Here is a 72,089-nt window from a genome sequence, read left to right as displayed (position 1 = left end):
CATGAAACGTTAGAGAATATGTTGAGTGAGGTTTCTAGAACGTTAAGACCTGCAGACATTGTGCAACTTGAATTACAAGCAGGATCCTTAGATATACCAGTGTATGTAAAAATGACTGGAGACAATTTAAGTCTAGACGATTTTCTCAGTCAGATTGAAGCTCTCCTTCAAAGTCATAGTGAAATTTTGGCTGATGACTCTGATGTTGATTGTCCAGGTTATTAGGTGTCCTGAAGGATGGGGTCTTAGGAGAGGTTTGCAGACCTTAATGAAAAGTGAGCTTATTAGAAAAAAAGCCAAGCATCTGATTATATGTTACAACAGAGACAATCAATTATGTTTTGCCTACAGCGTTCTGAGCTTGTTATTTCCAGAATTCAGGGGTGCCTATAATACGTGTATGGCTGAGGCTTTAAAACTTCAACAGAGTGTGGGATTAAGTGAACATCAAATGGTTTCGTTTGCAGACATAGATAAATTTGAACAGGCCTTAGATGTTAAAATTGTGGTATGGTACAGATGTCTTCAAAAGGATGTGTTCCTGAATCACCAAACAGATACTCGAGCAAAAAACAAAACTGTATTTCTGTTTCTTCATGAGAATCATTTCTATGGTATTGTTAACTTGAAAGGTTTTCTGGGTGCAGTCTATCTGTGTAATTACTGTTACACAGCCTACAGTAACCGATCTGGACATCGGTGTGAGGGACACTGTAATGTGTGTTTTTCACCAGCCTGTAACAGTGAGTCCTCAGTAAAGGTAAAATGTAACGATTGCAATCGTTATTGTCGATCACAGCTCTGTTATGATGAGCATAAGATTCTCCGAGATAAAGCCAACAGTGAAAAACAGGTTTCTATGTGTGACATTTTAAAACTTTGTACAAGGTGCAATTCTCTCTATAAATGTGACCCGACAAAGCCACAGACTCATAAATGTCTTAGTCCATACTGTAAGATATGTAAGGCAGTATTGTTACCTCACACTGATCACAAATGCTTCATTCAAGTGCTTAAACCTTATGAACCCACAGACAAATGTGTGTTTTATGATTTTGAATGTCGACAGGAAGATGGCGTGCACATTCCAAATTATTTGTACTGCATCCACATGGGTGGTGAATCATGGTTTTGGAAGGGTGAGGACTGTGTGAAAACGTTTTTTGAAAGGTATCGCAGACCCTGTTACGCCGGCTATACTTTCTTGGCTCACTACGCGAAATCGTATGACAGTTATTTACTGATGAATTATTTAGTGACCAACGGTGTTAACCCTTATATCATAGCTCAGTGTAGCAAGTTAATGTGTTTTACAGACGAGGCTTTTAAGATGCGTTACATTGATTCCTTCAACTTTATGCCCATGAAGTTAAGTGCAATGCCTGCCGCTATGGGGTTTGAAGCCAGAAAAGGATATTTTCCTCATTTTTTCAATACTGCTGAAAACCAGAATTATGTAGGCCCCTATCCTGAACCACGTTACTACGGTGTTCAGCAAATGATGTCAAAAGAACGTGATGACTTTTACAAATAGTATGATTCAATTAAGAATGGTGTTTTTAATTTCAGAGAAGAAATGGCATTCTACTGCAAAAATTATGTTGAAATTTTGAAAGAGGCCTGTATCAAATTCCGTACCGAGGTTTATTCAATAGGGCAGATAGATCAATTCCAATGTACCACCATTGCTTCACTGTGCATGGCTATGTATAGAAGTAAATTCCTGTCTAAAGACACAATAGCGATCATTCCTCCCGACAATTACCGTGAGCAGCAAAAAAGCTTTTCAAATGCCTCGATACAATGGTTAATGTATGTAGCAGAAACTGAAAATGTTTTCATTCAACATGCTTTAAACTACAGAGAGCTTAAAATAGGCCCCTTTTTCTTGGATTGTTATGCTGTGATTAATGGTAAGCGTACGGCTTTTGAATTTGTAGGGTGCTTTTTTCATGGTTGTCCCTTGTGCTATGATTCTGCCGATGTAAACCCCTTAAGCAAAGTATCGTGCGGTACGATGCGTCATCACTTTGATGAAAAGATTGAAACATTGCAAAAGGTTTACGGGTTGGAAGTCAGAGTTATTTGGGAACATGAATGGAACGCCCTGAAAAAACAGCCTAAAGTTCACGATTTTCTGGTTCGCTCTGATTTTCCAGAACGTATCAATCCTCGTGAGGCTCTGTTTGGGGGTCGTACAAATGCCATTACATTACATTATGTGGCCCAAGAAAATGAAAGGGTGGAATACTTTGATTTCACTAGCTTGTACCCATTTGTCAACAAAACAAAAGTGTACCCTGTAGACCACCCTACCATAATTTACCATAATTTTCAAGACTTGCGGCAGTACTTTGGCTTGTTCAAATTAACTGTTCTGCCTCCTAGGGGTCTTTATTTCCCTGTACTGCCAGCCCGCATCTGTGGTAAATTAATGTTTACCCTCTGCCGTTCATGCGCGGAAACACTAAACCAGACGGGGGTATGTAATCATACCTCTGGAGAAAGAGCCTTGACAGGGACATGGTGCAGTGTCGAGGTAGTCAAAGCTCTTGAGAAAGGTTACAAAGTGTCTAAAATACACGAAGTTTGGCATTTTCCTCAGAAATCTGACACTCTCTTTACAGGTTACATTAATAGTCATCTCAAGGGGAAACAGGAAAGTTCAGGTTACCCTGCTCATTGTACCGATGAGGAGCGTAAAGAGTGTTATATTGCTGAATATTTTCAGAAAGAGAGGGTTCAATTAGATTCTCAAAACATTAATGTTAATCCAGCTAAAAGACAAATCTCTAAATTATGTTTAAACAGTCTTTGGGGAAAATTTGCCCAGAGAACTAACCAACTCTTGACAAGCTTGGTTAAGGATCCTGACCAGTTTTTCCATTATCTCTTTTCAAAAAGATATCAGGTTTCGCATTTTTGTTTTGTAAGTGATACGGTGGCTCAGGTTCAGTGGCTTTACGCTTCTGATACCTATACTCCCCCAGGTAATGTAAACGTATTCATAGCGGCGTTTACAACCGCTTACGCACAGAGCTCTATAAGCTCTTGGATCGTCTGCAGGGTCGCTGTCTGTATCATGATACAGACTATGTAATCTTTGTCAGTAGGCCCCAGGCTTGGCGTCCAGAACTAGGTGATTATCTTGGTGATTTAACTAGCGAGTTGAAGCCGGGGAATACATTACAGAGTTTGTGTCAGGGGGCCCTAAAACATATGGATACGTCACAAACAACGGAAAAACATGTCTCAAAGTAAAGGGGATTACCCTAAACTATGAGAATTCCAAATTAATTAACATCGCTTCATTAAAAGACCTTGTACAAAACTTTGTGAATCATGATAGAAACACCCCCGCGGAGCATATCATGATTCGCGGCTCCCAGATTCACCGTAATAAAAAAGAATTTCAATTGGAAAACAAACCACTCCAGAAAACTTTTCAAATAGTCTACAATAAGCGAGTCTTGCGTCTGATTTTACATCTCTTCCTTATGGCTACTGAAGATGGGTTTGATATTAGACTATCCGTACCTTTTGCAGCTATAATATCGGGACCCTCCAATTCAGGCAAAAGTTATTTTGTGAAGCAGCTTTTAGAAAACTCTCAACAGATCTTTCCCAAACCCCTGAGAATATCATATGGTGTTATAGCTATTGGCAGCCATTATACAGTGAATTGGCACTTAAATTTAAAAATATCAAATTTATTGAAGGCATACCAGATTCATTAACCGATGATAATTTAATGCCTCCTAACAAAATCAATTTAATCATTATAGATGACTTGATGGAAGCAGCTAGCGAAAATGATGAAATACAGAAAGCTTTTACAAAATATGTTCATCATAGGAATTTATGCATGCTGTATTTGGTTCAAAATTTGTTTTTTCAAGGAAAAATGAGCCGTACCATAAACTTGAATGCCAATTACATTATTCTGTTTAAAAACCCTCGAGATAAACTTCAAATCAACACACTAGCCCGTCAGATGTACCGCGGTAACTCCAAGTTTTTCTTAGAAGCGTTTGAAGATGCGACAAAAAAACCCTATGGTTATCTTTTAATAGACTTAAAGGCACAAACCCCCGAAGCATACCGTCTAAGAACTGGTTTATTTACTCCTGATTGGCCAGTTGCTTACATCATGAGAAATACCAAGACAAAACACCTGCTGATCCCACCACCATCAACAGAGGAGATCAGCTGGGAGGCCATCCTCCACTCTGTAGAGGCGTCCTGCTGGTGCCCCATCTGTGGAGAGCGGGGGCATACCCCACTCAACTGCCCCTCCTACCAGAGGGGTGCTTGCTGCGCCCAGTCCCACCAGTAGAGGGAGAGTGCCTGCTGGTCCCGCCTCCACCACCTCCAACGGCCGGAGCAGAGCAGCAGGAGCTGTCTTTGTCTCCACCGCAGCCACCAGCAAAGGGAGAGTGCCTGCTGGTCCCACCACCGCCAACAGAGGGAGCATGCCTGCTGGTTCCGCCTCCATTGCCGCCACCAGCAGAGGGAGCATGCCTGCTGGTTCCGCCTCCATCGCCGCCACCAGCAGAGGGAGCATGTCTGCTGGTTTCACGGCTGCAGCCAGAAGGGGAGGAGGCCCTGCAACCTTCGCAGCCTAAAGGGGAGGAGGCCCTGCCGCCTTTGCAGCCAGAAGGGGAGGCCCTGCCGCCTTCGCAGCCAGAAGGGGAGGCCCTGCCGCCTTCGCAGCCAGAAGGGGAGGAGGCCCTGCCGCCTTCGCAGCCAGAAGGGGAGGAGGCCCTGCCACCTTCGCAGCCAGAAGGGGAGGAGGCCCTGCCGCCTTCGCAGCCAGAAGGGGAGGAGTCCGTGCCGCCTTCGCAGCCAGAAGGGGAGGAGCCCCTGCTGCCTTTGCTAGGAGCAGAGCAGCAGGAGCTGCCTCTGCCTCCACCACCTGAGGGAGAGGAGCAGGAGCTGCCTCTGCCTCCACTATCACCATCTGAGGGAGAGGAGCAGGAGCTGCCTCTGCCTCCACCACCTGAGGGAGAAGAGCAGGAGCTGCCTCTCCCTTCACGACAGGATGGACCGGGACAGGAGGCTGGCGGTCCGCAGCTGCCCTTGCACAGGCTACTAAAACGAGCAAGGGGGAAAACCGCCGGATCGCAGGGGCTGAGAAGAGGGCCAACCCTAGCACTGCCGCTGGTCCTGGTTCCCCTCCTGCAGTCTCCTCCCGAGGGTCTGCTGCCACCGTCGCCTCCTGAGGGACCGCTGCCGCCCTATCGTGCATTGCCCGGGGATGCCAGTTCGCCATTGCTCGGGGATGCCAGTTCGCCATTGCTCGGGGATGCCAGCCTTGCACCGCCCAAGGATGCCAGCCTCGCACCGCCCAGGGATGCCACGCCTGGATCGCCTGGGGCTGCCTGTTGCTCTGCATCGCCTGGGGCTGCCTGTTGCTCCGCATCGCCTGGGGCTGCCTGTTGCTCCGCATCGCCTGGGGCTGCCTGTTACTCCGCATTGCCTGGGGCTGCCTTTTGCTTTGCACAGGGTACAGGGTACAAGGGAGAAGTGGATCTCCCGCTGCCGCCTCCATGGCCAGGGGCTCCCCTCCTGAGGGTCCGCTGCTGCTGCCGTCGCCTCCCGAGGGTCCACTGCTGCTGCCGTCGCCTCCCGAGGGTCCGCTGCTGCTGCCGTCGCCTCCCGAGGGTCCGCAACTGCTGCCGTCGCCTCCCGAGGGTCCGCTGCTGCTGCCGTCGCCTCCCGAGGGTCCGTTGCTGCTGCCGTCGCCTGGGGTCGTCGAGGGTCCTGCTTTGCCTGGGGTCGTCGAGGGTCCTGCTTCGCCTGGGGTCGCCGGGCGCTCTGCTTCGCCTGGGGTTGACGGGGATCCTGCTTCGCCTGGGGTCGCTACACTGTGGCCGGAGCCCCATGAGGTCAGGAGACCAGCTCCCCCAGCCGCATTTTCGTGGCAGGAAACACGGTGGCCAGAGCCCCACGGAGAGGAGCTGCCGGCCACGAAGAAGGGGGGGGGGGAGGTTAGAAGACCAGTTCCCCCCACAGCAGTTTCGCTTCCGGAAATTGGGTGGCCGGAGCCCCACGGAGGGGAACTGCCGGCCGTGAAGAAGGGAGGGGAGGTCAGGAGACCAGCTCCCCCAGCCGCACTTTCGAGGCAGGAGAGTGTGTGGCGGGAGCCCTGGAAGAGGGAGCTGCCAGCCATGAAGATGTGGGGGATGGAGGACATTCCACCATGGCCACCCCCAGAAACAACTTGCTTCCCCCTCTTCCGGGACTTTGAGACTGAGGGGGGAGGTGGCCGTTGGGGCCAAGTGTGCGTTGCACAAGGGGGGGGGATATGTAACAGGGCGCGGTGCCCTGTACATTGTTTTGTTTATTTATTTTTAGATCGGTGTCTTCCCCTCCGCCCCTGTGCAGTGTATTTTGTATTTGTTTTGTATTATGATTTATTTATTGTAATTTGTGACGGCGTATGGCCGTGTTATTGTTTTATTTATTTTTAAAATGAGTCCTGGCAGAGGCGAGATCGGTGCTCGTCCTAATTGTTGCTAATCGGGAGATGGTCACCTCAATATAAAAAGCCTGCAGCTCTCCAGCTCGAGGTGGGGTGGGTGTTGGAAGGAGAGAGCGAGAGTGGAGAGAACTGAGAGAAAAACGAGTTTAAAAAGATACAGGATCAGTGAAGGCTATAGCTCAGCCTGACCTGTGTTTTATTTATTTATTTTGTGTTCGAGATTCTTTTTGTTTAAACCTTTGATTTATTTTTGTATTTGTTAATAAAAAAAACGGCAGCCAGCCGATTCTTACTTTAACTACAGTGCCTGGTGTCAGTGTTTTCCCGTCCCTGCTTCTGCCGTGACGTCACCGCTCAGTCAACCTGTCACAGGTGGTTAAATTACCACCTCATTCCAGTGCCTTGTTTCACTCGAATCAGAAAGCAGAATTTTTACGTTCCTGCTTGCTGCAGCACACTCCTATAACAGCAGTCTGCCTCCCTCTGCTCTGCGCACACCTATCACAGCAGCCTGCTGTTAATCTGTTAATCTGTGAGAGTCAGGTGAGCTTTTGGGCGGTAGTGGGCTGGGAGAGGTACAGTACAGGTAGTTCTCTCCATGTCTGGGGCAGGCTGTAGTTTGCAGTGCTCCTCCTCACCCTCCTCTACTGCTTAGCAGAGGAGCTGGTGTACTGTGACTGGGGGTTTTGCACAGTTATTAATAGCTGCCTGCCTGCCCGTGTTCTATTACACTTTACAAACTATTTTTAAATATAAACCCAGCCAGCTCCCAAAGGGCAGTGCAGAGATGTTTCTGAACCAGCATGCTGGATCTGTGGAGACTCATTATGTGAAGCGTGCCCAGGTCTGTGGAGACTCATTATGAGAAGCGTGCCCAGGTCTGTGGAGACTCATTATGAGAAGCGTGCCCAGGTCTGTGGGGAGTCATTATGAGAAGCGTGCCCAGGTCTGTGGGGAGTCATTATGAGAAGCGTGCCCAGGTCTGTGGAGACTCATTATGAAAAGCGTGCCCAGGTCTGTGGGGAGTCATTATGAGAAGCGTGCCCAGGTCTGTGGGGAGTCATTATGAGAAGCGTGCCCAGGTCTGTGGAGACTGATTATGAGAAGCGTGCCCAGGTCTGCAGAGACTCATTATGAGAACCGTGCCCAGGTCTGGAGACTCATTATGAGAAGCGTGCCCAGGTCTGTGGAGACTCATTATGAGAAGCGTGCCCAGGTCTGTGGGGAGTCATTATGAGAAGCGTGCCCAGGTCTGTGGGGAGTCATAATGAGAAGGGTGCCCAGGTCTGTGGAGACTGATTATGAGAAGCGTGCCCAGGTCTGTGGAGACTGATTATGAGAAGCGTGCCCAGGTCTGTGGAGACTGATTATGAGAAGCGTGCCCAGGTCTGTGGAGACTCATTATGAAAAGCGTGCCCAGGTCTGTGGGGAGTCATTATGAGAAGCGTGCCCAGGTCTGTGGGGAGTCATTATGAGAAGCGTGCCCAGGTCTGTGGAGACTGATTATGAGAAGCGTGCCCAGGTCTGCAGAGACTCATTATGAGAACCGTGCCCAGGTCTGGAGACTCATTATGAGAAGCGTGCCCAGGTCTGTGGAGACTCATTATGAGAAGCGTGCCCAGGTCTGTGGGGAGTCATTATGAGAAGCGTGCCCAGGTCTGTGGGGAGTCATAATGAGAAGCGTGCCCAGGTCTGTGGAGACTGATTATGAGAAGCGTGCCCAGGTCTGTGGAGACTCATTATGAGAAGCGTGCCCAGGTCTGTGGAGACTCATTATGAGAAGTGTGCCCAGGACTGCTGACAAAACAAGAGAGCTGCCCTGGGGGGAATTTCATTATCACTCTATTACAGGAACATAAGAACATGTTATTCTGATGTACGAGAGGAGGCCATTCAGCCCATCAGTGCTCATCCGATACCTAGTAGCTGATTGAGCTGAGAACTTTGTCACATTGGGGCTTCAAGGATCCCAATGGTTCTGCCGCAACAGTATGGCTAGGTAATCCATTCCATACGCTCACCAGTCTCTGTCTCCTTCCCGCTGTTCTCAGTCTGTCTCAACTTTGTTTCCAGCTGTGTCTCTGGTCTTGGTCAGTGCAGGTGGTTCACTGGCTTTCACAGAGACGGCTGATTGCTGAAAAGCTGTTTCACACTTCAAAATTAAAACTGCAAACCTGATCAAAACAGACCCAAAAATACTTCCCAGGTCATTTTTTTAATAAATCATTTTTTTAAAAGAGAAAGATACAATACAATAATTAGCATTGAAAGTATTCAAGCACATCTTACTATCAACACATTAGGAACTAACTTTGTATCACTTTTCAATCAAGTATTTGAAAAGTAAAGAAAAAAACTGTCAAACCCTAAGTGCAGTCGTGCAGCAGGACAATGCACTGGCCTCCCTTTCCATTGCACTGCATTCACAAATATAGTATCATTTTTAAATGAAATAAAATACAATATTCATTATTTGTACACACGGTTAATATGGATGAATCCTCTGCATTTCCTAGCTCTTTTATTCACACTGTGAAACAAAAACAGAACTTCTTGCACATAAGAACATAAGAAATTCAAGAATGAGAAAAGGCCATTCGGCCCACCTATTCTCACTCTCTTTGATGAAAGCGTGGTCTGTTAGCACACAGGAGAGGAAAAACAAAATCCTCGAACCAGGTTAGTAGGGTAAATTAAACCTCTGGGAATTCGTGGCAAGACGAACCGCCCTTCCTCCAGACGGCTAGCTAAAGGTCTTATTATGGTCACAGAGAGGGTTATACAGTATTGTTGATGACAGCATCCAGTCTATTCTTGAAGGATCCAATAGTCTCTGCTTCAACATTTCTGTTCGGCATCCTGCTCCAATGGTTCCCCACCCTTTCTGTGAAAAAGCTCCTTCTCCCCTCGGTTCTGAATATGCCCTTCTTCAGCTTCCACCCGGGGCCCCTGGTTCTGTTCTCTGTGACCTGTGAAAAATAATTCTCAGCAGGTACTTTGTTAAACCCCTTGACAATTTGAAATACCTCAATTAAGTCGCCTCTGGCTCTCCTTCTTTCTAGGCTGCACAGATTCAGCTCTTTCAGTCTATTTTCATAATCTTTTAATCCTGGAATTAATCGTGTTGCTCTCCTCTGTACCCAAGGCCTCTATGTCTTTCTTATGATGGGGACCAGAACTGTACATAGTATTCTAGGTGTGGATGCAATATAATTAATATAAATTCTCTAGATTTGAATTAGTCTTGGCTATACCCATTAGTTCTAGTTGGCTTAAGAGATTCATCCACTACTACCCCCAAGTCCTTTTCATACATAGCTTCCTCTATTTTGTTACTGTTCATGCTGTACTTGCCTCTGATGTTTGTGCTCCCTACGTGCAAGGCTTTGCATTTATTCACATTAAATTTCATCTGCCATGTGTCAGCCCAAGCTTGAATCTTGTCTAAATCTCTTTGTATTATTAAAGTTGCTGATTTGGAGTTGGCTACCCTTCCCAGTTTTGTGTCGCCTGCAAATGTGCGTAGTTTACTGATTATGTCTTGGTCCAGGTCATTTATATAGTTTAGAAATAACAATGGTCCCAATACTGATCCTTGTGGTACCCCACTTGTTACGTTACTCCAGTTTGATGCCTGGCCTCTAATTATAACCCTCTGCTTTCTATCTTGTAACTAGTTATGATCCATGCTGCTACTTTACCGTTTATTCCAACTGATTCATTGATTAAGTACATCTGTGATTTGGTTGTCTTTAGTCACTAAATTACCACTGCTGTCACGTACACTACTGACTTCCTCTTTCAGTTTCCTTTTAGCATTAACATATTGAACAAGCCCTTTGCATTAAGTTTACTATCTGCCGCTACTTGTCTCTCTAATTCCCTTTTCACTCTCCTAGTCTGTTTTTTTAGGTCTCTACAGGCTTCTCTATACTCTATTTGTGAGGCTGCTCCTTTTGATTTAATAGATTTAATTTTGTTTTTAATAGCCAGCTTAATAGATTGATTTACCCATCGTGGTCTCTTTTTCTTAACTTCACCTTTTCTTATTTTTGGGATAAATGTATCCTGCATTTCTAACATTATATCCCTAAATATAATCTAATTGTTTTCAGCTTTATTATCTATTAGTATTCTATCCCAGTGTTTAGAAGCCCCTGTTGCATTCCTTTGTAATCTGCTCTCCTGAAATCGTAAACCACTGATTTAATACTGCTCTTGATTTATTTGCTACAAACTCTGTCATATTATGGTTTTTACTATTACCTGTAAGTTGTGTATCCTTGCTTCATTGTTTGTTAATACCAAATCTAGACAAGAATTGTATCTAGTTGGGGCATTCACCATTTGTGATAAGAAACAATCTTGCACTAACTCTATCATTCCCACGTCTGAACTGTTGTCTGAGGTCATGTGGTCCCAGTTTATGTTTGGGAAGTTGAAGTCTCCCATAATTAAGATGTCCCCTTCCTTCCTTATTTTTTTGATGCTTGCATACAGTGCCTATATAAAGTCTACTCCCCCTTTCAAAATTTTCATTTCAGTGTTTTCATTTATCTACACATTCACAACTTCCAAGTGAAAAAAATATTCTCGAAATTTGTAGAAAATTAATTAAAAATAAAAACTGAAATAGCTTTTTGGATAAGTGTCCACCCCCCTTGTAATAGCAATCCTAAATTAGCTCAGGTGTAACCAATCGCCTTCAAAATCACACATCAAGTTAAGTGGCCTCCACCTGTGTTAAATTGTAGTGAGTCACATGATTTCAGGATAAAAGCAGTTCCTGTAGGTTCCCTCTGCTGGGTAGTGCATTTCAAAGCAAAGACTCAACCATGAACACCAAGGCGCTTTCAAAAGAACTCCGGGACAAAGTTGTTGAAAGGCACAGATCAGGGGATGGGTATAAAAAATATCAAAGGCCTTGAATATCCCTTGGAGAACATTCAAGATGATTATTAAGAAGCGGAAGATGTATGGCACCACCAAGACCCTGCCTAGATCAGGCCAGTCCATCCCAACCTGGATGGCCGAGAAAAAAGGAGACTGATCAGAGAGGCTACCAAGAGGCCAAGAGCTACAGGCTTTTATGGCCAAGACTAGTCAAAGTGTGCATGTGACAAAAATATCTCAAGCACTCCACAAATCTGGCCTGTATGGTAAGGTGGCAAGAAGGAAGCCATTACTCAAGAAAGCCAACCTTGAATCCCGTTTGAAGTATGCAAAAAAACATTCAGGAGATTCTGTAGCCATGCGGCAAAAAGTTTTGTGGTTTGATGAAACTAAAATTGAACTTTTTGGCCTAAATGCAAAACGTTATGTTTGGCACAAACCCAACACAGCGCATCACCCAAAGAACACCATCCCTACTGTGAAGCATGGTGGTGACAGCATCATGTTATGGGGATGTTTCTCATCGGTAGGGACTGGGGCACTTGTCAGGATAGAAGGAAAAATGAATGCAGCAAAGTACAGAGAAGTCCTTGAGGAAAACCTGCTGCCTTCTGCAAGAAAGCTGAAACTGGGACAGAAGTTCACCTTTCAGCATGACAATGACCTAAAGCACACAGCCAAAGCTACACTGGAGTGGCTAAGGAACAAAAAGGTAAATGCTCTTGAGTGGCCCAGTCAGAGTCCCGACCTAAATCCAATCAAAAATTTGTGGCATGACTTGAAGATTGCTTTCCATCAACGCTCCCCAAGGAACTTGACAGAGCTTGAACAGTTTTGATCGAAGTTGAGTTTTACCTTTTCTGATTGAGCATTTTGAATAGATGAAGATACAGGTGAATATACGGAACCACTTGTATGCATGCATGCCATACCTACATTTTAAACATATTCATGATACTACACTCATCAATTCCTATCAGTGTGAGTCTTTGTGCTCCATAACCTTCGATACTCAGTCCTGCCAATGAAGCCAAAGCATTCCTTTTACAGTCTGTAGTGGATTTTAGACCTAGAAAGAACTCTCAAACACACAGTGCTAAGGCTTTCAGCAACCGTACTGCAGTTCATATACTGTGCGAGTGTGTTTGTGCATTGTACTGATTCATAATAACAACATCAACATGCAACATGTCATCACGTCCTGAACTCCTATACTGTACAAACAAGTCAAGCCCAGGTTAAATAAACTTGTTGGGTATCTGTTTCAAAACAAACACACACACACTGTCCTGGAACCTCCTGCTGTGCAGCACTGCCTGTGCGACAGACCTGACCATTGTGAAGAGCAGCTCAGTTTGAACTAAGGAATATATTTCCATTAGGGTTCATCAGGGTGAATCCTGTATTCAGCTGATCGTCATCCCTGCACAAGAGAAACACCACCTCCAGTAGAGACTTGCAGTGTATAGCAGCTGTTATTTTCCTAGCTCGAATGTTGTGAACAGACGAAATGCAAAGCAATTCAATTACACACATTTCTAGCTCTTGATAGCGTATATGAAAAATTTCAATCTGGACCTCATGCAGCATACAGCACAGAGACAGCCCTTGTTAGAGTGGTGAATGATCTGTTGATAAGCTCTGACTTTCCATCAGTTTTAATTCTCCTAGATCCAAGTGCTGCTTTTGATACTGTGGACCATTCCATTTTATTGAATGTTATTGAATGGTCTTGAAAGCTCAGTGGAATGGTCAGGAGGTGTCCTATCTTGGTTCAGGTCTTATCTTTCTGATAGGTTTCAGTTTGTCTGTTGGAGAGCGGAGATCAGCATTGTGTGAAGTTGTCTGCAGTGTTCCACTGGGCTCCATTTGAGGTCCTTTGTTATTTTCGTTACATGTGTTACCTTCAGGTGACATTATCCGCAGACATGGAGTTAATTTCCATTGTTATACTGACAATACTCCCATCATATATTTGTCTTTAAAGCCAGTAAATACTTCTGCTGGGGTGTTATTAGCCGATTGCCTTGCAGACATCCATTGTTGGATGTCTCAGAACTTTTTAAATGTTGAATTCAGATACAACAGAGGTTATGCTAGTGGGATCACAAAACCAACTAAAAGGAAATGTGGGATTACATGAGCTTGACCCTTGCAGTCTCCCATCAAAACTTAAACTAGAAATTAAGTTTGGGGGTCATCTTTGATCCGGATCTCTCATTTGAGACTCATGTTAGGGAAAGTACTAAAGTATCTTTTTATCATTTGAGAAATATAGCCAAACTTAGACCAATTATTTCTATATCTGATGCTGATAGACTAATACTGCCTTTGTTTCATCAAGAATTGATTATTGTAGCACTTTTTTTCTAGTATCCCAAAATGTGTGGTATCCCGCTTGCAGCTTGTTCTGAATACCGCTGCTAGAATTCTGACTAAAACCAGGAAAAGTGAATGTTACCCGTTTTGCACTGGCTGCTTGTGCAGTATGGAATTGATTAAGAGTTTGCTGTTAATTTACAAGGCCCTGAATGGATTAGCACCTAGTTATTTGCAGGAGTTACTGACCTCGTATCTTCCAAACCGCACTCTGAGATCACAGGATGCGGGGCTGCTGGTTATTCCTAGGGTCAAGAAAAGCAACACGGGATGTAGGGCTTTTTCTTGTAGAGCTCCTAAATTATGGAATGCTCTGCCTTCGTCTGTCAGGGAAGGTGGGACCATTACAGTTTTCAAGTCGAGACTAAAAACTCACTTTTATAAAACAGCTTTCTTTTCTTAGTGGGTTTTAATGTAACTTTAAAATTGCTGCTTTTATATTATGTGTATAGTGTTAATTAAATCTGTTATTTAAATGGTCTGGATTGTGGCAGTTGTATGTGTGACATGCTATACAAATGTATTGTGGTTTGTTCTTTTTTTCTGCTATGTACTGTACAGTGCTTTGCGATACATTTGTATAAAAAGCGCTACATAAATGCAATTATATATATTATATACAGTATATATATAGAATTGATTGATATATAGATTTTATTTATATATATATATATATATTGTAAGGCAGTGTGTTGTGTGAGACAGCAGGGAGGGGGTTAAAACCTCCCTGAAGGAAAAATGGCACCTTTTTGTATTTAGTTAATTAGTTTTGTTAATTGTTTTATTATTAATTATCCCCTGCACCTGGTAGCTATTGTAAATTAGAGCCAGGTGCAGGGTATTTAAGAGGAGCAGTCAGTTTGCTCAAGGCTGCTGAATAGAGGGAGGCAGAAAGAGGTGCTCTGCTTCCCAGCAGTCATAAAAAGAGTAAGTGCTGTGTAAACCTGTGAGTTTGTGTCGGTGCCAGGTAAACGGCTTAGCCGTCCTGCAAGTTAGTCAGGGAAATTACCTGTTTAGTTAGAGCTCGTACAGAGCTAGGTGTTTGTTTTGTATTTTGTTTATTTTGTGTTTATTAAAAATTAGCGCAACCGCGCTATTGAAAATCCATTTCTGTATGCTGGGTCTCAGTTCTTAAAGGGGCACGAACCTGAGTGAGTGGCAAGCTCGCTCACAATATATATATATACAGTGCCTTGCGAAAGTATTCGGCCCCCTTGAACTTTGCGACCTTTTGCCACATTTCAGGCTTCAAACATAAAGATATGAAACTGTAATTTTTTGTGAAGAATCAACAACAAGTGGGACACAATCATGAAGTGGAACGAAATTTATTGGATATTTCAAACTTTTTTAACAAATAAAAAACTGAAAAATGGGGCGTGCAAAATTATTCAGCCCCCTTAAGTTAATACTTTGTAGCGCCACCTTTTGCTGCGATTACAGCTGTAAGTCGCTTGGGGTATGTCTCTATCAGTTTTGCACATCGAGAGACTGAAATTTTTGCCCATTCCTCCTTGCAAAACAGCTCGAGCTCAGTGAGGTTGGATGGAGAGCATTTGTGAACAGCAGTTTTCAGTTCTTTCCACAGATTCCCGATTGGATTCAGGTCTGGACTTTGACTTGGCCATTCTAACACCTGGATATGTTTATTTGTGAACCATTCCATTGTAGATTTTGCTTTATGTTTTGGATCATTGTCTTGTTGGAAGACAAATCTCCGTCCCAGTCTCAGGTCTTTTGCAGACTCCATCAGGTTTTCTTCCAGAATGGTCCTGTATTTGGCTCCATCCATCTTCCCATCAATTTTAACCATCTTCCCTGTCCCTGCTGAAGAAAAGCAGGCCCAAACCATGATGCTGCCACCACCATGTTTGACAGTGGGGATGGTGTGTTCAGGGTGATGAGCTGTGTTGCTTTTACGCCAAACATAACGTTTTGCATTGTTGCCAAAAAGTTTGATTTTGGTTTCATCTGACCAGAGCACCTTCCACCTTCCACATGTTTGGTGTGTCTCCCAGGTGGCTTGTGGCAAACTGTAAACAACACTTTTTATGGATATCTTTAAGAAATGGCTTTCTTCTTGCCACTCTTCCATAAAGGCCAGATTTGTGCAGTATACGACTGATTGTTGTCCTATGGACAGAGTCTCCCACCTCAGCTGTAGATCTCTGCAGTTCATCCAGAGTGATCATGGGCCTCTTGGCTGCATCTCTGATCAGTCTTCTCCTTGTATGAGCTGAAAGTTTAGAGGGACGGCCAGGTCTTGGTAGATTTGCAGTGGTCTGATACTCCTTCCATTTCAATATTATCGCTTGCACAGTGCTCCTTGGGATGTTTAAAGCTTGGGAAATCTTTTTGTATCCAAATCCGGCTTTAAACTTCTCCACAACAGTATCTCGGACCTGCCTGGTGTGTTCCTTGTTCTTCATGATGCTCTCTGCGCTTTAAACGGACCTCTGAGACTATCACAGTGCAGGTGCATTTATACGGAGACTTGATTACACACAAGTGGATTCTATTTATCATCATTAGTCATTTAGGTCAACATTGGATCATTCAGAGATCCTCACTGAACTTCTGGAGAGAGTTTGCTGCACTGAAAGTAAAGGGGCTGAATAATTTTGCACGCCCAATTTTTCAGTTTTTTATTTGTTAAAAAAGTTTGAAATATCCAATAAATTTCGTTCCACTTCATGATTGTGTCCCACTTGTTGTTGATTCTTCACAAAAAATTACAGTTTCATATCTTTATGTTTGAAGCCTGAAATGTGGCAAAAAGTCGCAAAGTTCAAGGGGGCCGAATACTTTCGCAAGGCACTGTATTTATATATATATATATATATATATATATATATATATATATATATATATATATATATATATATATATAAAATTAGGAAAGTTACTAAAGTATCATTTGAGATATATATATCAAATGATACTTTAGTAACTTTCCTAATTTTATTTTATTTATATTTCTTTATATATATATATATATACAGTGCCTTGCAAAAGTATTCAGACCCCTGACCAATTCTCTCATATTACTGAATTACAAATGGTACATTGAAATTTCGTTCTGTTTGATATTTTATTTTAAAACACTGAAACTCAAAATCAATTATTGTAAGGTGACATTGGTTTTATGTTGGGAAATATTTTTAAGAAAAATAAAAAACTGAAATATCTTGCTTGCATAAGTATTCAACCCCCACACATTAATATTTGGTAAAGCCACCTTTCGCTGCAATAACAGCTTTATGTCTTTAGGGGTAAGTATGTACCAGCTTTGCACACAGTGTCGGAGTGATTTTGGCCCATTCTTCTTGGCAGATTTGCTCCAGGTTGTTCAGGTTGGTTGGACGACGCTTGTGGACCGCAATTTTCAAATAGTGCCACAGATTCTCAATGGGATTGAGATCAGGACTTTGACTGGGCCACTGCAGGACATTCACCTTTTTGTTCTTGAGCCACTCCAATGTTGCTTTGGCCTTGTGCTTGGGATCATTGTCCTGCTGAAAGGTGAATTTCCTCCCAAGCTTCAGTTTTTTAGCAGACTGAAGCAGGTTCTCTTGCAGTATTTCCCTGTATTTTGCTCCATCCATTCTTCCTTCAATGTTAACAAGATGCCCAGTCCCTGCTGATGAAAAGCATCCCCACAGCATGATGCTGCCACCACCATACTTCACTGTAGGGATGGTGTGTCTTGAGGCATGGGCAGTGTTAGGTTTGCGCCACACATAGCGCTTTGAGTTTTGGCCAAAAAGCTCTATCTTGGTCTCATCTGACCACAAAACCTTTTCCCACATTGCAGCTGGGTCACTCTCATGCTTTCTGGCAAACTCCAGACGTGCTTTCAGATGGTACTTTTTGAGTAACGGCTTCCTTCTTGCCACCCTCCCATACAGGCCAGTGTTATGCAGAGCTCTTGATATGGTTGACTGGTGCACCATTACTCCACTCCCAGCCACTGAACTCTGTAGCTCCTTCAAAGTGATTGTTGGCCTCTCTGTGGCTTCTCTCACAAGTCTCCTCCTTGTTTGAGCGCTGAGTTTTGAGGGACGGCCTTTTCTTGGCAGTGCCTGGGTGGTGTGATGCAGCTTCCACTTCCTGATTATTAATCCAACTGTGCTCACTGGGATATCCAAACACTTGGATATTATTTTGTACCCTTTCCCTAATCTATGCATTTGTATTACTTTATCTCTAACCTCTGTAGAATGCTCTCTGGTCTTCATTTCCCTTCAGATTCACAGCCTGACCAATGATCCTTCAACAATGGGGTTTTTATCCAGAAAATTTGACAGCAACTTTAATGGTTCACTTGTGGAGGCCATTGGTAAGGTAATTGTGTCCTCGTTAGGGCAATTTCTTTCATCGGTGTAAACTGGGAGCTTCCACAGCACAGGGGTTGAATACTTATGTAAGCAAGATATTTCAGTTTTTTATTTTTCTTAAAAATATTTCCCAACATAAAACCAATGTCACCTTACAATAATTGATTTTGAGTTTCAGTGTTTTAAAATAAAATATCAAACAGAATGAAATTTCAATGTACCATTTGTAACTCAGTAATATGAAAGAATTGGTCAGGGGTCTGAATACTTTTGCAAGGCACTGTATATATATATTTTATATATATATATATATATATATATAAGTTATTGTATTTCTTGCTCTTATTGTATTACTTGTATTGTAACACTTGAAATGTATTTGCTTACGATTGTAAGTCGCCCTGGATAAGGGCGTCTGCTAAGAAATAAATAATAATAATAATAATAATAATAATAATAATAATAATAATAATAATAAATATATAAAACAAAATTAGGAAAGTTACTAAAGTATCATTTGAGAAAATTGACCTCTGATGCCGAGAGGCTAATGCATGCCTTTGTTTCATCTAGGATGATTATTGTAATGCACTTTTCTCTGGTATCCCAAAATGTGTCTTGCTTACAGCTCATTCAGAACACCGCCGATAGTTGTGAAAAAAACACTTTAAAAAGGGAAGAATTTTTCAATCATTTATTCATTATGCAATTCTGAGTTGTGGCATAGGCAACTATAATTAAAAGTTATTTCTTTTAATTTTTTTACAGGCTTCCATTCTAGGAATGTAAATATTAAAAAGGCTAGTTAGTTTAAAATATTTATTCCTTTAATAAAGACTTTGGCAGAAATTAATACATTGCACACACATTTGCCTAATAATAATAACAACAGTAATAAATCACACTAACAAAAATAAACAAAACACACAGAACAACAATCTAAACATGATTAGAAACCTAAAGATTTAATTTAAAGAAAGATAGACAAGTGTATCTATAAAAATCAAGGTAGAATTGAACCACGGCCACCACAAGTGGACAACATTCACGTGCCATGGAGGGCTGGAGGGAGCATTGTCCGCAGTACATTGAGTTGAGTGCGAGCAGAGGAGGCTCCTCCAGGGAGAAGGCCCATGTGGTGTGCCGACATCCCGGCTCGTCTAGGTGAGCATGTCCCAGAGACAGCAGCAGCACAGTGCAGTCCAGCAGGCAGTGAGGCAGGTGCTATCCCCAGAGTCATCCCGTCTCCGCTCCTCTACAACATACACTGCAAAACAAACAAGACACACAGCATGAGGAACCTGCGGGGAGCTCTTCAGAGCTGCAGAGTGTTTACTGTAGATACAAAGACACACAGCATGAGGAACCTGCTGTGAGCTCTTCAGAGCTGCAGAGTGTTTACTGTAGATACAAAGACACACAGCATGAGGAACCTGCTGAGAGCTCTTCAGAGCTGCAGAGTGTTTACTGTAGATACAAACAAGACATAGCATGAGGAACCGGCTGAGAGCTCTTCAGAGATGCAGAGTGTTTACTGTAGATACAAAGACACACAGCATGAGGAACCTGCTGGGAGCTCTTCAGAGATGCAGAGTGTTTACTGTAGATAAAACAAGACACAGCATGAGCGAGAATGTGCCTTTGTAATTGAAATACTGCGATCCAGACCTCGTGGTGCTTGAATTGTGACATGTTTGCTTTCTATGGCACCAACACAATTAGGGAACTTCCACAGATTGCTGAAGTCGTTAGCGATAGCCTTCCATTTCTCCTGTGTGGGTACAGGCATCACCGTCAATTCATTCCATATGACATCATATGCCTTCTCAACAATCTTTTTCACTGCTGACTTTCCCATTCTAGAACTGAAGGTTATTGTCAAAAATGAATCTATGTTGACAAATCCCTAAAATCAAATAACAGTAACATGTCTATTGTCTCTTTCTGTATTTATTTATATATTTATGTATGAGATTTGCTAAAAAAAAAAAAAAAAAAGAGCAATAAAGCTCATCTTCAGAAGACATCAGGGATGCCCATAAAGCATAAACAAAAAACAGACAACCTGCTTATAAAACTATGAAAGCATACCAATGAAGAACAATAGAGGTCTTGCTGCTTACATTGGAGACAAGGAAGTGAGTAAACAGTATTTATAGAATGAATTGCAGGAAATATTAATAACCTATTGTTATTAATAACCTATTCTTCTTATTATTATTATTATTATTATTATTATTAATAATAATAATAATAATAATAATAATAATAATAATAATAATAATAATAATAATAATAATAATAATAATCTAGGTCTTATTAGCAGTAGTAGCAGCAGTGGTAATGGTACTATGTTTTATTTTCCAGCACAACCACAAATCCGACGCGCCCACAAGACGACAGAGATACACTAAGTGTGGACTGTGAAGAAGAGAATGTATTAATAAATGTGGCAGTGCCAACACCCCCAGATACGCCATCCCACAATACAGCAGTTGACATCGTCCAACTACGAGTCAATGGACACGCCTCCTCCTGCTCCAACAAGCGCCCAACCGGCAACCAGACAGAAGAAAAAAACACCAGAGCGCACCCCCCACAGAAAGTACCTTCTGATCGAAGTACACTCCGAGATCAAGCACAACAGCAAAGGAGAGAGGAAAGAGGCAAAAGGGGCAGGTTGATGCGTTTTTCATTAGTATGGTGAAAACAACAAAACGCCAACAACCTATCCGACCAAATCATTTGAACAGAGATTACTTTAGAGCCGTGTTTCTCAACCCTGGTCCTGGGGACCCCCTGTGTCTGCTGGTTTTCATTCCAACTGAGCTCTCAATTACTTAACTAAATCCTTAATTGAACTTATTAGCTTAATTAGAGCTTCTTAATTGTTTTCAGCTCAAACCGTTGCAGATTTCAAGTTAGCTATAACATTTTACAAGTAACTTGAACTCTGCAACTGTTTAACAGCTGAAATCAGTTAGAAAGGTCTAATGAAGCAAATGATCAGTTCAATTAAGGATCTAGTTAATTAATTGAGAGCTCAGGTGGAATGAAAACCAGCAGACAGAGGGGGTCCCCCAGGACCAGGGTTGAGAAACACGGCTCCAGATTATACATCTACATCAGTCCACTATCAAGAGACAAAGGATGATTCCCAATACACTTTGATGCACCTACCATAAGTAAACCATACAACAGATGTCTTGCTGTGTTAATTTGTACTTAATTTTGGCATTGACATGGTCACCTATTGCTATGAATAAAGCTTTTTTTCATTCATTTGCTATTTATTATGATTTGTGTGTTAAACCCAAATTACAGTCAAAACATTTTGGCAGATTCTATTTGGTGCCTACAGTTCTTGATATTTAATTCTGTAAGAACAGAAAGTTCAGGGGGAGAAATGAAGCTTTCAGAAACACAAGGACATTTTTTTAAAAGCAAAAGGAAGGGTTGCCCTTGTACTAAATGAACACCTCTTTCATTGCCGTTTATTTAAAAATGTAACTGAGAAATCTCAAAACACAGAGTGAGCAATACATGCACATTTCAATGCTGTAACCTTTAACAAGGTAGCGTTGAGATGATACACAGTGCAATTCCTCCAGTTTCTTTCCTGGTCCGTAAATAACAATATGTCCTTTAATACATGAACTGCATATACTGGACTTGTATTGTATTGTCTTGAACCATTCATGGTCAAATTCAGTCTGTGGTATTTCATCATGGGTCTCATGACCCATAATCTGTGCTTTTCCTGTCCCAAAGAGCAAGCCAGAAGGAGACCCTGCTCTTGAAATTCTTCCTCTTCCATCTCATCATCACTGAAACTCCAGTCCATCATTTGTGTCCAGTTCGGCTGTATTGGTAGGGACATGACTTACTTTAGAAATCGCAGCTGCATACGCTGTTTTAATGTGTTTCCAGCAGTTTTGCGGTATCGCCCCTCCCCGCTCGTGGAACCACGTCGCTTGTGTGTCCCAAGCTTAAGTCTATCACTCTGAAATCTACTGTAATCCCCTGTATTGAAGTGGTCGTCCGATTTCTGGTGGCATAAAACAATGAAGAGGCAGCGTTGAATTTAGCTTGAAAAGGTTGAGCAGGAGATTTCCGGGTGCTATTTATGAATTGTGATGAGCTGGTGTTAAGACAGTTACAGTAATGCACTACAGCCAGGTCGGAAGGCATATTCCCTCTGAAGCTCATTTGCTGAATAATTAATACAGTGGGCCTGGCTCTCCGAGTTTCAGATGTATTGGTTCCTAACAACTACAATCCATAATAATAAACCGTTCAGGACTCCTCTCCACTTCCTGGACTGATAATGACCACTTAACAGTCCTGCTCCATTAGCTGGCATGGGTCACAGAGCTCACTGCTGTCAAAACGGTTTTATTCGGACAGAAAGCACAGCACTGGCACTCCCTATTTTAATAGGATTACTATGTTCATTGCACAACTGATACAGTATACTCCTATCATTGAACATACAGGCTCAAATTAACATGCTTCTATGGAAATTCAAGTATATTTTATTCCACTAAATATCCCCTTTAATTAAATAAAAATGCTAAATTATATTATTTTGTAATTCAGACAACCTTGTCAGCAACCTTGATTTTATTTTTTATTGGAAGAGACCAATAATCAAAAGGTGACTGAGGGAATCAAAAGAGGAGAGTCGAGTACAATGTGCAAAAAACTTTGAAACAGCAGCAGTCAAAGCGGGGGGTGTTTTAAGAGCTATGCTGTGGTGCTCTTTCTGTCTTGAGAAGAGAGATCCAAGCCTTCAGTTTAGAAGCAGTAAATCAGCACCACCATCATTTGCATTAGCACAGCAGGAAGCAGGCTGCTCTGGGGATGGGGATTAGAGAGCTTGGACTGCAGGGGGACCTCTCTGGAAGCCTGGGCTCAAATCATTCGGGACAACGGCCTCATTCAAAGTGAAGTGAAATGAGTTTCTCATCTTCGCTCCCCCCCACGCAATTCAGCTCGACTGGCAGCCTCAGATCAGGATTGTGGATTGAGGGTTCTGCGCTCGAGACAGTGCCATTGTACCTTACAATCTATTTCACAACAGCCACATTTTAAAAAAGGGCTGCCAGCAGAGGTTACAAATGTTAAATAAAAGCAATTCTGATAGCTTTAGTGTACTCCCCATTCCCTTCCCCCTTTGATATCCTTACATAGCGCAGATTAAAGTTAAAGTTCTTTGGGCTTTCCACTGGCTTTCAGAGTAACCGGGTAGTAAGAATGAAATGTTAATAATCGTGCTGTAGTATGTCTGTACAAAACTGGGACTCCACCATCCTTCAACCCCAAGTGAAGGTATCAGTGAGGGACAGGCATGCAAACACACAGGTACACAGAGGCAGTAACACAGACACACAGAGCACACGAACATGCATAGCACACAGAGCTCACAGAACACACAGAGCGCATAGGGCTCACGAGCACACAGGCACATGAGCACACAGAGCAGCCAAAGCCCTTTGCAGAATCTGTGTGGGGTGAACTGTACCAGGATGTTTAGGAGTCATGTGCTCTTCAGAGACAGTGTGTTGGAAAATTCAGACACTGCAGATGGTCTCTTAGCTTTGTTACATACAGAGGCCTCATTAGTGCTGCACACAGGGGAGGGAGAATGCATGTCCTCTCTGGGTCTCCCATGGAAAGCGTTTGTGTGCTCTACAAACACATTTAACATGCAAGGTTTATGCAATATGAAGTCACAACCTATACTTCGAGTGTGTCGAATGGGTTCATTTTTCTTGTACAAGACCCACCATCAAAGTCTGGAAATGTGGGTGATAAAGTGCCCCTTTAGGGCAAGGACGGTTTTCTCTGATAAAGAATAGTGCACAGAAGGCTAAAACAAAGACAACATGATGAGGTGCGTTTGAAAGCTTTCAGCCTGTTCCCCTGATCCCCAGGTTGTCAAGGACTTATGCACAGTTTATACACTGTGGGAGCAGCATGCAATGTGCTCCAGAGAACCAACCTCCTCATCGGGCTATGATCCCTTGACGAAGGGTGGTCACTGCCACACCACACCACAGTGAGCCATTCACAAGATATAGCCAAACATGAACCTCTGTGCTTAGTCACTGCCTATACCACACCACACCACAGCAGGGTGAGCCGTTCACAAGATATAGCCAAACATGAACCTCTGTGCTTAGTCACTGCCCATGTCCACACCACACCACACCACAGCAGGGTGAGGTGTTCACAAGATATAGCCAAATAGGAACCTCTGTGGCTAGTCACTGTCCATACAAAATGACAAAAACAATGAGTTAAGTAGTATAGAGCATGCTTCCCTTCTGCTGAGGCACAAGGTTTTTCTATTGGAAAGAACACAGTATAGTGTTTCTCCCACTGCACTGCAACACACTCCCTCACTCACTGTCCCCACAGCTGAACTGAGAAAGCCCTGCAGCAGGAATTTATGCTGCCCACAGAAGCACTGCTGAGAACAATTGCCTTGTTTCCCATGCTGTAGGCCAGGACACTTGCAAGGTTGCAGTGGCTCTCTTGATTAGCGGTATGAGCTCTGCCTACAGGGAGAGATTAACCGCAGGGGATGTGCCGTCCGACCCCACGTACTCAGACAGGAACGTCAGCACCTGTTCACCCACCTCCTCAGAGGCGGTGATGGACAGCAGGTCCTCCTGTGGCCAAACAGCTACCCAGGCTTTCTCCATCTGCTGCGAGTCTGCCTACTGCCTGGAACGATTACTCTTCCTCCTGTTCCGCAGGGGAGGGGAAGGAGGCAGAGCTCGAGGAAGAGGAGGAAGACTATGAAGACGGTTTCCTGTCTGGGCTTCTTTCCCGGGTGTGTTGTCCGCTCTCCCTTGGAGTAGCGTATGGGGTGAGGATGCAGCCATCTCCCTAAGAGAGCAAAACCATCAAACTAACTAAAAAATAGGAGGAACTGAAACTGAGTGAGTATCTCCCCCATGTCAGCCGAGACTGGTTCTGTTATTCAAGTTTTTTAGAGTGATGTGGTCAGTAATATTTAGTTTTTAAATGACCTTTTATCTAAAAACACTGAGACAAGCTTTTTTTAAATTGTAAATTCTGTCAAAATTCCATTAATTAATAAATGTTGTGTATTTCTGCCTAAAAATGATGGTTGATTTATTTTTGCAGGAGAAGCAACTCCAAAATGTAGAGTTCATTCAAGAAGTTCACTGCTGCTGTTTGTTGCATACGTTTCTATATTTTTAAAATGACAAAGAATTAAATAAAACTTTAAATCAATAACACAATCTATAATAACGTATTATAATGGTAATCACTCTTATCTGCTTATAAACTAAAACCTCCATTCACGATTCCTTACAGTATACCACCCAATGTACCCTGATTACCATTCAAAATACTACAGAGTTTACCACTGACATTTACCATTTAAAATACTATTCAGTTTACCATTGGAAATACCATTTAAAATGACCATTAGCTGCCATACCGAGTGTTCTAAAACACCACTGAAATCACCTTTTAAAATCCAATGGTATACAAATGGTAATATTCAATGGTAGACTCCTATGGCAGCGAATGCTAAATTTTTGTAAAGGTAACAGGCCGGTCCCAGTGACACATTGCGAGATCATCCACATTCCGGGGGCAAGATTTGCTGACTGAAACGCACGCTGTGAAGGCAGCAGCCAAAACGTGTCTGCGTGACTTTAGGGGTTCATTTGACTATCCTACCCCCAGGTAAGCCACAGCTAGATTTGTGCGAACAGTCTACAGCACTGCGGAATCCAGCTGAACAACTATGTATTTTTAGGGCTCATTCTGGGATAATCACAGATACGTGGCTGATGCAGTCCAGGGGGACTGCCCAGTGCTGTATACAGCAGCTTCATGGAATCCACGGGATTGACCAGGGCTGTATACAGCAGCTTCATGGAATACACTTTAGTTTCAGACATTTTTCCTCCACCTCCTGACTACTTGCACAGACTGTTTTTAATGTTTCCCTCACGTTGAATGCCACTAACAGCAGCTTTGTTTGAAATGGCCGAATACAATCCCACACAAGAAAGCAGTTCCAAAACCAATCAGAACTGGCTCGGTTCGACTTGCCTTTACATCCTCTGCAGTCACAGCGGCCAGTTGTCTAGCAGCGTGGGATACTAGCCAGTGCTCAGTATGAATTCCTTTTTGTGTAACAAGCCACACACAAAGGAAGCCTTTGCTGCTCCTCATTCATTAATTAAAGAGGTAAAACAAACACATGTGCACTGTCTCCAGTGTCTGAAGTCGCTGTATTTCAGGAGGTGACAGATGGGATTGTATACAAGAGATACACCGTCACTGAGGAGAGAGGAGGAGCAACGCCACCCAGATAATGGGACACCCGGGTCAGCTACATCTACTAAACAAACAAAGGTGCCTGCTGCAATAATGCCAGCTGTACGAGTAATGAAACCAGAGAATCAGGAACATGCATCACTTGCCAGGGCTGTGAATATAAAATCATAGCCATCAGTCACAAGGAAAAGCTCCATTCACCTTCTATACACATATAAAGACTGGTGCCGCTACACAGGAGCCCATCACCACTATAACGTGTGCATTGCTAACCAAGTTTCATCACAGTGTTACAAAGAGTTCAAGTGTGGCATGCATACAGTGCAGGAGCCTGTGGCCAGGATATGCAAGCTGTAGAAATGAACTCAATGACAACAGCACAGCACAGCACAGCAGCTTCCTCGAAGGGGCAAGGGAAACAACAGGTCTTTGTTAACCAAACCAACTACTTTGAGAACAAGCCAGGGAGTGCTTGAGCAAACACACACGTCTACAGATGAGACTAAAAACTATCATCCAGTTTATATATAAACAAACAAAAAAAAAGGTGTATTTATTAAATTTAGGTGATTCAAATATGAACTTATATCAATTAATTTTCTGAAAGAGGTCAGCTGTAATGTTTATACAGAAGGTAATGTATTCAATGTTTTTTTTTGTGAAGAATTACTTTATTAAATTTTAAAATAATGTGTTATGCCCCACGTGATCTCCATGTATTCAATATGTTTTCAAAGTCTTTTCTATATACATGTAAATGCTGTGCGCACGATGCAGTCTCATCCACATTAATGTTGCATCCTCAAAAAGCAACAGAACTCTACTGGAGGGCTTCATGATGGCTTTTCTGAATGGTTACAAAAATTCACAATATCTTAAAGTTTAAAACACGTTTACAACTCAAGTTTAGACGTTAAGGAAATAAAACCAAATATGTAGATAGCATACAAGACAATGGCACAGTAAAGTCAGGTAAACCAAGTGCTTAATCCAAAAAGAGAAACTGCTACGAGTAGCAATACATATCCAACCCAACCTGAGTGCCGCTGTGGAGAAGTAATAGGACTGGCAGTGGAGTCTCTGGCCGGTCTGGGAAACCCCTTCTCAAAGTGTTAGAGCTTGTTAAACACAGCTCATTAAATCAGGGTATAAGCTGATACATTTCATTTGAACCCCCAGGGTTTATGATGTAAATATTTAAATACTATCTGTTGTTATTAAGACAAAAGATGAAACCGAACAGAAACTTTTTTTTTTACAATGAAAAAGCATCTCAGCACTATGGTGGCAGCATGTTCAGGAGCTCATCGCACACAACTTTACTGCAGGTAGGCTGTTCATATTGACGCGGTGTGCTCCTCCTCTGTCTGGAGGTCTGAATGATGCTTTTGTTTTTAGAAAGCTGCTGTAATAGATCCTTCCTGCCTGCTGGTGCGCAGAGCAGGTAATCATGTGCCCTCTGTGAGCTCTCTGGTTCCAGCGGGTCTCCGTGGCTCCCACAGCAGCAGAGGCGGGCAGAATGTTGCTAGACAATGCACTTGCCTTGAGGCTCTCTTCACATCTCATTATTCAGGCTTGCGTACTTCTGCAAACACTACAGCTGGGGACTGGGGAATGAGAGTGCCTTGCACCCTTGCTTCCGTGTGGTGATGATGAATAAGGTGCTCTGTCACAATGCTGGCTGGATGACAGCACAGAGGAGTGACACTTTCAATGAGTGTCAGCTCGTCTTCATAAAACAAAAGACAACAGAGGACACCATGCAGACCACAGCAAATGTGCAAACAGGTCCTTAGAAAAAAAGTTTACCATGGTAACATTTCATGGTTATACTATGCATTTTCCATAGTGTACCATGGTTTGCCATTGTTTTTAATATGCTTTACCATACCTCTCCCTGCTTTACAGTTTTATCAGTGATTTACCATGCATTCACTATGTATAATTACTGCTTGCTGTGCTTTAACTATGAGTAGAACTTTTCATGAGGAGATCGCAACAATCTGTGCAGCAAAAGATTTACTGAATCAGAGTTTAGCATCACAAACATACAGTAAATAATAACAGCATGGAGGTACAGGTGTCAGTTCCAAGCACAGTCACTGTTTCTGTAGATTGCAGTGATCTAACTTAGTGAGGACCTGCTCCATTCCAGGTATAAAATCAGATTCCTCTTACTGCGGCAGGGTGTTTGCAATCATTCCAAATGGCTATGTTTCTCCTATCACTTTTCTCTAAATCTGCCTTTACCTGGCATTGATCTGCTTTGAGCTTGTCTGGAGAACCCCAATTACCAGGACCTGCAGTATTCAGGTCACGTTCTGTTGACCTCAGAGCCCTGGAAGCAACTTAAGAAAAAAACCATGGAAACTTCTTAAGAATTTTCTACGTGCATAATTTTTCTTAAGTGCAATTCACGATGATTCTTAAAACATAATATTTTCTTAAATATAAGAAAAAACTTACAAGAACTTGGTGACTTAAGAAAGCTCATTCTATCATTAGTAGCTGCGTATCATGGCTGCGTTTGTTGTTCAAGAAAATTTAGGACTGAAAGGCATTTAATATATCAAGAGAATCCCCTAGAATATCTCTGAAGTCACGAATTACATCAAATATATCGTTTTACTCGGGATGGCTTCATTTATTTAGAGAAATTACTTCACAATGACCTTGCTCATCCTACAAATAGGTCAAATGCACTCTCCCCAATGCATCAGATACTTATTGCACTCCGTTTATATACGTATTTGCGGGCCATGTTTTAAGTTTAAGAACATAAGTTGTATATATTGCTCCAGTATAAATGTGAAAATAATGTGTTTTCCAAAAGAAAGTGGAATATCATTCTATTAATTCTCCGTTATGTTACGCATTTAAATGGGATTTGTTTTCCTTTGATTTACACAACCTACTCAACACTTTCAATGCGTGAAAAAAATGGTGGGGAGGAGGGGGGAGGTTGAAAAAACAAATCAATTAAATAAAAACCTGAAAAGTCTTCATTAGGTAAGTATTCATCCCCTTTGCTATGACACTCCTAAATAAGCTCAGGTGCAACCAATTGCCTTCAGAATTCACACAATAAGTTAAATGATTTCACATGATTTCAGGTTAAATAAACCTGTCTCTGTAAGGTCCCACAGTTGGGTAGTGCATTCAAAGCAAAGATACTACCATGAAGACCAAGGAGCTTTCAAAACAACTCCGGGATAAAGTTGTGGAAAGGCACAGATCAGGGGAGGGGTAGAAAAAGATTTCAAAAGGCATTGAATATCCCTTGGAGCACAGTCAAGTCGATCATTAAGAAGTGGATGGTATACGGCACCACCCAGAATCTGCTTAGAGCAGGCCGTCCTCCCAAACTGAGCAGCCGGGTAAGAAGGACATTGGTCAGAGAAGCCAGCAAGAGGCCAATGACAACTCTGAAAGACCTACAGCGTTCCATGGCTGAGATGGAAGAAACTGTCCATGTGTCAATAGCTGAGGTACTCCACAAATCTGGCCTGTATGGAAGAGTGGCAAAAAGGAAGCCATTTCTAAAAAAAGCCCATGTAAAATCCCTTTTGGAATTTGCAAAAAGGCACATGGGAGATGTGGCAAAAGATTCTGTGGTCCGATGAAACAAAAATTGAACTATTTGGCCTAAATGCAAAGCGTTATGTCTGGCGCAAACCCAACACAGCACATCACCCAGGTAACACCATCCTTACTGTGAAGCATGGTGGTGGCAGCATCATGCTATAGGGATGCTTTTCAAATCGGCAGGGACTGGGAAGCTTGTCAGGGTAGAGGGCAAAATGGATGGAGCGAAATAAGGGGAAATCCATGAGGAAAACCTGCTTCAGTCTGCAAAAGACCTAAGACTGGGATGGAGATTCACCTTTCAGCAGGACAATGACCCCAAGCACACAGCCAAAGCGACACTGGAGTGGCTTAAAAACAAGAAAAAAGTGAATGTCCTAGAGTGGCCCAGTCAAAGCCCAGACTTGAATCCGATTGAGAATCTGTGGCAAGACATGAAGATTGCTTTGAACAATTGCACAATCCAGATGTGCAAACCTGGTAGAGACTTACCCCAAAAGACTCACAGCTGTAATTGCTGCCAAAGGTGATTCTACCAAGTATTGATTTGGGGGGGTGAAAACTTATCTAACCCAGACATTTCAGTTTTTTTATTTTTCATTAACTGTTTCACAATAAAAATTCTCTTGCCTCTTCAAAGTGTTGAGTAGGTTGTGTACAATCAAAGGAAAAAATCCCATTTAAATGCATCAAGATTTCAGGTTGTAACACAAACTGTGAAAATGTCCAAGGGGGGGGTGAATACTTACTATAGGCACTGTAATTTATATATATATATATATATATATATATATATATATATATATATATATATATATATATATATATATATATACACACACACGTCTGCTAAATATCTGCAATAATAATAATAAAAAAGTTCTCCAAATACAATAAATTAGTTAGTAAAGCTTAACATAAAAAACATCTCAAAATATGTTTTAAAATGTTTTTTTATGCACCAAAAAAAAATGGCCCTTTTTGTCAACAACGGTGCCTTGGGCTTACTTAGTACAGTGGGCTATTTAAAAACAAATATTGAGTGTTATTAGCTAGTTTAGCTTCCTTGGTAACGGTAAAGCTTCCTTGGTAACGGGTTATGAAATTCCTTGGTAACGGCTTAAGAATTTCTTAAGAATTTTGTAGCTAAGAATTCTATTATCACCCTTCATGAATAGAAGAATATCCATGTTAAGAAAAACGTAAGAAATTGTTGTGGATTCCAGCCCTGTTGTTGCTGCCTGTAGCAGAATAAAGAGAGAAAGTGTATTTTGAGATATGAAGGCATGTTTACAGCACACAGGTTGTACAGCAGACGTACATGCACTAACTAACTGTGACTAACTTTCTATTCAAACAACGACTGCTCTTATTGTGTTGTATGCACTCCAGTATATTAAAATAGTGCTGCAGGGGATGAATTGTGGTGTGCTGAGAGGGTCAAGACAGAGGACGATTAACGCACGGTAAAAAAATATAAGTGTTAATCGCAAGTTAACTGCGATAACTGAGCCCTATTTTTTTAATTTATATATAACAATCAGTGGTTGGAAATTCTGGCCTGTGATTGGTTAAAACTTCAAAGGAGCAAAAGTATATTGAACTACTGCCCTGATATCCTTACACCACCGTGCAATAGTTCCATCTGTCATGTGATTGGTTCACATCACTGTCAGTCCCACCCCTTTCCAAAGGAACACCGTTCATCTTCACTCCTCACAAGAGAAAATGGGGAAATGTGAAAAAACTGCTCAATATGCGATTCTGTGAGTTAACAGAAAATTAATTACAAAACATACTACAAAAGAAAGATGCTCCAAACACTAAAATAGTGATTTAAAATGTCACGGCTTTCTGAAATTCAACTCGACAGAAACAAATGAGACGGTCGGGATATAAACTGGATTATGCAGCAGTCAGCAAACCAGACTGAGAAAAACTTTCCTAACTATGCGGTATGAACTTTAAAAACATTTTCTGTTATTTATTTCATTTACTTATGCTGTATCAGCTATATTTAAACAAAATATATAAATTCCTATTTACTATCCAACCTTGCCTCACTTATTGTCTTGACTGATTCATATATTAAATATGTGGAAAATTAAATTCCCCTCCAGCGTGCAACTCTAGCACCCTGTCGGTAACAATAGTCTTCCCTTGGGTCAATTTTCTTGGGTTCTACTGTAGACAAAAGCAATGTAAATTAGTACTTATATTGTTGCATTCATTTAAGTTTGTTACTGTGTCTGTGACTGAGGGTTTGTGAATTAAAGGGACATGTATATGTGAGTATATAGTTTTGGTTTGAGGTTGAGAGGTACGCATTTTTTTTGTGTGTGTGTGTGTGTGTGTGCGCTAGACTTCTCAGTTCTCAGAAACTTGTGTGGGTCTCAGAAATCTACTGGCGTGTTTTTTCTAGCAACAGAACAAAAGTAGAAAAAAATAAATAAAACATAAAAAAGGCAAATCGGGTGTCTGGTGATATGAATTCCATACCCTTGCATTAGTCTATCAAATAATGATCCAAGCAAAGAATTACATAAATCTAGACAATGGAAAGTCGCATAACCGCCCTGATCAATTAACCACCTTGCTAAATAAATAAATAAATAAATATTAAATTTAGGCTATGAGAGTAATGGCATTGGCAGCAAATGCAGCTCCCGCAATGGAAACAGAAAGAAAGCGTTATAGCAATCAGCCTGTTGGTGCGTTCCCCTTTAAGAGAGGCGGGCTGTGTGCGTGTGTCAGTCAGCTGTGTGTAGCAGTGACGTTTCAATACACCAGTCGAGAAAGCTTTTTTTTGTGCAATGTGTTTATATGATGGAGCGCACACTTGCAGATATTGGCAGCGTGTTGTTGTAGCTTTTAAATGCATTTGAATTAAAACAAAGCAAGCTTCATAAAACGCAATGCTTACCGGCCTTTTGTTAAAAATAGCCGAAGCAATATTCAAACCGAGCTGCTTATCGGCTGATGGCAATATCAAGAAAGAGCGCAAAGTACTGTGGACTGACCTGTGTTCTTTGGAGCATCTCCGTACACCTGTCCAGGTTGCGGGGCGTACTGTGGGTATCCTGGGTAGCCAGGCTGTCCAGGGCCAGCGTAGGGGCCGCCGGGGCCAGGATAGGGGCCCTGGTAGGGGCCCCCGGAGCCCGGGGGGTAGTTGGGGTAAGCCTGGTTGACCCCTGGGCCCGGGTAGGCAGGGTTGGGGCCGGGGTATGCTGGGTTAGGCTGCTGTGTGTACGGGGGGTACCCAGGAGCGGAGGGGCCAGGCCCGGAGTACGGTGGAGGGTTCTCGTAATTCATCAGGGTCGGATAATGCTTCCTGCAAGAGAAGAACAAGGAGGCAACGTTGAGCCACTCATTTCAAAAGGATGAGTTTTTCATAGCAGTTTAACAGGAGCAATACCATACAAACAAAAATTTCACAAACTCTTTTCCAAATGATTTCCTAATTAGTTCAACGAAAACAGATTCTGACAATGTGATTGGCCCAGTGGAAATGCTATTACGACACAGCACATTTCTGAAACAGTCCTGCACTGTCCTATCCATTACATTAAGATTCAGGTTGAGGGACACTTCCCAGTGACTTACATTTCACTAAAGCAAGGGGTTGGAAAGGCTACTGCAGACAAAACTAGGCTTGATACTGGATAGCTGAATGGAGCAGATCATAATCATCACCATCATCATCAATGAATTAACTATGCATCACAATTGCTGCTGCTGCTGAGTCACTTGCAAAAGGACCTGGGTTTTACGTCTCATTTGAAGGATGGCAGATAACGTGCTGATGAAGGCACTAGCCGAAACGCTTGTCTACTTGACATACGTTTTTTTAGTTTTACCTCAGATGGAGGCTAGAAAGAGAACAAAACTCATGCAGACACAAGAGTCCACAGAGACTGTATGTACTGGTTTATTTTGGTTCATAAGAGCTCCCCTCAGCTGAAGTGCAGGTAAATACCACAGGCTGCATGCTTAGCACTCTCAAGCACTTTCAATAACGTTTCCTCAACTCAAGGGCTTTACAATGAACTAGTTATTCACACTAATTATTTTAAATAAGCAATTGAACCCAAAAAAGAGGGCTTTAACATATGGTAAGGCTCGCCCTGGGCCATTAAATGTCCCAAGCCGAATGCAAGGCCATTTAACAAAACGAGAAGGGCCTTACCAGACAGTAAAGCCCTCTTCGAGGGTTCTAGTGCTATTAGAAAATGGATAAAAAAAAATAAAAAAATATGTGCAGTGCTTCTGTTAGTTTTTTCCTTTATTTTATGCAGCACTAGTCTTTGTTGCTACAAATACAAACATTTTCCTCATTATTCACGAGTAATGTGGTTTGCTCAGAATTCCACCTGTGGTCTGGCAGCTTCAGGCTTCATTGTCCCATCAGTGGACAATGTCGTGTCCTGGCCATTTCCAATAGCCTTAATAATATCTAAATGCTAACAAAAACCCACCTTGTACACACATGGAGCTGTTCTTCAGTTGGTACACCAAAGCAAACATGGTCTGTGAACTGCTTGTAAGACATGTAAAAGAATAAAGGCACTGCAACTTTTAATTTTTTTAATTCTGATTCGAGTGCAGGTTTGTATATTTTATTGAAGTTTCAGTTCTAAAGTTTAGTAACTAAAAATATCTCGTAGTCTACATGTGCTAATGCTGCTTGCACTGTTTGTTCAGTGACATGCTTACAGTGTGTTTAAAGTTTATTCAAAGCCTCCTTCCTGGCTTTGTTAGAGAGCACTGTCCTGTGATGTTATTGCGATATGCTGAAATAACGTTCCTGAAAGTAATCGCACTACAGCCAGTTGTTTTGATCTCTTCAACTCGTCATCATTCAAACCAGAGACTAGTTGCTAGTGTGGTTACTGTATTGCCGTTTACAGCAAACAGTACTCTTGATTTTTGTTTTATTTGCTATACTATATTTAAATAGATAGATGTATAGGACAGGACAATAGATATGTGATGTATAGGACAGGGAGGAAGCGGACTTAATCTACATTGACAGGCAACATTCATACAGAATGAATACAGAATACAGAGATTTGCTTTCAAACAGAAAAAGGTAACGTACATGAATACTGTATTTATATATTTTCTGGCGGATTGACTTGGAACAGTGATTAAATGATAACATTCAAGATCCTTTACCAGAGATGAGCACTTTAAGGACCAAGCATTTTTCAGTGGGATGCTCCCCCAGGACCAAATTATATATATATATATATATATATATATATATATATATATATATATATATATATATATATATATATATATATATATATATATATATATATATATACACTGTATATATATTGTAAGACAGCAGGGAGGGGGTTAAATCCTCCCTGCAGAAAACATGTGCGTAGGCACACTGATTTGGTTTAATTGTCTATTGTTTAATTGTTTAATTTTCAGTTAATTATTTGATTGTTAATCATCCCCTGCACCTGGTGGTAATTGTAAATTAGAACCAGGTGCAAGGTATTTAAGAGAGGCAGTCAGTCTGCTCGGGACTGCTGTGTAGAAGGAAGCAGAAGGTGGTGTGCTCTGTTTCCAGGCAGTCACCCTTGTGGGTACGGGGTAATATTGTGTATTCTGTTTATGACAGATAAACGGCTTGGCCGTCCTGCAAGCTAGTCAGGGACCTGCATACTGTTTAGTTAGTGCTCCAAAGGAGCTAGGTGTTTGTTTTGGTTTTTGTTTATTTTGTATTTCTTTATTAAAAATAGCGCAACCGCGCTTGAAAATCCATTTCTAGTGTCCTGGATCTATTCTATATATATATATATATATATATATATATATATATATATATATATATATATATATTTAAAAAAAATATATATTTTACAGTAGCATCTAGGAATTGGTGTCCTTTTGTCAGAACACTCTGGAGAACATTATAAAGCACTTCAGAAACCTAACAGCTTAAATTATATTTAGTATTATTTTTTAAAAGTAAGTATTTGTATTATGTATTCGTATTATGTATTCCGCTTAGTGGTATTTTCAAAGAGATACATGTATAAAAATTGTAACAAAATAAGTCGCCCTGGATAACGGCGTCTGGTAAGAAATAAATAAATCACAATAAAATGTGTTACTCTGACCTGAGGGGCCTTACAATACTTCCTGAAGATTTTGTTAAAATATTGATATTTGGTGTTTTTAATTTTTTTTTTTTACACATTTTCAGCTCACTGCCTTTCTGTCTTTGAAATTAATAAAAAACAATACACTGTATATTTTTAGAAGTAGAGATTTCAAAATGGTATTTGTTGGTACCAGGACACTCTAGAAAATATTATAGTAACTATAAAAACATACTTTTACAGCTTTTCCACACCAATAAGCAAATAACTAAATATATGTTTCTAATTATTCATTATATATATATATTTTTTTTGTAATTGTTTTTATTATAATATATATATATATATATATATATATATATATATATATATATACACACACACACACACACATATATATTATATATATATATATATATATATATATATATATATATATATATATATATATATATATATATTACACTTGTGCAAAGATTGTAAATAAATAATGAAGTACCTGACGTTCCTGGGAGAGCCTGCCTGCTGTTTGTGATTACCAGGTGTGGAATCTAATCAGCAGGTTTATTCATTATTTATTATTATTATTATTATTTATTTCTTAGCAGACGCCCTTATCCAGGGCGACTTACAGTCGTAAACAAATACATTTCAAGAATCACAGTGCAAGTAATAATACAATTAAAAGCAAGATAAATACAATGATGAATACAATGACTTTGTAGTATTTGTAGTAATTATAGTATTTATTCCATCAGGAGGAGCTTTGAACATACTGTTCTGTGAAATGAGTCATGTGGGATGCAATGGTTTGACATGGAGGGTTCTGTATGAAAGCAGATTTCTCCAGAATAAACCTCCCCATCACCTTCTGCTGAAAAGACCTCTGACAAGCATCTCTGCAGCTTTTAGAAAGATCCCTCTGGGAATTGTATTCTTCCATAATCCCATTGCCCTCCGGCAGAACCTGAAGCAGCCTGTGAGGGCTCGGCTTTTTTACAAAGCTTCACAGAGACTCGGTGGGTAACTTTGCCCTTGAAATAACACGATTTTTTATATTCCGTTTAATTTTAGATAAGAGCACTTACAAAGCCAGTAGCATTTACAACACCTTACTCACAGACGCTGTGGTCCTTACTAGAGATTAGTATGTGACCTCTCATAGGCTCTGCATTTCACATGTATGGAGTCATGGGCACTTTTTAAACATACAGGGCTTAGGTAGGATCTATGATTACCAAGCAACTGCTTGTTTATCAACGAAGATACTACAGCAGCAGCAGCAGCGTATGAACGTACTGAAAATGCTGCAGCAGGGACTTTATAAACCATTTCAGTGCAAAGCTTTTTTTTTTTTTTTTTTTTAAACAGAAGATCCAATACTAAAAACACTGTTGTGCATAATAGTTAAACACAAAGGAACAACTTACATTCAAATTAGAACACTTCAGATTTATAAAAAAAAATACAAAGCAAAACGATGAACTGAAAAGAATATGCATGCGTCTGCATCAGATGTCCTTTAACATTGTAATAATAAATAAAATACTGTATTTTAACAGAAATCATTTCTATCTGAACTAGGGTTGTTCATTACTGTTAACATTTTAGGTCCAAAGCAAAACATTTGAATTAATCTCACAAATCCTGACTAATTTAACTATCGTACTAAATTCAGCTTCTTTTTATATAATATTGCCATATAATCCAAACACAACATGCTTTGAAACAAAAGGTAAAATAGGTAGATTTAATAGATTAACAAAAAAACGTATTGCCTTAATTTTTTTTAATAAAGAAAACCTGAATACAGTAGGCCCACTTCTGATTTGGCTTGTCCAACGCGAATGTAGAGGCCTAAAGCCCAAGACATACGGGCGTGGCGCGGCACTGCTGGGTATTTTAACGCTGCTGTACCACTAGTCTGCACCCAGACACACAGGAGTGGTGTGCACTACGCGGTACAGTAGTTGTCATTTTTTGGCAGCATGGATGGGGTTAAAGCTCATCCCACTAAACCCGCGCAGAGTGTGGCTGTCTCCGAATTGATTAATTGGGTGTTAATTCGGAGATGGCCACATTTATATAAACATGCTTGGTGTTTGAGAGGAGTAACATGTGTGTGAGAGCCAGAGAGAAATAAAAACAAAATTAAGAAAGCAAGCAAGCAAGCAAGCAATTGCTACTTGTGCTGGGCAGACCAGCGCGGTATCTGTTTGGATTAGGTGTTCAGGAGTTGTTTTGTTTGAACCTTTTATTTTTGCTCTGTGAGCAGTGTTTCTTTGTACAACCTTTTGATTTGGAATAGAAACGCTTTCACCCATAGTACCTGCCTGTGTGTTTCTCTGTAAGCCGTACGGTCTGGGAACGTCACTGCTCAGCCATCCTGTCACAATGCCCCAGTTTATTTCAGCCATTCTTAATAAATTCAAATACAGGGAGTTCTTACGATATTACCAGGGAAGAGCACGGTCTAGGCATCTCACAACAGTGGATTTTGAAAAATCTGCATGTTGATTATTATACCTTAACATTAGGCACTGGGAACAAAGCACCTAGGAGTGAATCTTCTGCTCCAGATCCCTAAACAATCTGAATCGAAGTGGAGATTTCACACCTGAGGCACTAACTCACACTGCTCCCTGTACTGTAGAATTGTTTTTCTGTTTACATACTTAAAACTACAAAACAAATACTAACACACACGTGTAATCTGTGCGCAAATCAACATATGGCATTTGGTTAAGAAATATGAAAATAGCATTGAGAGGTGTGCTAAAGCAGAAGCCTAGGGTGTGGAATTGAAGTCATTAAAAAGAACCACAGGAGGCAACAGGGTGAGCTTGTAACACACAGCCATTCCCTACTAAGTGCAGAAATAACATTACAGGGGCCTTCAATAGCTCAGCCAATCAGGTGTTCCAGGCTAAATAGCTTGTTCCTTCAAGCTACCTTTAAAGTTTTGCTTTAAACCCTGGGATTAGACTGGCTAATTTGTCGGATTCTCTCCAGGGTGTTTGCTTTGGAGACCAGTGCATTGGATAACCTCCACTGATTTGTGCTCTACAGTTTTGGGATATACCCAAGCATTCTGTTTATAGTTGTGACTGCTTGGAGGGCTGGTTTCAGAATCACAGATTATAATTCTGTACCAAGAATTCAGCCAATAATTTAGGAAACCAAAAATGTGTGTCCCGGTCAAAGTGAAGGGTGTTAGAGTTTTCATAGCATTTTTACCAGATGTGAGCAGGAGAAATAGCAGCCAAGGATTTAACAAACAAGCTCCACTACAGGGATGCTTAAAGAGACTACAGCTGTTGCTTTAATGAGCTCCTCTTTGCACAAGACGATCATAATATCAGATGTTCCAAGCAGAGTTCAAGGGCTGCATTTGTAAATTAATTTGTTCGCATGAAAGAACACAATACAGTAATCTGTTGTGTATCTGCCCGTCACATATCCACCATAACCATTATCCGCCATGATCAAGCTTATCACCCCCGTGTGCAGTGCCAATGCAGAATGGCTACAGGAAAGAAAGCAAGTTGTGCTTACAATTTAAAGTTTTTTTTTTTTTGTAAACCTATGCATTTTGCTACTGTGTAAATGACCCGACACAAATGTAAGTGTATGCAGCACTGTGGCAGGGTTGGATCCCTGCACATGAAGAGGGGTTTATATTGTAAATAGTGTGTATTTATTGTAATTAATTAATGCAGTACCCGACGCTCCTGGGATAGCCTGCCTGCTGTGTGCGATTACCAGCTGTGGATAATCAGCAAGTAGGTGTGTACCAGCGGGGCAGCAGGTATAGAAAGGTTCAATTTATTCACCTCAGGGCTGCTGCAAAATCAAAGCCAGTGTGTGTGTGTGTGTGTGTGTGTGTGTGTGAGCGAGAGAGCGAGAGTGTGAGAGAGAACCAGAACCAGGGTTGGATACCGAAGAGTGACTAAGCAAGTCAAAACCGCCACTAGCTGGGCGAGTATCTGGAGTTTATTTATTATTGAACACAGAAGATTAGTTCAGAGATTGCAGATCTCTCCAAAGTTTTTGAACACTGTGTTGTATGCGCTCCGTGTGCTACCATTGCTGGCAGTGTCACGAGAGGTGTTCATTGTGTTGATATGTAAATAAATCCTGTTGCCTGCGGGATGTATCAGCTTCAACCTCTGCCTCGATCTCTCCTGCCTGTCACTCAGCAGTGAATGCACACACTCACACCGCAGACTGCTACTCTGTCACAAGCATTAATACCCTGTATCTTTCTAAACAAGGGATTTAGGGGAGCTCCCTAATAAAAGCTGAATCTCAAAACAATAATTGTGTGAATATAGTAATTGTTACAGCTGTGTAGAATGGTATTTAAAATAGAATTCACGTATCTGTCTTTTTACATATGCGCCCTTACTCTGGTCCCACCGCAGTCAGATACATGACAGACTCTACTGTAGTAATAATGAGACGTAAAACCGAGGTCCTATGTGTAAGTCACTTTGTATATAAGCATCTACTAAATGACTAGATCATTCTAAAAGATAGAATTACTATGGATTACATAGAACTACTATGATTGGGCTTCTAGCCGACCACTTGCACGTTGCTGGGTGAAAAAAAAAACAACCTTGGAACCACATGACCGCTGTGTTACGTCTTGACACAACACTTAACCAATTCGAGAGCTGAAGGGCTGAGTTTTCTGGTGTTCAGCACTTTGAGAGGCTAGAACGTTAATGACTGCTAAAAAAACCAGATTATTTTCAAAGCAAAAATACTGACAATGAATGCAGGGCTTTCAAAATAAGCCGGCGATCGGCGCAATCCACTGCCTAATACTATATTTGCGCCGGCTACTTTATTAAAAATATTAAGATTATATTGGGGTATTATCGTTCAGTCCATTTTTTGTCGTATTATTGTTCTGTAAGGCAATATATAGTACATAATAGAACTACATATGCACAAAAAAGCGTATTCCTTTTGTTGTGATATCGTAAAAATATGTACCCAGGTGCTTGTGAGAGATATTGGGGGTTCGTGTATAGAGGCTGTACGCCTTTAAGAAGAAAGGCGTGATGGGATATCACGGAACATTTATCAGCCGACATACAAATGCTGAAGTGCAGAGGTGCTGGATTATTACACTGCGGTTTCATGCAAGTTATGATAGTAAATCGGACTAAAAAAATTGCAGCACAATGTTTAAGGGGATTTTTGCACTGTTTCAATAGTGCAATTTACACTATGTTATTGTTATCCATTTAAAAAGTCTGTGGATAAGGGCATAAGCATCATTCAACCTTTTATTTCAACTACTGACCCATTGTCTGAGGTCTTGACAGTGGAAAAATCCAAATGTTTATGGCTACATATTTCCAAGTGTGTTCTATTTCCAGGGAGTACCACTAAGAGGAGACGTCTCTGGTTTGAACCCAGATGACCCGAGTCATCACACACTGAAAACCCACATCACAGCAGCCATCATCATTGCTGTTGATGAGCTTAGAGAAGGGTGTGGAGAGAGAGAGAGAGAGAGAAGACATTGTGTGGGGAAGGGAGAGAAGGAAAAAGGGGTGAATTAAAAGGCAGAAAAAGGAGATTAGGGAGGAAAAAAAGAGGAATAAGTGGTCTCAATGGTTTTAAAAGATTGTTAAAAATGTGGAGAATTTGTCTGTATTCATTTTATTTGATTCACTATTTACTTTAATATATTTAGCCTACTTTTTTTTTTTTTTTACAAAGCAAAAAGAGAATACTTGTCCAATGTTTTGATTTAGTTATTCATTATTTTATGTATATGAAATGTATAACTGTTCTCTGTTTAAGCACATCTTTAAATACAGTACACACGTCAATGGTGTGCAATACATCAAAACAAGTCCTCGTGGGTAAGCAACTTGTTATATGATCACGATTATGTTTACTCAAGGCTGCAGAATCCTACTGTACTACAGTATACTTGAGAAGCGATCGTCTCGTGAGGGTGCTAGTTTAACTGCCGTGTGGTGTTACATGTAATGGCCTTTCAATTAAAATAACATTACAGTACAGTATTTTACTGTCACGACTACCACTGCATTTAAGCATCTGTGGCTTACTTTTTCAGTTGTGATGCAAATCTCAGTTTTTCACTAAGCGGAGATGCAAAACTCTGCAACCCCCCCATCCCCTCGCCGCACGGTGATCCCCCTATCACACAATAACAGTGCTGTACTCCGTATGCATTCAATGAATGTGTATTCACTTTATTGAAACATTTTTTCACTAATAGAGAACACAAAAAACATACCTGCACAATGCAGTGGCGCACTTATTTTATTTCCGAAAAATCCACTTTTACAATATAGTGGACATGTTTCTGTTATAATGGCCAAACCCATGTGTGATTCCACATGTCATTTGCCTTATTTTCAACGCTGAGGCTTTCCATAGACTTACTTTTTTTTTTTTTTGCTGTCGTGTGGAGAAGTTGAGAACTTTTACAATAGTATCATAAACACATTCTTTTTTTTTTTTTTTTTTTTTTTTAAAGAAATGTAAGTATATATATACAGCTCTGGAAAAAATTGAGACCACTGCAAAATTATCAGTTTCTCTGGTTTTACTATTTATATTTATAGGTATGTGTTTGGGTAAAATGAACATTTTTGTTTTATTCTATAAACTACTGACAACATTTCTCCCAAATTCCAAATAAAAAAATTGTCATTTAGAGCATTTATTTGCAGAAAATGACAACTGGTCAAAATAACAAAAAAGATGCAGTGTTGTCAGACCTCGAATAATGCAAAGAAAATAAGTTCATATTCACTTTTAAACAACACAATACTAATGTTTTAACTTAGGACGAGTTCAGAAATCAATATTTGGTGGCATAACCCTGATTTTCAAGCACAGCTTTCATGCGTCTTGGCATGCTCTCCACCAGTCTTTCACATTGATGTTGGGTGACTTTATGCCACTCCTGGCGCAAAAATTCAAGCAGCTCGGCTTTGTTTGATGGCTTGTGACCATCCATCTTCCTCTTGATCACATTCCAGAGGTTTTCAATGGGGTTCAGGTCTGGAGATTGGGCTGGCCATGACAGGGTCTTGATCTGGTGGTCCTCCATCCACACCTTGATTGACCTGGCTGTGTGGCATGGAGCATTGTCCTGCTGGAAAAACCAATCCTCAGAGTTGGGGAACATTGTCAGAGCAGAAGGAAGCAAGTTTTCTTCCAGGACAACCTTGTACTTGGCTTGATTCATGTGTCCTTCACAAAGACAAATCTGCCCGATTCCAGCCTTGCTGAAGCACCCCCAGATGAGTCCAATTTTCAGCTTTGCCCAACACCTGGTCGTCTAATGGTTAGATGGAGACCTGGAGAGGCCTAATAGCCACAGTGTCTCGCACCCACTGTGAAATGTGGTGGAGGATCGGTGATGATCTGGGGGTGCTTCAGCAAGGCTGGAATCGGGCAGATTTGGCATGAATTTTTATTTGGAATTTGGGAGAAATGTTGTCAGTAGTTTATAGAATAAAACAAAAATGTTCATTTTACCCAAACACATACCTATAAATAGTAAAAACCAGAGAAACTGATAATTTTGCAGTGGTCTCTTAATTTTTTCCAGAGCTGTGTGTGTATATATATATATATATATATATATATAATTTATAATGGCTCTGTTGTGTGGGCTCTGACCTGTTGTGCATCTGACTGCTGCGCCTTATTTTATTATTTTAATGACTGCCTTTGACGTGTACTTTTTTTTCTTTCTCTAATTGTAGACAGGCACTACAACTCTGAAGCAAGAGGAGGGGGAAAGCTTCATCAGTATGTCCATGCATTGACTTTCATTATATATTATTATTATCACTGTATTATTTTCTCATACACCTGTGTGTGGGGTGCTGTTTTCAAAGGAAAAGGAGATGAACACATAGGACTGTCTCTGTACTTTATAACCCGTAACAACTTCTCATTTACCGTGCAATGCACGGGATGTTGTTGCTTTGTTACTGCACTGCTCGGTTTACTATTTAAATGTAATTGTATTTATTTTTGCTGTCTGCAGGGGACAGTGGTATTTGCTGTTCCTACTGGTAGTGCTAGCTATGGTAGCTAAGTTTTACAGCACAGAGTTAGCAGACTCAGGTTTGGGGACAGGCTGGTCTAGGGGGAGGGCGGGTGGGGGGTTGGGGCTCTGTTCTATGTCTATCTTCTCTGATCTCTCATAGTACTTTTTTGCTAGGAGACGAGGGACTGTTGATTTTCAGTGACAGTTTGGGTGCCCTACTACAGTTTAAAAGAATATTAAAGCTTTTTTCTAATTCATGGCACCTACTACTGGACTAAATACTGGTAGATGTTCATTGAATTTTGTTAGCTGGAATGTGAAGGGGTTGAACCATCCTGTTAAGGGAAATAAGGTTTTAACCCATCTACAAAAGCTTAATGCTAGAATTGTGTACCTAAAGGAGACCCACCTGCATACTTCTGACCATTTCCATATTCGAAAGGGATGGGTGGAGCAGTTATTTCATTCAACTTTTCATACTAAGGCTAGAGGCGCAATTCTTGTTCACAGAAACATGCCCTTTACTGCTTCCCATCTCGGATTCTAATGGGCGCTAGGTTATAGTGACGGGCAAGCTATTGGATTAACCAGTGATCTTGGACAGTGATTTATGCACCCAACTGGGATGCAACCCCCTTTTTTACTAATCTTCTGTCTTCCCTTCCTGAACTTCACACTCACCAACCGATCATGGCAGGAGACTATTTGTGTTTTAGACTTGTCTGGACCGCTCCACTACAAAATCAACTTCTCACTCTAAATCTGCTACTATTATTCATTCTTTCTTGACCCATTTTTTTTTTTTTTATTTCCTTCTGCAAGAGAATTCTTTTTTCTGCAGTCCATCACTCACAAATTGATTATGTTCTATTGGATAATAGACTTCCTTCTTTGGCTTCCTGTAAATATCACAGTATTGTAATCTGTGACCATTGCTGCTCAATACCCATCTCGTTGTACGTGGCTCTTTAATTCTCTCCTACTGTCTGGCACAGAATTTGTTAAGTTTGCTTCGTCACAATTTTTTTCTAGAAACTAATAGTACCCCAGAAATATCTTTCACCACTCTATGGGAGACATTTAAGGCATATATTTGTGGTCAGATCATCTCAAATAAACACTGTGAGGCACAACTCCCAACTAACTGGCCGTATTTTGCAAAAAGATCAATGCTATGCATTGACTCCTACTCCTAATCTTTATAAATAAAAGGCTGGCTTTGCAAACTGAATTTAAGCCTCTTTCTACCAACCATGCTGAACAGCTTTTGCTTAAATCACGCCATACCATCCCTACGAATATGGCGACAAAGCCAGTAAACCGCTAGCTCTTCAGCTCTGCCAGTCTGCTGCTTCACACTTGATCACTGAAATAAATAGACAATCTGGTTCAACTACTGTGGATCACTTTAACATTAATAACGAATTTAAAAGCTATTATTCTACTCTTTACTCCTCTGAAACTCCTTCGAACCCTTCTCTGCTTCACTTGTTGAGGGTCTTGATGTGCCTTCAGTTACCCTCAATCTAGAGCAGACTTGGAAGCACCACCGTCATCTTGTGAGGTTACACAGGCCATCAAGGCAATGCAGAGTGGTAAATCTCCAGGTCCTGATGGTTTCCCAGTCAAACTTTATAAGAAGTTTTCCACTCAGATATCTCCACTACTGTGTTCAGTTTTTGCAGAGACTCTCTCACATGGCTCTCTCCCACCTACTCTTATAGACCCTCTTAATTGTGTTTCATAGCGCCCTATTTCGCTTTTGAATCCAGATATTAAGGTTTCAGCAAAAGCTCTGGCACATCATCTAGAATCAATCCTCCCTACAATAATTTCATCCGATCAGGATTTTAACAGGTTTTATTAAAGGCAGGCATTCTTTTTCTAACCACACTGTTTAACATTATCTATACTTCCCATGCAATTGAACCTCTCTATCTCCCTCTGTTGTAATCAGGCTATTTGGGGTGTGACATGTGGGGGGTTGGAACACAGAGTGTCTCAATATGCAGACGATCTTTTACTTTATTATTTCTGATCCCAGTACCTCTCTACTTTTAATTATGGATACTCTGACTAGGTGTGGCAATATCTCCGACTACAAGATTAATCTTCAGAACAGTAGGGCTACAGAGCTAGAGGAGACTCGCTGACCTGTACCCAGCTGAACTACAGAGCTAGAGGAGACACGCTGACCTGTACCCAGCTGAACTACAGAGCTAGAGGAGACACGCTGACCTGTACCCAGCTGAACTACAGAGCTAGGGGAGACACGCTGACCTGTACCCAGCTGAACTACAGAGCTAGGGGAGACACGCTGACCTGTACCCAGCTGAACTACAGAGCTAGAGGAGACACGCTGACCTGTACCCAGCTGAACTACAGAGCTAGAGGAGACACGCTGACCTGTACCCAGCTGAACTGCAGAGCTAGAGGAGACACGCTGACCTGTACCCAGCTGAACTACAGAGCTAGAGGAGACACCATGACCTGTACCTAGCTGAACTACAGAGCTAGAGGAGACACCATGACCTGTACCCAGCTGAACTGCAGAGCTAGAGGAGACACCATGACCTGTACCCAGCTGAACTACAGAGCTAGAGGAGACACCATGACCTGTACCTAGCTGAACTACAGAGCTAGAGGAGACACCATGACCTGTACCCAGCTGTTCCAGCATTGTCTGCTTCAGTGTCAGACAGCGAGTGGTGATGGATCAGGGACTGCCTCAGGGTTTCAAGCTGATGCTCTGTAATAAAGCCAGTGCCAGGCATTCCATCAGACAGTGCAGCCTGGACGTGTGTTTACAGTGACTGTAGCAAACAAAATACTTCCATGAATCTTACCTGTCCGGCACTTCCACTCCCTATATACAGGGGGTCTCAAACGAGCCAGCAGAGAGCCCTGCTTGTAAATGCTGTTTGTATGTTGGTGGTGGTGGTTGGCAGAGATGGGGTTAATTCCTACCCTTGAAACGCTCCTCTGTTTAGATTTAAAATCTCACCGTGCTAGTGCAAGACTTGGGGAGGGATTTTCTCTTGATTATTCATGGTGCGTGACTGTTTTTGTTCAAACCTTTCATTTAAAATAAAAACGTGCACCAGCGCTTCAACTAGCAGTCTTGTGTCAGTCAACTTCCTGGTCTGGGGACGTCTCCACACAGCCGCCCTGCTACACGGCCGTTACACTTGCAACTATCCCACAAAGCAGGCCTGCAAACAGATGTCTAACATGTTTTGTACCACATATAATGTTTTAAAATGAAAACACTGGAGACCTAATGACCTATAGTAAATGGATGCGCATGATGCGGACAATTTATGTAAGCCAACTATTTTGAATATTCAACATTTAGATATTCGTCTTACATTAAAATTAGCTGAAACTATGTACCTTCTTTAGCTGAGCTGACAAGAACTAAAACCCATGGCTTTTAAACTAATTTTACCTAAACATTTAACCGCTGGTGAATAATATGCCGGTCAAATTCTTAGTACATTGTGGTGTCCATATTCTGTATTTCTTCAGTCTTTTCCATATACAATAAATGCAGTCGACACACATTCTTAATTCTTAGGATTGCTTTTCTGATTGGTAACAAACATTCCCAATATGTTAAAGTTGTACATTGTAAACATGTTTAAACGTTAAGGAAACTAACGCCCCTACTGGAAACAATGATTTCTGACTGTTGATACTAACTTCAAGCAATGTTTCTTTGAATAGTCCTCCAAGCAATAAAACAAACCAAAGTGGAATATTCCATATTCCAATAGGATGCCAAACAAAAGCATGTTTAATCAGCATCGCCGTGCAGGGTGATAACACAGCCATCAGCATCGCCGTGCAGGGCGATAACACAGCCATCAGCATCGCCATACAGGGTGATAACACAGCCATCAGCATCGCCAAACAGAGTGATAACACAGCCATCAGCATCGCCAAACAGAGTGATAACACAGCCATCAGCATCGCCAAACAGAGTGATAACACAGCCATCAGCATCGCCGTGCAGGGCGATAACACAGCCATCAGCATCGCCATACAGGGTGATAACACAGCCATCAGCATCGCCATACAGGGTGATAACACAGCCATCAGCATCGCCAAACAGAGTCATAACACAGCCATCAGCATCGCCAAACAGAGTGATAACACAGCCATCAGCATCGCCAAACAGAGTGATAACACAGCCATCAGCATCGCCGTGCAGGGTGATAACACATCCATCAGCATCGCCGTGCAGGGTGATAACACAGCCATCAGCATCGCCATACAGGGTGATAACACAGCCATCAGCATCGCCAAACAGAGTGATAACACAGCCATCAGCATCGCCAAACAGAGTGATAACACAGCCATCAGCATCGCCAAACAGAGTGATAACACAGCCATCAGCATCGCCAAACAGAGTGATAACACAGCCATCAGCATCGCCGTGCAGGGCGATAACACAGCCATCAGCATCGCCGTGCAGGGTGATAACACAGCCATCAGCATCGCCGTACAGGGTGATAACACAGCCACCAGCATCGCCGTGCAGGGTGATAACACAGCCATCAGCATCGCCAAACAGAGTGATAGTAAAGCTGATGCTAATTGTACAAGTTTCTGCTCCCCACATCTTTGATACTTTTTTCTGAAAGCAATTACATTAAAAATCCTTGCTGGAAAAAAAACCCTCTCATTGGACAGCTTTGTGAGTTGCAGCGAAGACAGCATTTTAAACCTTAGCTGCTGACAGCAGTAGCAGGAGTGTGGTGCCCATTTGGCTCACAGGACGACAATATGGTAAGCAGATTTTAAAAGTGTGCGTGAAGGGGGGGGGGGGGGGGGGGGGCTTGTGTGCCCACATCTAAAATTAACTTTGAGGAATGTAAGCAACACAAGCCTGCTTCCTAGGGCCATGCCAACGGCTAGATAACCCCCTAGCTACTCATGCGTTTCACCATTAGAGGCCAAGGTACAGCCTGGTCATAGGGCAAATAGGTTTGCTAGTGAAGCAAGCCCCAGTACCACTCACTGTGCCATACGCTGAGACAGGACTGAGTCTCTCTCTGTCTCCTTGTCTCTTACTGTAACACCTGCTGCACCAGGCCTGACTGTACACAGCATTACCTTTCATGAGCACTGAATTCACTAACCCTAAAACAAATAAAACACAATCGTGAAACCGACAGAAGAATGCAGCTGGAAACTAGAACATTTACTTTCCACTGAGCTGTAATGATAAGGTATGGCTTTATCAAGGTCAAAAAATGATGTAACAGTATCACACTTTGCTTAACTGCACCCGTTTCATAGTTGTCATTTACTAAATGCAATTTATTTTTTGTATTGTCTGACACTCAAAACTTGGACAGCTTAAAATAAAGCCCCATTTTCAACTTACTAAAGTGCCTGTAAAAAATAAATAAATAAATAAATAAATAAATAATAATAAACTTATTCGCCACAAAAAAAGTTGCTACACACTTAAACTGATGAAGGACAGGAGTGGCAACGGCCCATTGGTCGCAGACTCCACACAGTATATTCAGCTAGGCAATCAAGCTACGGTGTACGATACAGTGCGGCAGTACCAACTTAACTGAAATGAGGCCACTTCACCTCGACGCATAACTAGTAGCCTGAAAAGTGAATCGCAATATTGTAATATTTACATGCGAAATTAAAATCGTACTTGTAGTACATAACTCCCTAGTGTTCCGGTACAATTGAGAACAAAAACACAACCTGCAATAAATAAATAAATAAATAAAAATAAATTAAAACAAACGGTACACTGTTACAAATTACAAACCTGCAACAGCCACAAACGTTTTTAAAATATAAATATTATTACGTTAACATGTATTACCGTATCTTATTATCATATTTCCCATTATTAATGAATAACTACCCGCAATTAACTTCGATAGGATGTGCCACAATCTCCCGAGCGAATTATTCAGTATAGCCTAATGGATGCGTTGTGAAGCTCGGTGTATACACGCAGCACCGTATCACGTGTAAAACTTGCACCAAACCGAAGCTTAATTTGCAAGAAAAAGAAAAAAATATAACAATACACCTGTCATCAGTTTGCTTTTCTGCACTGCTCGATCCAATTCCGAGCGCACACATGACCCTGAGCAATCAACTCCTACTGTAGTGTACAGTACAAGCGTCCAGTGCTCTGGACGAAGAAATATAGCGACTGCCTAAGACTTGGATTTAATTTTAGGCAGTGTTACCGAGCAAAGACTTAAACACCACATACATGTTATTGTTGAAAGCAGGTGCTTTTTTGGCTCGCTATTAAAACAACAGGCTCACAGAAAATGTCTTACCTTTAGTTGGACTCTGTTGTTTGAACTCTGCTCTGCAGTACTCTCCGTGACTCTCTCCTCCTGCACTGAGCACGACTCCGGCGTCCTTCTCGCCGGGGTAGAGCAGTGACGTCATCACAGTGGGTGCTTTTCCAATGGAACTTGTGATTCAGGTCACCTGATACCCTCCGCACTAAGTGGACACAGGGAATCCTACATTTGAGATAGTTGCAGGCTGCTTTCTACCCCGCATAGTCATTGCTTCATTCTTGTATTATTACAGCATACATCTTTGGAAGTATTTGGGATTCAGAATGGAAACTGACTGTATGCAATTTGCAAACATTTATGGACAATAATATATATGTAGCTATATGTTTAAATTATACAAATGTTATGTCGTTTACGAATATAAAATATATAGTACGCCCTAATATTGATTTGATGCAGCCACCTGTAATGTAAAGATAGAAGGGATGTTACAGTAAGATGGTACCTGATTATTTTATATATATATATATATATATATATATATATATATATATATATATATATATATATATATATATATATATATATATATATATATATATATAATTAAAACACTACCATACCACCCTCTGTCAAATAGAGTAGGGACAATTTGGACTGGAACATTTTTTTTGGAGGGATACATCACGTGAACCTCCTGAAACTGACTGCAACAGGGAGATGCAGCTCTTATATAGTACAGCCTCAATTTATTTTTTTCATATACTTTATATACATTTAGGCTTATGTTTATCTACATTTGGATAATATTGTGATGCAAGCAGGTGTGATGGCAGAGTTGAAAGGTCATGACATGATATGAATGGATTGAGAGGGCACTTCAGGTCTCCAGTGAAGCTCCGAGCCAGGCAAAGGCAGATTTAGAATAGATTTAGGGAAATGTAACACACTATTACATGTCTCTTTAAAAGGGATATTGCACACACAGTATGTCAGTCCTCTACAAAGCACAACTCCTTTACAATGGAACAGGGACATCCCTGCCAGGTACTGCCTGATAGATTATGGACTAAACATACCCCATAAAGGGTCAAAGTCTACATTTGTATTTCCTTATATTGTATCAAGGCTCTTATGTTTATCTACATTTGGATAATATTGTGATGCAAGCAGGTGTACATCTTATCAGAATTTCAAACATATTATAAACCGCATTTGTTTTTGAAATGCCAGAATATACAATAGTGTGCCCAAGCAACAGCCTTAGCTGTTGGATCTCAAGCGTCCGACCTGTTTGTGTTTTCCACATGGTGTTTGATAACACTGACATCCCAACCCTATCATATGCTTTCATGTTTCAGAACCCTTTGTGAGCTTGTCAGTTATTCATCCATCCTCACTCAAGTACCACCCAGACCTGTACCTGTCGTGCACTTCCACTTGCTAGGTATCTTATATGTGTATTTTGGAAAGAAGAACACGCTATAAAAAACATCTATTTCATTTTAAATACCTAGACATGTTTTGTTTGTTTTGAATGTTGGGGGATGTCATCTCCACTGGGATAGTAAATAGTAAACATAAGGTAAAGTTGGTTTGAGAGATCTGTGCCGTTGTTATGGCAATTAAATGGTTAAAATCACTGGTAATGGCACTTAACTGAAGCCACGGCCTCAGATTATCTCTACATTTCCTTATACAATATCCCTGATCAAACTTGATCAAGGTAATCATAAAATACAGTTATGTACCGAGTATCATACCAAAAAAAAGTCACACGACCACAATACGGCAGCCATTTTAACAGTTGAGATGTTAGCAGTTGAAATAGTGGCAGTCTGTTCCCCTTCCTAGGTCGTTTCACCTCATCCAGGTAAACACCTGGAACTGTCATTAGTCTAGTTGGTTGGTTGGTTAATGACAGGAAGAAGAGGGTGGGAACAATTTCACTCTCTGGGTAAATTGACCTATGAAGTACAAGACTACGTGATAGCAAAGCATGTTCACAGAGCTTTAACAGAATACAGTAGCAAATACCATATAAAATGAAAATTCATGCTGCTTCAAAGTGTGCATGTGAGCCCTACATAGAAGTGCATAACAGGTATGATTTATGGGATTCTTTCATTAGCGAAAACCCTAAATCCTAGCAGAGGTCAATTAGACTGGCCTGGGTATACTATCCTGACTCATTCTCACAGGCTCCCAATACTGCCCTGGCTCATTCTCACAAACACTCCCAATACTGCCCTGGCTCATTCTCACAAACACTCCCAATACTGCCCAGGCTCATTCTCACAAACACTCCCAATACTGCCCAGGCTCATTCTCACAAACACTCCCAATACTGCCCAGGCTCATTCTCACAAACACTCCCAATACTGCCCTGGCTCATTCTCACAAACACTCCCAATACTGCCCAGGCTCATTCTCACAAACACTCCCAATACTGCCCAGGCTCATTCTGACCAGGAAATACAGGCACACACAAGGACTGTGTGGGTGAGTCGCTAATGCACTCGTAAGTATTTATTAAATAAAACATTTAAACAAAACACTTTTCATAAACAAAAAGGCACGCTGGCCATTATAAAACAGGCAATAATTAACACAAGTATCGTGCTGATGTAAAGCCAGCACGAGCAGCAATTGTGTTGTGGGACAAGCTATCAATTTGGTCGATAACTATTACCACGTGAGTCCAGATATAGGATTCTTACAGGGGAGCCAACACTCATGCACCACCCACACAACCAGGAAGAGACAGCACAACAATGAAAGGTCACGATTTTTTAAGAGAGAGAGAGAGAGAGAGAGAGAGAGAGAGAGAGAGAGAGAGAGGTTGCTTGACTCTGTAGGCAAGAGCGACACTGTAAAATCCAAGGCTACTAAAGCAGTTTAATTATAAAGTGGGGACTAAAAAACAGGTAAAAATACTATAAAATACTGAAGGTGGGGCAGAGTGCAGTATTGCTAAGGACATGGTAAAGATTATAAAATGCCAAAGGTGGGGCAGAGTGTAATGTTACTAAGGACAGTCTAGTTATAACGAGGGGCTAAAAAAAGGTTAAAATGACCATAAAATGCTAAAAGTGAGGCAGAGTACAATGCTACTTAAAACCTAATTAAAAATCGCTAAAAACAAAAAGTGAAACTAAAGCAGCATAGGAGCTTAAAACGAGGGGAAGTAATAAATAGTGGAACTGGTTCCTGCTATAAACACCACAAGCAGTCACCCACAGCCAGTATAGTCAACGTGCACAACACTACAATTACAATGTAGCAAGAGGTACTTAGCTCTGTAGGGTGAGTGGGTCGTCCAACCACTCTCCCCAAAGTGCAGGTTCACTTCCCTCAAACTACTGCTGCTGCTTAAAAGCCTCAGAAGCCGTCTCTCGTTCCATCCTTGCTTCTATATTAGCTTTTCTCCCTCTCTGCTTGTTCCGACAGCTTGTTTGGTTGTGAAATTGAGTTGTTTTCTGGTCCATTTCTTTAGCAGGACTGAGTTACTTTGTATTCACATTGCAATGTTGGGTTAGTTTTTGAATGACTAGTGATTAGTTGAAATACTTTAGAACTGGGGAAAAAAGCTGAATTCTCAGAAGGATGGGGCAAATGCCTTACTAATGTGTCCCAACACCTCCACAGAACCAGTGATACAGCTGATTAACTCCAAAACCTTATATATTTACCTCAGAATTTAGGACAGTGATTGAGTGTAATGAATGGAAATGCAGATGTTGTGCAATAAAAGATAAATGCTACATCTGTATTCTTTAATGTACTGTATCGAATCACAAGCAGCTAGATTGGATCTATAGGGTAGGTGTGTGTCTAGGTGGAGTGCTTTGTTCTTCCAATCTACAATTGTGCTTTGTGTTTCTTTCCCCTGCCATAATGGTGCACAATATTTCAAATCAATCCAGTAAGGTGTAAGACTCATAGGCCTTTGTTGTAAAAAACAGAAATTTTTTTTTTATTTTACAATCTGTGTGATTAATAAGTCAATATGTCATGCATAGGGTGTCTCCTAATATAAAAGACATATTTCAGCTTCACTCACAGTCCTCAGAACTGCATAGGGGGACATCTTTTATAGGATAAGGGACACCCAACACACAGCACTCCACCCGTACAGAAAAACAGAGAAACACAATGCAAGTTTAGGTGCGCTACAAACAAGCCAGGCCCCAGGCTGTCAGTAGTGGAAAAGCTGTGGCCCCTTAGCAACCTGTTGCTAAGGGCTCTGTTACTAGTGCATGCGCCACAGAACCTCAAATGACCTGAAACACTTTGCTTCAGAGTGGATCTGTTGCAGAGAATGCCTTGTGGGAAGTAGATTTGAAAGGTCAAATATGGTATACGACAGCTTCTTGTGGACAGGAATACCCAATGACTTCAACATATTCAGAATTGGAACTCAAATAGTAAGCATCTACATTGAAATTCACAAAATAATAATAATAAAAAAAACACAAAACATGCAAACAAATAAAATTCACAGCAGCTATTGCAGCAGCAGAAACTGGATTCTACAGATTTGCTTTCCTCTGCAATGACTTCATGTGGTTTGTTTTACCACTCGTGACTACATTTTAGAATGGAATTAGGAGGGGTGTTCAGTCCTGGCACTTCTCCAGGCAAGCTCAAAGCCAGGTAAAGACAGATTTAAGACAGAAAAATATGAACTCAATATTTGAGAAACAGAACCCAGGCCCACTCAGAATGATTGCAAAACGCATACAATAAGCAAAATGTGCAACAGTTATTAAAATGACATTTGAATAAAAAAAGTAAATTCAATGACAGGCGTTTCAACTAGAAGTCTTTTTCAATGTCTGGGAAGAAACGTTTTTGATTTGCAGCACTATTTAGTGTTTAATTGTAATGAATGACATCTGAAGTTATATTAGCCTTAAAAATGTAATTAAACCCTACAATCAGAAAGCCTTATAATCTCAACATGTATTCAACTGCCCCAGAGACTGCAGAGGACATAAGCAGCTCTTGTAAACCCATCCCAGTGTTACAGTGCTCTCTGCCAAGTCAGGCTCTGTGAGGCTCTGCTCTGTTTAGAATGAGTGTGAGGCTCTGCTCTGTTTAGAATGAGTGTGAGGCAGTGCTCTGTTTAGAATGTGTGCGAGGCTGTGCTCTGTTTATTATTATTTATTATTATTATTATTATTTATTTCTTAGCAGATGCCCTTATCCAGGGCAACTTACAATTGTTACAAGATATCACATTTATTTTTACATACAATTACCCATTTATACAGTAGGGTTTTTTACTGGAGCAATCTAGGTAAAGTACCTTGCTCAAGGGTACAGCAGCAGTGTCCCCCACTGGGGATTGAACCCACAACCCTCCGGTCAAGAGTCCAGAGCCCTAACCACTACTCCACACTGCTGCCAGATGCTCTGCTCTGTTTAGAATGAGTATGAGGCTGTGCTCTGTTTAGAATGAGTGCGAGGCTGTGCTCTGTTTAGAATGAGTGCGAGGCTGTGCTCTGTTTAGAATGAGCGTGATGCTCTGCTCTGTTTAGAATGAGTATGCCTTTTAAATCCTGTGCATGTATTTGAAGATCATCAGTCATTCTGGGTTTATTATGTCCCAATCCTGTTGGGAGTGTTTCAGTAATTCATGACAGGTTAGTGGTGCTGAGCAATGTGTCGGCGGCTAAAAGTGGGTCATCAACCCAAACCTGCCCTCAGAGAGCGGCCAGCACCAGAAGGGAGAGGTCTCTCGCTGTGTCGGTCTTACAGAGGAAATCAGACACATTCGAGACTGATGATGATGGCCTTACTATTACATACAGGGTGGCCTTAAAGCAAGGTTTACATGTGTTAATATAACTAACTAGCAAACAAGTGTGCCTGCCTCATATTCTGACAATAGTACAGTGCCTTGCGAAAGTATTCGGCCCCCTTGAACTTTGCGACCTTTTGCCACATTTCAGGCTTCAAACATAAAGATATGAAACTGTAATTTTTTGTGAAGAATCAACAACAAGTGGGACACAATCATGAAGTGGAACGAAATTTATTGGATATTTCAAACTTTTTTAACAAATAAAAAACTGAAAAATGGGGCGTGCAAAATTATTCAGCCCCTTTACTTTCAGTGCAGCAAACTCTCTCCAGAAGTTCAGTGAGGATCTCTGAATGATCCAATGTTGACCTAAATGACTAATGATGATAAATAGAATCCACCTGTGTGTAATCAAGTCTCCGTATAAATGCACCTGCACTGTGATAGTCTCAGAGGTCCGTTTAAAGCGCACAGAGCATCATGAAGAACAAGGAACACACCAGGCAGGTCCGAGATACTGTTGTGGAGAAGTTTAAAGCCGGATTTGGATACAAATAGATTTCCCAAGCTTTAAACATCCCAAGGAGCACTGTGCAAGCGATAATATTGAAATGGAAGGAGTATCAGACCACTGCAAATCTACCAAGACCTGGCCGTCCCTCTAAACTTTCAGCTCATACAAGGAGAAGACTGATCAGAGATGCAGCCAAGAGGCCCATGATCACTCTGGATGAACTGCAGAGATCTACAGCTGAGGTGGGAGACTCTGTCCATAGGACAACAATCAGTCGTATACTGCACAAATCTGGCCTTTATGGAAGAGTGGCAAGAAGAAAGCCATTTCTTAAAGATATCCATAAAAAGTGTCGTTTACAGTTTGCCACAAGCCACCTCGGAGACACACCAAACATGTGGAAGAAGGTGCTCTGGTCAGATGAAACCAAAATCGAACTTTTTGGCAACAATGCAAAACGTTATGTTTGGCGTAAAAGCAACACAGCTCATCACCCTGAACACACCATCCCCACTGTCAAACATGGTGGTGGCAGCATCATGGTTTGGGCCTGCTTTTCTTCAGCAGGGACAGGGAAGATGGTTAAAATTGATGGGAAGATGGATGGAGCCAAATACAGGACCATTCTGGAAGAAAACCTGATGGAGTCTGCAAAAGACCTGAGACTGGGACGGAGATTTGTCTTCCAACAAGACAATGATCCAAAACATAAAGCAAAATCTACAATGGAATGGTTCACAAATAAACATATCCAGGTGTTAGAATGGCCAAGTCAAAGTCCAGACCTGAATCCAATCGAGAATCTGTGGAAAGAACTGAAAACTGCTGTTCACAAATGCTCTCCATCCAACCTCACTGAGCTCGAGCTGTTTTGCAAGGAGGAATGGGCAAAAATTTCAGTCTCTCGATGTGCAAAACTGATAGAGACATACCCCAAGCGACTTACAGCTGTAATCGCAGCAAAAGGTGGCGCTACAAAGTATTAACTTAAGGGGGCTGAATAATTTTGCACGCCCCATTTTTCAGTTTTTTATTTGTTAAAAAAGTTTGAAATATCCAATAAATTTCGTTCCACTTCATGATTGTGTCCCACTTGTTGTTGATTCTTCACAAAAAATTACAGTTTCATATCTTTATGTTTGAAGCCTGAAATGTGGCAAAAGGTCGCAAAGTTCAAGGGGGCCGAATACTTTCGCAAGGCACTGTAACAATAAGTGCTGAAGAATGTCCTTAGCCTGCACTATCGGTGCAGATAATAACAAAATCATCTTGTGCACAAGAAAAGAGCAGCAGTGGTGATGTTGCTAGTGCTAACAAGTACGTCAGTAACATCCCCCCTCCCTGCCACGGCTGCATATTCAGTATGAAGAAAAAGTGAATGACCCCAATATAGAACAATGGTATGTACAGAATAATGTAAGGTATGCAAATAGTTTCATCAAAATTGGATAATTGGTATTTAAGGCCTACATGTCATTAGTTAAGCAAGCAAGATGTCATGGTAAAGTAAAATGACTGTAAAGTATGTGGAATCATTTCTTGTGTCCTGAAATTACAGTAATTTATCTGTGACATACAGGCGGATGTTTCATCACAATCTTTCCAGATATAAGTCTGACATACAACTGGACAAATATACAGACACTCCCATAAGTCTTGTACTCTTAATACCAGCTGAAGAAAGTGTAGCACACATGTGTATGAGTACATGGCCCTGGCGGTGGAGATTTCTTCACTTGCAGGGGATGATAAGAGAGGCTGATTCGAGATTTCCAAGCTTTAAAGTTCAGAAATTGTGATTCAGAAATCCTACAATTACAATAATACATTCTTACACACTTATGCCACACAAAGTCTTTTCAGTATGACGTTAGCACCTCGTTAATAGATTAAACTTGGTTGGAATAGTTCTGAGTCATTCCATTTCGAATACATTGTTCCTGCTCTTGTGTGATAATGACTCAGCTAGACTCAGCCCAACTACGGTAAATACATCCGCTGCTTTACTGAATCAACTAAAACCTCTTATAGTGATCAAACTGTCACTCTCTCTGTGTGCATTAACACCCACACAATATCTAGTTCTGGTAAAGCACAAATGAAAGCCACGCATTGAGACAGACTGCATAATACACAGGTCTGCATTATCCACTTAAACAAAGGAACAAACTGCAGCTGTTCAACCTGTTTCTTTATCTTATCGGTATTTATTAAAGATATGAACATACAGTACCTCCTAATGTAATCAAGTAGAGAATCAAAACCACATAACTGAGTCACTGCTTCATTAATTGAGCTGCTTTATGGATAAGAATGAAGGAACACAGACGTGATCGCTTTCAAGTGGATTTAGAAAACAAATCTGAATTCCACTAATCTTACCTGTCCTCAGTGTCCTCAGGAGTAGTGCGTTACATGTGACGTGTTACTGTAATCCACTGGTTCCCAACCTTTTTCAATGTAGGGACCCCCTTTTTTTACCCCACGGATCACTTGTCACGTATTTTTTCACAACAGCATTTCGAAACTAATTTGTATATGTATAAGTACATGTAGAAAGTGAAATATTTATATGATGTACATAACTTAATGAGATTCCTGGGATTGAATCTTCGCTACCAGTTTGTGGCAGTGTGGCAGGGAAGCCTTGCCGGTGCAAACAGGTGTGGGGGGGGGTGGGGGGGGGGTCGGGGGATATTGGGTGGCAGGGAGGGGGTTACATTTCTCCATGTCAAAACACGTGGGAATTTGGCTGGAGCCGTGAATTGAATAAGTGATTAAATGATTAATTAGGCTCCAGCCACAGGTGTATAAAATAGGTGTTCACAGGGGTTAGAGTTAGAAGGAGTGGAATTAATATTGGTGATAGAGGTAGAGGTAGAGGTAGAGGTAGAGGTAGAGGTAGAGGTAGAGGTGGAGGTGGAGGTGGTGATGGTGATAGAGGTGGAGGTGGAGGTCCGTGGTCCATGTTGCGTGTTCCATGCTGTGCTGTCCCTAAATGAGTAAACTCCATGACCACAGGTTGGGAGCCACTGCTGTAATCTTATTACATTTCTCAGTAACTTGTAACTGTTCCTTATTCAGACAGGTAACTACATGTGGGAACAGATTCCATTTTATGTGAAAAGATAATGCAGTTACTTCCAGGTACCTGCTAATGCATAATATGGAAAGCAGACAGCGTTTTGACAGTCAAACCTTATCACATGAATGCGCTTCTCATATCAACATGCTAGAAAATGACGTCAGAGGAAGGAACCAGTGAGTTTGATTGCTGGATCTTCAAAGAATATTTCAACCTCAATCCTGACCAAACAGAGAGGTCTCTATTTGTAACTGTAACTAGTTACAGTAACTTATTTGTTTGAAATCAATGTAACTAGTGTAACCCGGCCGGCACTCACGGTCGTTCGTTTGCCCCTTTCAAAGCAGACCCAGGACACAGGAAATGGAGTTTCAAGCGCGGTTGCGCTATTTTTAATAAACACAAAAATAAACAAACAAAACCTAACTCCGTTTTGGAGTACTTACTAAACGGGTTATTCCCTGACTAACTTGCAGGACGGCTAAGCCGTTTACCTGTCACACAACACAAACAAACTATGCAGGTTTCCAGCACTTACTTTCCTATGACTGCTCGGAAGCAGAGCACCTCTCTTCTGTTTCTTTCTACTCAGCAGCCCCGTGCAGACTGACTGCACATCTTAATACCCCTGCACCTAGTACTAATTGATAATAACTACCAGATGCGGGTGATAATTAAACAAATAAAACAATTAATTTAAACAAAATGTGCATTTGCCCATGTTTTTGGCAGGGAAGATTTTAACCCCCTCCCTGCCGTGTTACACTAGTTACAGTGTTGTTCCAGTAGCCTGTAACTGTAAAGAATGAGTTCCCAAAACACACTGTTACACTCTTCCTTCCATTCAGTCCCCTTGATGTGATTTTCAATAAAAACAGTTTAATTCTGAGGAAATCCAATGAAACACAGTACAGAACGTAACCACATGCGAACTGCACGGACAAATCTTCAAACCAAACAATACTGTAGGTTTAACCCTACAGGACACTTCAGCGCCTTCAGGTGAGCTTGATGATAAAGAGTGAAGAGTATAGAAATACAGAGGTTTCAATAGAAGGCAAAACCAGCAGCCCAAGTCTGAAGATCAAGCTGGCCCAGCCTTGAGACTTGTACCTGTGATCATAATCAGTATTTTAATTAGCAAAGCAACTCATACATAATCAAGGGTCACCAGCCCAAGGTAACAACAGCTCTCTATGCCATAAAATAAACCAGTTTGTTATCTTGGCTACGTGATAAACGCTGGCTCCAGCCCCAGGTGTCTGTTTGTGAGAACCGTTCTTTCGTTGGGTGGCACTGCTCTGGCCTGGTTCTCCTCCTACCTCTCCAACCGCACTTACCAGGTAACCTGGCGTGGAGCAACCTCCACACCTCACCCTCTCTTAACTGGAGTCCCCCAAGGGTCAGTCTTGGGTCCTCTCCTGTTCTCTCTCTACACCCGCTCCCTGGGCCCCCTCATCGCATCCTATGGTTTCTCATACCATTTCTATGCTGATGATGCTCAGATTTTCCTCTCCTTCCCCACCTCTGACTCCACCATCTCCTCCCGTATCTCTACCTGTCTGTCTGCTATTTCCTCCTGGATGCACTCGCATCACCTCAAACTCAACCTCTCTAAATCTGACCTCCTTTTCTTTCCCTCCTCCTCCCCCTCCTCTGATCTCTCTATCTCTGTTCCTCTGGAATCTACCACACTCTCTCCCTCTTCCTCTGCTAAGAACCTTGGAGTCACCCTGGACCCCTGCCTCTCTTATTCCCAGCACATCTCCACTCTGGCACGCACTTGCCGATTCTTCCTGAGCAACATCCGAAGAATCCGACCCTTCCTCACCAACTATGCTACCCAGCTCCTGGTCCAGGCCCTGGTACTCTCCCGCCTAGACTACTGCAACTCCCTCCTGGCTGGCCTCCCTGCGTCCGCCACCCGTCCGCTCCAGCTCATCCAGAACTCTGCTGCCCGCCTGGTGTTCTCTCTGCCTCACTTCGCCCACGCTACTCCACTACTCCGCTCACTCCACTGGCTCCCGATCACCGCTCGCATCCAGTTCAAGACTCTTGTACTAGCCTACAGATGCCTTGACCAGACTGCACCCAGCTACCTCCAGACCCTCATCTCTCCCTACACCCCCACTCGACCTCTCCGCTCCGCCTGCACTAGAAGACTGGCTCTACCTCCGCTACGCTCCCCTGCCTCCCGAGCGCGCTCCTTCTCCACCCTTGCTCCGCAGTGGTGGAACGACCTTCCTACAGATGTCAGGACTGCCCAGTCCCTGACCACATTCCGGCGCCTCCTTAAGACTCACCTCTTCAAACAGCACCTGTAGAACTCCTCTGTTGTATCCTGGGACACTATCACCCTTCATTTAAATATGCTTTATTTTGCTCTTATCTGCCCCCTATTTTACTACATTTAATCCTGTACTTCAGAATATTGTAATCTGCCAAGTGTTTAACCTGTAGTATTTTGTACTTAATCATATCCTGATGTAACTATCACTATTTAATCATATCCTGATATAACTTTCACTATTATCTGCTGTATTATTGAATTGTGGTTTGTCACACTTGAAAAAAATTATTGTATTTCTTGCTCTTATTGTATGACTTGTATTGTAACACTTGAATGTATTTGTATTTGCTTGCGATTGTAAGTCGCCCTGGATAAGGGCGTCTGCTAAGAAATAAATAATAATAATAATAATAATAATAATAATAAACCCTATTGGAAAACAGAAGGGTCCTTTGAACTACAAAGAGACCAGGTCCTGTCCTGCTTCACAGTCCCTGTGTACAAAGCTACATTTAAAAAAGAGGGCATTTAATGATTACATTTATATATAAAACTTTAAATCTTACAGGGAAGCTGCTGGTTTGTTATATGAATTTTGTTGAAGGGGTGGGGACAATTTCACTCTGCAGGTGAAGTGACCAAGGAAGTATAAGACTACCTGAAAGTAAGTAAACAGCCAGTATCACACATGATACTATTATTATTATTATTATTATTATTATTATTATTATTTGTTTATTTAGCAGACGCCTTTATCCAAGGTGACTTACAGAGACTAGGGTGTGTGAACTATGCATCAGCTGCAGAGTCACTTACAACTACATCTCACCCGAAAGACGGAGCACAAGGAGGTTAAGTGACATGTTCAGGGCCACACAATGAGTCAGTGGCTGAGGTGGGATTTGAATCAGGGACCTCCTGGTTACAAGCCCTGTTCTTTAACCACTGGACCACACAGCCTCATACCATGTTTTAAAATGCATGAAATAAAATGTGTGCTTGTTTAAAACAGTACACTCAAGACCAGCTGCGAATGGAAGTGCAGGACAGGCAATATTTGTAGAAGTATTGTGTTAACACGACTGCTTTAAGATGCGTTCACTGAAACTGTAATTTACCTTGAAAATGCACTGTGCTGCCCTCTACTGGGCTAATCCCTAAATTCACCCCATTTTGCTGCCAGCTGATTAGGAAAGCTCCGAGCAGCATCATGATTCAAAGCACCCCTTCAATCCAGCAGCCTTTATTTTCACTAATTTTATGTTTAGTAAGGCTGAAGGTTTAGTATGAGCCCCATTTACTATCTTAAGTAACGTTTCACATCTCAAATGTGTTTTACAGGTAAAGCACTACAGAGCAGCCCTCCCCTCCATGTTGGTGCGCTGGTATTAGAATCCCCCAGTGCTCTCTGTGTCATCCACCTGCCCAAGTGAGCTACATTCAGTCCAGCAGTCATGGCTTTCAGTTGTGTTTCTACTCAGCCCAGTCCTGAACGAAGCACCTGGAGTTTCCATTCCTAGACAGCAATTCTAAACCAATACAAACGTAATCCTATCGATGTGTACTGGAAATATCCTCTCAATAGCCTACAAATGTATTGCATTGTCACTACATGTCCCATAATCCTCCTGCTCACTGGTAAATCTCAATTACATATGTGCAGCAGTGTGGAGTAGTGGTTAGGGCTGTGGACTCAATCCCAGGTAGGGGACACTGCTGCTGTACCCTTGAGCAAGGTACTTTACCTAAATTGCTCCAGGAAAAACCCAACTGTATAAATGGGCAATTGTTTGTAAAAATAATGTGATATCTTGTAACAATTGTAAGTCGCCCTGGATAAGGGCGTCTGCTAATAAATAAATAATAATAATAATAATAATAATAATAATAATAATAAGTGAGCAAGAGGATGATGGGAAATGTAGTTCTGAGAGATCCATGCAGGTACATGGGAAGCCATCTTGAGGCAGGGAATGCAATTTAAAATCTTAAAAAAGTGGTCAAAATGTAAATAAAATAAATAAAACAATACACACACCTTACATAAACAGTTGTAGCAACACATGGGAACATGTTACACAATAAAAAGGTCTTTATGTACCCTTTAAGTTTGGCAGGGATTTGGTTGAAATCCCATCCCTGCAGAAAGACATGTGGAATGTGGCCATTACCAGATTGGTAAAGTGAGTGCCAATTTGGGGATGGCCACTTGTATAATAAAAGTGTTCAGCCTTGAACTGCAGTCTTCTGCATCTGTGTTTGCTATTCCTGCTGCTGGCCAGTTGTGACCACAATGCTAAGCTACCACATATGGTGGCAGCCCCCAGGGGGGAACTGCAGCTACTCTTTCATACAGGTGACCATCCTCAAATTGGTACTCACTTAACCAATCTGGGAATAGCCACATTCCACATGTATTTCTTCATGGATAGGATTTTAACTCCACCCCTGCCACTTTAATTTAAAATATGCAAACTTTATTTATAATACAAACACACACAATCAAACTATAGTTATAAAATTATCTGTGCAAGGCCTCAGCCCTGCCAGGACCCTGCCTGTACAGCATGCTTGTTAAATGATTCAGTTGAGTCTTTGACAACTTCAAGGGAAGCTGTATTTATAAAGCTGACATGCTCCTGTGTAGTGTTCATTCATATGTCAGGTCTGTGCAGCGTTCATTCATATGTTAAGCTGAACTGCACAGCTCACTGTGTGTACTGCACACTGACTCAAACTGGACATATTTCCCTGCCAAGTTGAATTTTTAACTAGACAGCACTTCTTTTATAAAATAGTTTTAATTATTATTTTTATTTATTTAATAGACACAATTCTGAAAAATACCTGATATGAGAGATGGGCAATAGGAGCAATGCTTAGCATGTTGTCCTTGCCCTAGTGCTGGTCAGTAGCCACATTGTTCCTTGAAAAACATGCTGGAGTCCTGAACCAGGTCACCTTTGCAGGCAGATTCAGTGGCATCGCTTGTGATAAATGTAAACACGGCAGCGTTAATCTATAGCATGAAGCAAAATAAACGCAGAATCCATTAATCCCCACTGTTATTCTGACAAACGATGAAGATCCCACGTGTAACGTTTTCTCCCTGTTATGTCTTGTGATTTAAATATAGGAATAACTATTGAGAAGAGTTAAAGAGAACTTGAAACATATTTGCAATATGACAGTTTGGTGTTGTTTTAATGGATGATTCTTCTTTAGATTCACTTTGAGCATCGTTTTCAGTCTTTATAAAGCTCAGAAGTTTAATGCACCCTGTATCCTCAGGGACTGCCCCTAGTGGATAGGAGGAACATAACAATGTAGTATTTATTATATCCACTGGGGGCAGGCTTCAACAGGCTGCACAAGCTGAACCTAGAAAGTCCCCAGGATGAAACGACTGAAACAGAAACTGAAACCAAACCAGTAAAACAGTTTATTAGTCGGATGACTGAGCTATTGGAGACCTGTACCAGCCTGCTCTTTATGACTCATATCAGTTCAGCCTCCTTTTCTGTCTATTATTAGTCTGTTAATGGTGGGGATCAGGAGTGAGGTCGAGGGCTGAAAGAGTTGAAAAGGAGGGTGCAAAGCCCAGGGAATAGAAAAAGAGAAAGGAAGGACAGAGAGAAGATAGAGAATATGAGATTAGGGTTAAATATGTTGTTTAAGTGGTTGATTCAGTAGGGATAATCCATCATACGTTGTGCAATTCATTCCTGTTCTTTTCATTTACGATCGATGGTTATCCTAGGCAGAGAAATGATATAGAGGCTTGCTGTCTAACACAAAACGGCCAAACCCGTACCTGACATTCTCCTGTCTGTTCCCTTCCCTGTACCTGTGTATTGAAGTGTATTGTTTCAGTTTCAGCATTTCTCTGGTATCTCCAAACAATTATTTCTCCCTACACCCCCTCCGCCACCGGCAGATTAGTTGTACCCCCCCTCCACTCCCCCGCTTCCAGAGCCCGCTCCTTCTCCACCCTTGCCCCTTGGAACGACCTACCCATGGATATCTGGACTGCTCAGTCCCTGACCACCTTCCGGCACCTCCTCAAGACACACCTGTTCAGACAGCATCTGTAAACCTCACAACCCTCCACTATACTGGACTAGATGGCACCCAATTGTACCAGTACTTGCATCATCTTGTACTTGCACTGAACTGACCCATATATTGCTGTATTCTACTACTGCTCTTAATTATAACTATTTTCTTGTAGTTGATTTTACTCTTAATGGAATTTACTCTTATAAGCAAATGTCTTTACTAGAAGTTTAACTGCTCTTAGTCGAATTCACTCTTAAAAGGTAAGTATTTACTGTATTTATTATTTTGCTCTTATTTGTATTTTATCTTATTTTCTACTGATTTTACTGTACTTTATAACTGCTGTTATCTGTAATGTGATACCTTGTAATGTGATATTTTGTAACAACTGTAAGTCGCCCTAGATAAGGGTATCTGCTAAGAAATAAATAGTAATAATAATAATAATAATTATAAATCTCAGCCCTCAGAAAGCAATGAGACACAGCACTGACTTACATACTTTCTCTTACAAGTGTACACAACCCTGGTCCTTCCTCTCGAATCCTGGTAGATTTACACAGTGATTTTGCAGATTATCATGCATACACTGTTGCTACCCTGTTTCACCTTGCCTATCTGTATTTTCATGCTTTCACTATGATTTATAAGGAACATAAGGGAAGTAAGATTATACATTCTGAAGATATTGACTCCTATGCTTTACATCACTAATCGCAACATTACAAAACTCCACACAAACAAATGTATTGCTGTATTATGGCAATTATACTGTAGCCCACATATTTGAGTGTGCATATATGTGAAGGAGAGTTTCAGCAGAAGCAAAAACTTGGATACAAAAAGCTATTAATGTAATTAAAGCTAACATTTGTTACGTAGGTCTCAAGTATGCAGTCTTGAATAGCAAATGCATGTTGATTTTAAAACATGATATTTGGTACTACGTTACGTTAGACATTTCTCCGTTTCCATGTCTTATTCTCAGACTCTGTTGCACTCCCCAAAAGGGTGGGAACAATGTCACTCTCCAGGTGAAATGATGAAGTGCAACAAAATGTAAAAGCATTTCTTGCAAACAGAGATTTCTTCTCTTGTTTTATAATAAAAATACATGTTTACTATAGCATGCTTTTTCTTTCACAATCACACATCTGAGACATACATAATGAATATGAGTATGTACAAACTTTTCAGCTGATGCCTTCATCCATTTCTTCACCACATGCCCATGGCCCGTCTCATTCTGTTGCGTCTGTGCATAGTGTAAACAAGCGCCCCTAGTGGTCAGGTGGTGTGGCGGAGACGGTGCTCCACCAATATTCTGGGAAGCGGGCCCAGCCCCACCATTATTTGAGTTTATATATAATTATTCTACGTACCTTTTGACAGAAACTATATCGTTATACATGTTTGTAAAATTCCACCTCATAATGATAAAGAAACAGCGTACCTATCGAATAACATTTCACATCAGATTAGTTTAACAGGAAATCAGAGTTATTTCTCCTTTGTTAAAAGTTCCGAGCCCTAGTCATTTGCACAAGCCTTTCATGTCTCCCAGACCACCGGCTCTCCAAAGTGACGAAACCAGAGAGGGTCAGGTTGTGCCAGGGTGCACTTTCTTTTGTCATTTCCATATTCAATATTTAAATACTTAAGAACCACTATGTATGAGCCCAGAACGACAGGCAGTTCTACGTGTTCAAAAGAACCTTACCGATGAAATTGACAAAATCTCTTAACTTCTTTTTGCGAACTGAACAGCGGCGAAATGCTTTTTCTCTTTAAGCGAGCGGTAAGTCAAAGCACTAATCAGCAATTACTTCTATCTTGGTATACACATGAATGTATAATTAAGTTGACTAGTATAAATGCTTGATTATGCATCAGTTTTGTAGTTTTCATGTTCTCCTGGTTTGCTGTGATATTGCTTGGCATGTCGAAAAATACGGGGGTCTAATCAGCATTTCCGATCTGTCCAAGCTGGTACTGTTTGTTAGAACGCTTCTTTGAAAATGGCTGCCTGTATATGGATGATTCGAGATCGGGTAGTAACGTTTTGGTTCGTCTTTTCTCGGCAGTCAGTCACGTTGCTGTTTGTGAATTCAGGCAGACGTCTTTGTTAGTCTTTTCTCGGCAGTCAGTCACATTGCTGCTTGTATATTCGGGCAGATGTCTTTGTTTGTCTTTTCTTGGCAGTCACGTTGCTGTTTGTGTACTCGGGTAGTCGTGTTTTGTTGCTGATTTTAATACACGCATTACTATACTGTACTCGAATCTAAGACGCAGGCTGATTTTGAGAAGTGTAAAATGGTTCAAAAAGTGCATCTTAGGAATACAGTAATTATTTTGGTGTACAGGTTCAGCTGAATGCACTATGTCCTGTCCATGATTGTACCAGTACCCAATTGTTCCAGTTCTTGCTCATACTGGACTTCACTCGTATAAGCAAATGTTTTTTTTATTATAAGTGAACTGCTCTTAGTCAAACTCGCTCTCAAATGTAATTATTTACTGCGTTCTTTATTTTGCTCTTATTTGAATTTGATCTTATTTGCTACTGAATTTATTGTAATTTATAACTTCTCTTATCTGTAATATGATACTCTGTAATGTTCTGTAATGTGATACTTATAAATAAATAATAGTACTAATAATAAATATGACATACTGTAGCTGGATAGCATCACGGCCCAAGCCGTTACCAGCAGGAAGGAGTCTCAGAATCTGGAAAGCTGTGGTTTAAGAGCTAAAGCGCACATTTATTAACCCCACAGGGGGACAAAACAACAATAAACAAACAAATTACAAGAGCCAGGCTGAGCTATGCCTTCACTGGCTTTCCTTGTCCAAACACCACTCTCAAACAAAGGGTTTCTCCTTGCTTTTATACATGCGACCATCTCTCAATTAGCATCAATTCCCTAACTGGGGAATGACCGCACCTGTGATAGCCGGACAGATTTAACCCCATCCCTGCCACCCTTACATTCCCTCCCACACACTATTTACAGAATTCTTCTGCCCCGCCACACACGCACAATAACAATAGGGTATGAAATGGTAGTGTTTATTTATTTTTTTCAGATAGCTTTATAGTAGGGTGGTCAAACAATTTTAGATTTCAACAAACAAAATCCAAAATAGATTATTACATTTTGCTTTTATCTAACTTCAACGGACCAAATTCAGCTTTTTTTTCTGCCCGGCGGCGATCTTGGATTTGATTTATGCCCTCTACTGACTTTGAGCCTTCATAATTAAAAAAAAAATAAAACAGGTATACAAAAAGATCAACACTTTACCAATAAAACACATCTTCTAAGCTAGATGGTGGCTTTAAATTGAAAGATCGAAGTTTTAAGTGTACAAGCAAGCCTCCCAAAAACACTCCTCTCACTGTGGGCAGGAGTGACACGTGGGGGGCACAGCAGCTCTGCCAGTCCTTACTGCAAATATATCCGTATGTGCCACTTTAAAAGGCACACATTTTGTTTACAATATATCAAAACACAATTATTAAAGGCTTGTTTAAAATGTGATGCATTATCAATTAAACAAATATTATTATCCCTATGCTGCAATCATTTTTTAAACATATGTTTGAGGTTAAAAACCCTGAATCATACAGTCTACACTGAGTGAAGCTTGCTCTGCCTCACCCTAAATCACTGTTGTAAAACGACATGCAAACTCTCCAAGCACGGATCATATTTCCAACCACATAGCTAAAATGCCAAACATGACCGGCTCATGGTTTAAATTACGATGCATTGTAGACAACTTCAAGGGCAAGTCTGACTCTGGCCCTGATTGGTTTAGGTTTTTAAATCTCAGAGTACAGGAAGGAAATATGTTTTTTTCACCTTTGTGAATATTCTACGATCAAGGGCCTACACAGCCAGAAAGCCTAATCTACTTTTCATTGATGATACAAACATGAATCAAAGTCGAGAACGAATGGAGCTTGAATAAGGGTAGCGCACAGACACATTTTGACCGGGACAGAGTTTTGAGATCACTGGAAGATACTACGAGCAAAAAATAAATAAAAACTGCACCTGGTGTGTCTTCTTCAATTACTATACTATTCTTAAACGCAGGGGTGTAGCGCTGCGGAGTTGGCGTGGAGCTTCTCACTTCTTGGGCAGGGAGGGCACCGCTTCGTACTTCACGTGTACAATATTTAACTGTTTTGCTCCTATTAATATATGGAGATAGATACACATGTGTGTAACACATACAAATAAGTAAAGAATACAATAGCTGCAAGAAACCCTTGAGAGATAAGTAATGAAACAGTTTGAATATAGTCTGCCTCTGGTCTGGAACAACAGGTGTGAATAATGAGATTTCAGTATGTAGTATGAGATTTCAGTATGGATTGTATGAGGTTCCACCATGTAGTGTATGAGATTTCAGTATGGATTGTATGAGATTTCACTGTGTAGTGTATGTGGTGCTACTATGTAGTGGGGACCCCCTCTCCACTCACCTCTTTCAAGCTGCTGCTCCTGCTCTTTCCCCTTCATCTCCTCCCTTCTCAACACCTCTCTCCTCTCTGGCCTCGTTCCCTCTGCCTTCAAAACAAGCCTCTATCACCCCCTCCTCAAAAAACCTACCCTCGACCCCACCTCCCTCCAGAACTACCGCCCTGTCTCCCTCTTACCCTTCCTCTCTAAAACCCTTGAGTGGTCAGTACACCGCCAGCTCTCTGCTTTCCTGTCTAACCACTCTCTGCTCGACCCTCTCCAATGTGGTTTCTGCTCTGCTCACTCCACTGAAACTGCTCTCCTGTGTCACTAACTCTCTAAACTCTACCCGTGCTGCCTCTCTCCTCTGTCCTAATTCTCCTTGATCTCTCTGCTGCCTTTGACACTGTAGATCACTCTATTCTCCTATCCTCTCTCAATGACCTGGGAATCTCTGGCACTGCTCTGGCCTGGTTCTCCTACCTCTCCGACCGCACCTACCAGGTAACCTGGCGACACCTCCACACCTCACCCTCTCTCAACAGGAGTCCCCCAAGAATCAGTCTTGGGTCCTCTCCTGTTCTCTCTACACCCGCTCCCTGAGCCCCCTCATCGTATCCTAATGGTTTCTCATACCATTTTTATACTGATGATGCTCAGATCTTCCTCTCCTTCCCCCCCTCTGACCCCACCATCCCCTCCCATATCTCTACCTGTCTGTCTGCTATCTCCTCCTGGATGCACTCGTATCACCTCAAACTCAACCTCTCTAAATCTGACCTCCTTTTCTTCCCCTCCTCATCTTCCCCCTCCTCTGATCTCTCTATCTCGATTCCTCTGGAATCTACCATGCTCTCTCCCTCCTCCTCAGCCAAGAACCTCGGAGTAACCCTGGACCCCTGCCTCTCCTACTTCCAGCACATCTCCACTCTAGCACGCACCTGCCGTTTCTTCCTGAGCAACATACGAAGAATCCGACCCTTCCTCACCAAATACTCCACACAGCTCCTCGTCCAGGCCCTGGTACTCTCCTGCCTAAACTACTGCAAACCTCCTGGAGTCCTGAACCAGGTCACCTTTGCAGGCAGATTCAGTGGCATCGCTTGTGATAAATGTAAACACGGCAGCGTTAATCTATAGCATGAAGCAAAATAAACGCAGAATCCATTAATCCCCACTGTTATTCTGACAAACGATGAACATCCCACGTGTAACGTTTTCTCCCTGTTATGTCTTGTGGTTTAAATATAGGAATAACTATTGAGAAGAGTTAAAGAGAACTTGAAACATATTTGCAATATGACAGTTTGGTGTTGTTTTAATGGATGATTCTTCTTTAGATTCACTTTGAGCATCGTTTTCAGT

At 41.4% G+C, this 72,089-nt stretch overlaps 1 protein-coding gene across 1 annotated transcript; it reads right to left on the bottom strand.

Annotated features, from left to right (window-relative positions):
- Positions 1-18,772: 18,772 nt before the first annotated feature.
- LOC131699415 (cysteine-rich and transmembrane domain-containing protein 1-like) lies at positions 18,773-50,692 on the bottom strand. The gene is made up of 3 exons (XM_058996029.1): positions 50,523-50,692; positions 33,030-33,340; positions 18,773-19,360 (listed from the first exon to the last, which is right to left on the bottom strand). The coding sequence occupies exons 2-3, from the start codon at positions 33,319-33,321 to the stop codon at positions 19,254-19,256; spliced, it is 399 nt and encodes a 132-aa protein (XP_058852012.1). The 5' UTR covers positions 33,322-33,340; positions 50,523-50,692; the 3' UTR covers positions 18,773-19,253.
- Between the last annotated feature and the right edge of the window lie 21,397 nt (positions 50,693-72,089).

Source organism: Acipenser ruthenus, chromosome 22 (genome assembly GCF_902713425.1).
Source record: "Acipenser ruthenus chromosome 22, fAciRut3.2 maternal haplotype, whole genome shotgun sequence".
Taxonomy (NCBI): domain Eukaryota; kingdom Metazoa; phylum Chordata; class Actinopteri; order Acipenseriformes; family Acipenseridae; genus Acipenser; species Acipenser ruthenus.
This window is presented reverse-complemented; position numbering and strand designations above follow the sequence as displayed.

Coding starts and splice junctions, on each gene's coding strand:
- LOC131699415 (XM_058996029.1), bottom strand. CDS start 33,321: ATGAATTACGAGAACCCTCCACCGTACTCCGGGCCTGGCCCCTCCGCT. Junction 19,361..33,029: donor AGATGCTCCAAAGAACACAG/GTCAGTCCACAG, acceptor TTTGTTTTGCAG/TGTATGTTGTAGAGGAGCGG.